This window comes from Mixophyes fleayi, chromosome 3 (genome assembly GCF_038048845.1).
Source record: "Mixophyes fleayi isolate aMixFle1 chromosome 3, aMixFle1.hap1, whole genome shotgun sequence".
NCBI classification, from domain to species: domain Eukaryota; kingdom Metazoa; phylum Chordata; class Amphibia; order Anura; family Limnodynastidae; genus Mixophyes; species Mixophyes fleayi.
The window spans coordinates 65,728,501-65,800,589 of record NC_134404.1 but is presented as its reverse complement, the minus strand read 5'-3'; the positions used below and the strand labels follow the sequence as shown (position 1 = coordinate 65,800,589).

The 72,089-nt window shown below is 40.7% G+C and overlaps 2 protein-coding genes across 3 annotated transcripts; both read right to left on the bottom strand.

Annotated features, from left to right (window-relative positions):
- Positions 1-11,413: 11,413 nt before the first annotated feature.
- On the bottom strand, positions 11,414-17,489 carry AQP12B (aquaporin 12B). Its single transcript, XM_075200528.1, has 3 exons — positions 16,352-17,489; positions 14,785-14,901; positions 11,414-12,038 (listed from the first exon to the last, which is right to left on the bottom strand). Exons 1-3 carry the CDS (start codon positions 16,956-16,958, stop codon positions 11,818-11,820), a joined length of 945 nt encoding a protein of 314 aa, XP_075056629.1. The 5' UTR covers positions 16,959-17,489; the 3' UTR covers positions 11,414-11,817.
- A 14,265-nt stretch (positions 17,490-31,754) lies between these two features.
- On the bottom strand, positions 31,755-71,250 carry PAK2 (p21 (RAC1) activated kinase 2). 2 transcript variants are annotated; one of them, XM_075201601.1, is made up of 15 exons: positions 71,120-71,250; positions 56,016-56,227; positions 51,069-51,163; positions 48,790-48,940; positions 48,248-48,282; positions 48,066-48,167; positions 46,171-46,297; positions 45,688-45,751; positions 44,561-44,609; positions 40,328-40,440; positions 38,895-39,012; positions 38,355-38,454; positions 35,815-36,011; positions 35,235-35,372; positions 31,755-34,452 (listed from the first exon to the last, which is right to left on the bottom strand). In XM_075201601.1, the coding sequence occupies exons 2-15, from the start codon at positions 56,203-56,205 to the stop codon at positions 34,366-34,368; spliced, it is 1,566 nt and encodes a 521-aa protein (XP_075057702.1). In that variant the 5' UTR covers positions 56,206-56,227; positions 71,120-71,250; the 3' UTR covers positions 31,755-34,365. The 2 variants fall into 2 exon arrangements, with proteins under 2 accessions (XP_075057702.1, XP_075057701.1); XM_075201600.1 differs by having other exon boundaries at positions 71,043-71,241.
- Positions 71,251-72,089: the final 839 nt, after the last annotated feature.

Below are 72,089 nucleotides of genomic sequence, written 5' to 3'. Positions count from 1 at the left end.
CTTCACAATATAATTCAAATTTATACAATTAGTTCTAAAAAAAATATATTTTTGGAGGATGTGCTGCTCAGAGTCAAAGTGCACCCTGTTTTTTTGCCCACTTACTAGTAACGATATCACTGATACTGCCCCTCACACAATTGCATTCACATTTAAACACTTTGGATTTTAAAAGAAAGAAATATTTATTTTTGGGGGGGGTGTGCTGCTCAGTCATACAGCAACCTGTGTTTCCTCTACTAAATAGTTCAGTCATCTCTGACACTACTGCCTTCAGATTGAAACAAGTGGATTTTAAAAGCAAGAAAGGATATTTTTGGCCATTCCATTTCCTAATTAGTTTACTAATATACTATTGCAATCAGTAGCTACTGCTTGTCTACTCTTCACTCTCTCACACCCATTTAATAAGCACACAATTCCTGCAGATTGACCTGTAAATAAAATCTTGAGATTTGTGTATTAAAATCACAGCTATTTCAATATAAAATGCCACTTTCACCCTGACTAAATCCCTACTAACAACTTTCTGAGCACAGAACTGCAGCAAATGTCCTAACCACATGCTATGACTTCTACAATGACAGCTGAGAACCTTTGGGGGGCTATATATGGAAAATATTGATGCAAAACTCACAAGATTCATCATTTTACTGGAAATTACATTTTACCTCGATTTCAGATTCAAATTTGGCATGAGAAACACAGTCATGATTCGGTTCAACTCTGTAGCCCAGAATTCAAATCTGTCGGGTATCTCAGAATCAGAACCGCTCATCTCTAATTTATATTTTCAATTTTTTTAAAACGTAATAAGACCTGTTTGCCTTACGGCAGTGTTGGTGGTGTGGAGAACTCATTGTAGTACACTTGGGAAAACCATCCAACACTAGCTCAGTCTTATCACTCAACTCAGGGTTCTGTGGCTCAAAGGTTAGACAGGGGTTCCTACACATGCAGGTTTAATAACAGTAGAATACATATTGTGTAGAAATAGCATGTATACTGTACAATTATCAGTAATGAAATTAATGAGCTCCAGACCAACTTATGATTAAATATACAAAAACAGGTCAGCTTTATTCATATACAGTCTCTTGGTACAAGTTTTCTCATTGCAACACGAAATTAGCAATCACAGAGGTGGAGCACATCCCTTGACTTTCTCTTTTGCTCTCTCTCTCTCTCTACACACACAGATATATATATATATATATATATATAAAATCTATATACATACATACATACACACACACTATATGGACAAAAGTATTTGGACGCTTGACCATTACACCAACAGGGACTGTAATAAGAACTGAGATCTGCATAGGAACAAAGGATAATAAAAGTTTTGCTGTATCTTTAACCGAGTATACTCTGGAGTGTTAACAGTCAACTATTTACGGATGCCCATCCGGTGTCATAGGGGAGGGGTGTCAGATGTTATAAGTTGGATGGGTGGATTGTATTCAGCCATTGCAGATTAGATGTTGGCCACCCACCCTCCCTGTTTTACGGAGTTTTGTGAGGAATCAACTGGATATCGTTTGGATGGGGATCAGCTGGAGGCTGTCCGTGATTGTGGATGGAGTTTGTGCCGGAAACGCAGTTCAGTCAACGGCCAGTGGTTGTTTGGGTGCACATTTACGGTATAGAGCACGTTGAACCCGCCTCTCTTCGAGTGAAGTAGTCTCGGTTCAGGTACCGCCCCTGTGGGTTGCCCTGTGGTTGCTTTATGTATAGCCCAGAGGATGAGAGGGTTCTGTGGAATCGGAACGTCATGTCCTGTCCAGGTAGATATGTGTGCCTTGGGTGTGATTGGTCCACCATTTTGAACCCATGGGAAGTCCTAAGGAGATGTTAGGACAGCTGGGTTTTGCCTGGCGATGTCGGACTGACTGCTTTATTCTCCTCCACCATAGTTAAATAAATCATTTAATTTTTCCACACTCAAGTCTCGTGCCGTTACTCTAAGGTTTATAGTGGTATAAGAGTAAGAAGGTAAAGAGGTTAAGATATCAGACATAAGCCTTTTATGACATTGTATTCAAATACATATACTTTAATATGGAGTTGGTCTCCCTTTTGCAGCGATAACAGCTTCCACTCTTCTTAGAAGGCTTTCCACAGATGTTGGAGTGTTTCTGTGTTAATTTGTACCCATTCATTAATTATGTAGAGCATTTATGAGGTCAGGCACTGATGTTTGATGAGAAGGCCTGGCTCGCAATCTCCGTTCCAGTTCTTCCCAAAGGTGTTTGATGGGGTTGAGGTCAGGGCTCTGTGCGAGCCAGTCAAGTTCTTCCACACCGAACGCATCAAACCATGTCTTTGTAGTCCTTGCTTTGTGCACTGGGGCGCAGTAATGTTGGAATAGAAACTGTTGCCACACAGTTGGAAGCATAGCATTGTCCAAAATGACTATATATGCTGAAGCATTAAGGTTGCCCTTTACTGGAGATAAAAGGCCTAGTCCAAACCCTGAAAAACAGCCCCATTCCATTATCCCTCCTCCACCAAATTTTACAGCTGGCATAATGCAGTCAGGCAGGTAACGTTCTCCCGACATCCGCCAAACCCAGACTCACCCATCTGACTGCCAAACAGAGAAGTGTGATTCGTCACTCCACAGAGCACATTTCCACTGCTCCACAGTCCAGTGACAGTGTGCTTTACACTACTCCATTCGACGCTTGGCATTGGTCTTGGTGATGTAAGGCTGCTCGACCATGGAAACCCATTCCATTAAGTGGAATATCTAGCAGGGATGAAATTTCATGAATCTTATTGAATAGGTGGTTTCCTATCATAGTACCGTGCCTGACATTACTTAGCTCTTAAGAACCACCCATTTTGTATCACAAATGTTTGCAAATGGAGACTACATGACTAGGTGCTTGATTTTATACACATCTGGCAACGGGTCCGATTGAAAAACCTCAATTCAATAATTAACAGGTGTGGCCAAATACTTTTGTCCATATAGTGTACTTCCAGAGGTTAGTCATTATGTGATATTTATGAATAAGAGGTAGATATTGCATAGGAATCAATGCCACTGGTACATTACAGCCTATGTATAGGCTTCATGCAGTATAAGCTCTCAATCAGTTCCAAAGCAGCTATGCTGATTTAATCGTCTTTAGGCTGTGCACATAGGGCACTCATTTGTCCTGGTTTTTATCAATTAATATACTAAGAAATAAGCTAGAAATTTTAACTCCTAAGAAGTGGCAATAATCACAGCAGAAAAAAACTTATTTCCAGAATTAATCAATAATAAATGATCCACCACAATTCATCAATAATACTGAGCTGCCTTTGCCGGGCCAGTTTGAGGGGATGTGTATGGGTGATAAGGCTAGCTAGTTAGTAGAACTGAAAGTCCAGACTTCAGCTTCAGTTCCACTTGGCAAGAAAAAAAAATCAAATAAAAACAATTATAAATAGATTGAAATATTAAATAAAAAATAGTTAAAAAGTATTCATCATTTAAAAAAAATGCTGTATTTAAAGATCGATATCAGAATTAGTATTGTGGTACCACACGTACTGCCACGATGTTTGTTTAATATGCTTTGCATGGGGACGCTTTCTTTGGCAAATCTTATTGCCAATGCTGGTTACTGTTAGCGATTTTCCTCTCTATGAATAGGGCGAAGACCAATCGCTGGTGAAATTCTTGCCAGCCGCAGGGCCCTTCGCCCTATGACAGATATGCTCTCTAATGCTGCTTGATTATTATAGCAGGATTAGGTGCCACAAACTGTTTTAGTGCATTAAACAATCAGAAAGCAGGATGTGTTTTTTTTAAGGGTCAAATTAACTTTACATCATATGGAGGTTCTAGCATTCTGTTTTAGAATTGTGTGATACATTTAATAATAAGACAGTGTGAGATAATGAGGTACAAAGAGCCAAGACAAGACCGTAAAATAAACCAGCAGACAGCGCCACCTACTGTTCGAATGAAACTAGAATATATTTTTTAAAAGATAATATGTTAAAAGAAGGCTCCATCCCTCAATTACTATAAACCTATGAATGGTCCGCCAGTTTGTACGATCAGCTTCTATAACATTCAAAATTCCCCAGGTGAAGTCATCCACAGTGTGGCCTGAGGGATGGGTACATTCACTGCATAGGCTAATCAAAATGATGGCCACAGGTCTCATTTAAAGGGAACATTTATTTATAAGTGGGGTATACCTTCACTTTACTGTCATTGTTTACTCAAAGAAAATATGAGGTAAAATTAGAGTATTTTGTGTGGTGAAAAATACTTTTGGCTGCTTTACAAATCAGCTTTCAAGATAATGCCTTTTCGCCCTCACACAAATTCTTCTGCAGAAACTCAATTCTATTTTATTGATATCAGACAGACAGAGAGTTTCTATTATTTTATTAAAATGCAATGGTACAGCACCTCAAATGAGCAAATAATCAGGGAAATAGTAGAATACCTGCATACAAAGATATTACTAAGCTGTGAGTTCTTGTGTTACCTTTCAAATATGGGAGTAGCCCTTGTTTTATTCAAGCACAAGATCTGCAAAATGTTCCTTGATTTTAGAATATGTAATATTTCAATATTCACTGACCCCCGTGTTCTGGTTTTGGTTTTGGATCTGGATTAACTTCGTGTTTTTGTTTCTGGTAAAACCGCCCTCGTCTGTTTTGGTTTTGGATCTGTATTTTTTAGAAAAATTGCTCAAATATGCTACAATCACATAATTTTGCTCTTTTTTTGTTCCTACATTATTATTAACCGCAATAACACTAATTTCAAGTCATTTGCAGTCAATTTTGAGCACCTCACAGGTCGCAATATTATTTTCACACACTTTCGAACAAATACTGCAGCGACCTGGCTGGATGCTAAGCAACAGAGCAATGACTCAAACACAAAGCAGTTTCTAGCACATCTAGGAAACATTGGCACACACAAGTGGCAGAAAAGAAAAGTGGTGCAAGATGGAACTGTCCTTGGATCATAAACCAGTTATGGTTCATTTGATTGCTCCACTCGTTTCTTGTATAACTGTGGTAATTCTACAGCTCATACTTGGCAATGAGCGCTAACCCACCCCCCCCCTCCCCCCCCCCCCTACCCGGGATGCATGCTTTTATCAGACCCAGACCAATCCAGGGTGCTAGACAATGCACTAAAAAGAGCCATTGCAATTCCCAGCAAAAAGCAAGTTCATCACTGAACTTCGAATCAGCCCCAATTCCCACAAAATTATAATATAGTTTTGATGTAGAGTGCAGACTACAAACACTTGATGAAAAAGTAGCAAAGTAGAAGGTAATACATATACACGTCTATTTAGATATCCACGCTTACATTACTTCTGCAAGCAACATTGTTCTTTGTTAATAAAACTGTTGTCTTTATACCGTTCAAAAAAATTAAAAAGAATCCACCATTCTTTTGATGTTGATAGTAGGATCAGTTGGAGTTAGAGTAGAGGTGTCACTTATTCTGGTCAATTCTTTTACAGTAGACAAGACCAGATGTCAAAATGTTGTGCAGAGTCATCTGCATCATCAATGGGTCTCTTGGGAAAGTTTTTTCCTGGCAGCAGTTGAGTGTGAAACTGAAGGAGGAGAAGCTGTCCTGTCACGTAAACACTTGACCTGTCATCTTGCTCACCAGGAGCTTCTTGCGTCTCTTCAGATCTGGGTCAGTTGGAAACAAAGAGAAGACAAAGAGAAGACATAGCTCTTAAACACAGTCCTCAAAATGTAGTAATCCGATTTCAAGATTTTGATAACCCTTGGATCCTGGCGAAGCGAATAAAGTACTTGATCTACAAGTCCGACATACTTAGCGTAATTCCTTTGTTTCATCTCCTCCTTCAGTTTCTCAAGCTGCTTTTAAGGGAATCACTTGACTCAAGTTAGCAGTGTCTGAACTCACTTCACAGGTGACTACTTCGAATGGTTTCAGCACCTTGCACAACACGGAAAGTATTTTCTAATGCGCTTGAGTAAAATACATTCCCCCTCCTGTCATGACTTGTGGAGTAAGCGTGGATGGCTTTTCGCTGCTCCTCCATTCGCAGAAGCATACAGAGGGTGGAATTCCAACTTGTCACCACGTCTTGCTTCAGTTGGTGGCAGGGAAAATTAAATTGCTCTTGTACCTGCTGCAATCTAGTACATGCTGTTGCCTAATGCCGGAAATGTCCAGATATTTTACAGGCCACAAACAGCATCTCCTGCACGTCCCTGTCATTTTTTAAAAAGCTCTGCGCCACCAAGTTTATTGTGTGAGCAAAACAGGGAATGAGATGGAATTCACCCAGCTGTAATGCTCTCAAAATATTGGTGGCGTTATCAGAAATGGCATATCCTGAGGAGAGTCCAAGCGGGATAAGCCATGTATCAATCACATCTCTTCGTTTTGTAACAGATTGTCAGCTGTACGCTGTATCTCTTTCTCTCTCTTTCTCTATTTCGCTCTCTTTCTCATTCTCTCTCTCTCTCTTTCTCTCGCTCTCTCTCTCTCCAGAATTCTTTAAGTAAAGTGCTAGCCACAGCCCCACATTAGGTTGGCCACACCCACTTGGCAAATGACTAGATGGGGGGGCGCCGATGCCCTCTCTCGCCCAGGGCACAAAAATGTCTAGTTACGGTACTGAGTTTTAGGTAAAATTAGAGTAAATATGCTTTATTTATTTTTTCATTTATACTGCTATTTAGAGGATAGAACCACTGGGAAATTGTCAGTGGATGTAAGCACAGAAGGAGTTATTGATGTTACTCTGATGAGGCTGTATGCAACAACAAATGAATTTTCAGATTTCATTTGCTGTATTTGTGGTCTCCAACTTTTGTCAGTACTGAGGTACCGTTCGTTGACTCCTGACCTGTACTGTGGTTCCTTGCTCTGCCCTCCTCATGCTGCGGCTCTGTGTGTCACCTCTTGCCCATGCAGAGGTTCTTGTAGCTGCATTTTGTTTCTCTTGAGGTTCTGGGTTACATCTTCTGTCAATGTGGTGATTCTGTGCGCCACATCCTCTCCATGATGGGGGCAGCACAGTGGCTTAGTGGTTAGCACTTCTGCCTTACAGCACTGGGGTCATGAGTTCGATTCCCGACCATGGCCTTATCTGTGAGGAGTTTGTATGTTCTCCCAGTGTTTGCGTGGGTTTCCTCCGGGTGCTCCGGTTTCCTCCCACACTCCAAAAACATACTGGTAGGTTAAATGGCTGCTAACAAAATTGTCTCTGTCTGTCTGCTCTCTTTGTCTGTGTGTCTATATTAGGGAATTTAGACTGTAAGCCCCAATGGGGCAGGGATTGATGTGAGTGAGTTCTCTGTACAGCGCTGCGGAATTAGTGGCGCTATATAAATAAATGATAATGATAAAAAATTATTAGGGACCAGTTGCCTCCTCTTGTCCATGTCCAGTATGTCTGGGTTGCTTATGATAGAACACAAGGCTGCTCTCTGCCAATATGTGTATGTCACCCTAACTGTGAGAACCATACATCTTTATATGAATTAATGTCATAAACCCTATTGATCGATTGTAGGCATCTGTCCTTTGTTTCTATCCAATGCTTTTTGTTCTCATTCCCTGGATCCCCCTCTGATGCTGGACTCGGACCGAGATGCCTTGGAGTCTTCCTGAGCTCAGTTTGATGTCACTATCTATGTTGGACAGAAGTTTGTGTGTAACTATTGTAGCTTTGTTACACTGATACAGTGTATAAGCAGTGCTAACATCTCTGTGTGTACGATCTACATCAACCATTTAATTAAAAAAAAATAATTGAAGACCATCTTGTGGGCAACTGTATTTGCTAACACAGGGTTAATAACATTACTGAGACCGAGACAGCTATTATGTGCAGTTTAGTGACTTTCATTTGTTTATAAACAAAATGGGGTCAGCAGTAAAAAATATGGCGTCCGTTCAGAGTTTTCATTGTAGACAGTTGGCAACCATGCTTGAAATCAAACAACAGAAACATGATCTTAGTTGGCTGCAGACCTTAGCGTTTATTATGTAGTCTTGTTAGGGTTAGATACACTGTAATAGAGGGTGTATCTAACCAACAATAAATGCTATGAGATTTTAAATAAATTGCTTTAGGTATAGCACTATAATATGCATACAGATGTGAAGTGAGCCTTTAAAAGGTCCATCATGTTTCTACCTTGCCCAATTGGTATATTAGATGGTTGACAATGTGACTGTCTCTCTTCCCATCTTTCTTTGTGTGGATTGGGGATGTCCTAGCAAGCTAACTGCCACGCTATGCTATTGCAGTTTGATCTTTTTGACTTATATTAGGTCCACTTAGGACAGTGACCTTATATCATATATGTGGCCATATCTGTTACATTTGTCACTGAACAGTTATATGTCCTGTAAATGGGGAACCGGCTGCAACTGCAACAATTACTTATTTAAAATAAGGAGATAAACATACTTCCTCTGCTTGCTTAGTTTTCTGCTGTTGTATGTGTGTGTAAAATATATGTATATATATATATATATATATATATATATATATATATATATATACACAAGTTAACTCGTGCATGATACTCATGCATTCTAGTCAAATCAAGCTACTTAAGGTGTTCTTGTCATGCATTTGGGCCTAGCCCAGGCCTCCTCAGGGGAAGAGCGTTACTTCCCAACGCAAGCGCCCTTTTTTAACGTGGTTTTGTCCACATGTCACCACCTCATCATTTTTCTCCATCACCTCATCCTTCATCTTCATCGCCACATCCTTCATCAAGCTACTTAAGGTGTTAAAAACTCCCCACTGTCACCCCCGGCAACCACCAACCACTCCCAACTGTCACTTCTCCTTCAAGAAATATATAGGTCAGTGTATAACTCTGCCCAGCAGGTGGCGCTGCAGCTTGGTTTGTTTTTTTTTCCCACACACACCACTAGGCATTTATATAGTAGATATGTGTGTGTGTGTGTGATACACACACAATTCTCGGCTACACATACTTGCAAATTCATGATAAGTCAAATGCATCAGAGGTATAGATAGAGCTCTCTATCTCTTTCTCTCTCTCCTCTCCGACTCCCCTCTCTCTCTTTCTCCCTCTTTCTCTCTTTCTGTCTCTCCTAGTGAAGCCAGTGATACACAGTAGCCTGCCTCTGACAAATGTGACGTACTTGGGTACATGCTGCTGCTGCTGGTGAAGGCGAATCCCCAACCCAGTGGGCTGTCACAGTCATATAATCTTTAGTTTGCCCAGTTCTGCTTGACCACATATCTGTGGTTAAGTGTACAGTGGGTAGAATGGCATTTTGTAGCACAATAATTACATTTTTACGAACCTTCTGGTAGAGGTGAGGAACAGCTTTTCTAGTGAAATGGTGTTGTGATGGAATTTGGTAACGGGGACACAACACCTCAAGTAACTCTCTAAAACCAGCTGCATTAATAGTGGATATTGGATGCAGATCTAATACTAGCATAGTCGCCAAGGCGTCTGTGATCTGCTTTGCGACTGGGTGACAGCTTTCATACTTGCTTCCTCTTGCAAAGGATTGTTTAACAGTCAATTGTTGTAAACTACTAGTAGTCTTCTTCTTGCTCTGTTTCTGGGATGATGAATTACCCCCAGCAGCAGCAGCAGCAGTGGGACTACCGCTCAAGAATTCTTCAGAGTAATCCTGGATAGGGGAGAAGTCATCTAGCCTTACCAACTTGGATGCAGGACTAACTCCGATCGCTACTGAGGACATCAATGAGGACGGTGTTGTGGGTGTAGATTGCAGGTGTCGGGATGTAGCTGAGATAAGGGACCTAGCTGATGGACTTCTTGTTGTTTTTGTTTTTAGCATAAGTTTCTGATTTTCCCAACAGCTTGCCATGAACTCGCTTCAAATGGCGTAACATGGATGAGGTTCCTAGATGGTTAAGGTCCCTACCTCTACTGACTGTTGCTTTACACACACTACAAATGGCTAGACAACTGTTGTCAGGATAAAGGTAAAAAATTCCACACATAAGAGGTGGATTTTTTGGTTTTATGTCCAGGCATGACAATGGCCTTCTTCTTATCACGTGTAAGAACTGCTTCAACCGATGCAGGACTTACACAAACAACATCATCCTAATCAACATCCTCATTAGCACCCTCGCCGGCTACACAAATATCCCCCTCATCCTGTTGTAATTCCAAAGTGGCATTTGTATATCTCAGGCTACACTTGGGCTGTTCATGCACATCTCTGCAGAAATGCTGAAAGGGGCCTTCTTTATGGATACACTATCAGAATGGTCAGGATTACACATAGCACTCGTGGATAGACTCTCCTCAGGGATTTGTGTCATTTCTGAATCTGAACATACATTTTCCTCTAATGCCTTACTGTTATCTTCCAGCTTGGCTTTTACACGTAAAAGTATTTGTACACCACTTTTGGAGTCCAAATGAAAAGGTCTTGCTTGGTCACGACTGACCTTACAAGAAGATGCCTAAGTGGCAGTTGCAAAACTAGCACTCATAGAGAAAGGCAAAGGCCTCATTCTTTCCTTGCCACTGCGTGTGTAGAATGGAATATGTTGGCAATTATTATTATTTTTTTATGCAGATAACTTTGCCTGGATTACAGGTCTTTTTTTCTTGACCAAGGTGAAAGGTGCTCTTTTGCATTTTGGTTTCCCTGACTTACAAACACTATGCACTTTAACTTAGGCTTTACCAGATGACGTAGAGGGATTACTATCATCATGACTGGTGCCAGCAGCTGCTTGGTGCTCCTGCTTTTCTGTGTACTGCTGTGAATCCATTTTGATAACACCGTACACTTTGACTGAAAATTCAGAAGACCAAGCCTACCAGCCCTAGTATTTATATTTTATCAATGACAATTAGCAATGCAACTCTCCTCTTTGTGTGTAACCTATATAACACCGTACAATTTGACTGCAGATTTAGAAGACCAAACCTGCCAGCCCTATTATTTCTATTTCAGCAATGACAATTAGCAATGGAGCTCGCCCGAATGTCACTGGAGACTTTGAAGAACACTGCTACCCCTCCTCTTTCTATTCTACCTATGATGCTGCCCAACTGCTTTACAGACTGCCAAGAACTGTGCTACCCCTTCTGTATCCCTCTGAGAAATGGCGCTGGATGGCCGTGGAGGGCGGTACTTATAGAATCCAAAACTTGTGAGATCCGACGACGTAACAATGACGTTTTGCCTCGTTTTCAATTCCGAGGGCGCGTGAAAGTTCTGAGTCGGCTTGGCTCGGTACTTGGATCTGCTAGGTTCGGGTGTGTTTGATTCTCGGGGGAACAGAGCCTGAGCATCTCTACTTTAAATAGTAAGATAATTAGTAATCCTACATCCCAATAATGCTATGAAAAGCGCAAGAAAACATTTATAAAAAAGACAAATTCTAGTTTTGAGTATGCAGCAGTTTTAAAAACGGTTGTTAACAAATACATCTGCTAATAGCATTTCCATCCCTCATAATGATCCACATACTGTACAGTGCTGAGAACTGTATGTTATCAAGTTTTGTTTAATTTCCTTAGCACAATCATAAAATCTACAACTGCAGATCTCAACTTGTTGTTGAACTACAATTCCCATCACTCTCTGCTAGCTGTAATATATGTTAGGGCTTGTAGGTTAACATCTATTAGATAATCACATTAGTGATTCATGCCATCATTACCAGGCTTTTTTTTTTTTTTTTTTAAAGAAATCATCCATTTACATATTCACAATGTAAATTCGAAATAGTTATTGGATATCTGTCCCTTCAAGCCTATAGGTAAAATATCCAGTATTCAGTAACGTTTTTGTCAGGATCAACTACTTTTGTCTTTGGATGGTACATTTGCAGTTTTCTGTTGCCTCGTCTGAGATTTTTTCTCTTTCCCCTTTGGTGATGATGGAGCATTACTTGAAGCTTTCAGTTGAACAGTCTTTGCTTTTGGGGTTCTAAATTTGCTCTTTTGGCTGTACAGTAGGTTCTTCTGAAAGAGTCGTGGGATGTTTCCCTCGTAGATAAAGAGAGCCAGCACCATACCTAGAACAGAAGCACATGATGTCACTGTAGTGTCAGGAGAAGGATTGGTAAAGCTAGCAGAGTATTTAGCTCTCAGTCATGCAGTATGTAGTTAATGACTGGCAGTGGTGCTGCAGGTGAGCTGGCACTCTGCTTACCACTTCCACAAATCAACATAGTTATATTAGCGGAAAGTACGCTGTTAGGCCCCTATTTATGTGGCACCGTATAATATGAAAGATCGTTTTCAATCCTCATTGCATAGATAAGGATTGAACTATCTTTCATATTTATCAAAAAACTTCAACAGGGACAGCAGTCACGTTAAACTGCTGTCCCTGTGAAGTCTAACACCTTTTCACTGCCTCTTCAGTGCAAAGAAAATTGCGATGACAGCATCTTCCTTCAAATCCTAGTGCGCATGCGCCGACCGAAAGTATCAGCACAGAGAGCCCTGTCCTCGTGTAATAATGATCAACTATAATCATGTGACAGGGAGGGATTACATGATCCCTTCACACATGCGCTGTCCAGCTCTGCTCTTTAAAAGAGAACTGACAAGGTTCAATTATGGTACTTTACGCCTGCATAATTACATTTCGGATAGAAGCAAATATCTACAATACCTGCTGCGATGCAAGGATCATTATGAAAATCATAAATGTATTCCCTAAACGTTACTGCTGCCTGAGACAGCTGCCTCCGTTTGCATCATGATAAGCACGCTCCTGTGCCCTGACATATACATTTTCCCCAGCCAGCAATTATACAAAGGGTCTGCTGCTTCTTCCTTCACTTATCTTACAATATTTATTATCTGGGCTGAATTAAATAATTGTTAGAAGTTGTTTATTTTTTACATCTATTATTTCCTGTTGATATAATTATAAGTGCAAATGTTTTACAGAATATACTGAAAGTAGAAAAAAAAAACATACCTGGTACTGTACATGTGCAGTTGCCCATTTAGAAGAACAAAACTAGTTTCACAAGTGGATTTGCTTCCTCAAGACTATTAATCAATCAACCAATACCAGTTCACTCTTTGCTTCAATTAATGCAATCAAAAGTGCTTTCGGTATAGACAGAACCTACATGTCTATTTACCCAAAGATGACAACTTCTCAGAACTTTGAACTGGGGTATCTCGGTGAAATTGGGGCAGGCAGGACTTAATGATGTGACAAGTGTCATGATGCCCTGCCTGCTGAAACATGATGATGCAAATTACTCCATCATGCCGTGGTGGGCAGAGCGTAATTGCATGAATGGCGTCATCTTGTTGATTTCTGCCCACCGCTTCTCTGTCTGGCCCAGCTTCAGGGAGATTGCCTGATTCTGTCCAGGAGATCACCCACGTTCAAGGAAAGCCGGCAAGTATGTACTTACTTATTCTCACTGGCTTATACCACACACAGCGGAGGCAGCCATTATTATTAAAATGGAAAATTATTATACAGATCATATATTATTGGTCATTTGACAAGCAACTAGTGACATTACTGAAGCATGTGGCACAACGATTGTGTCATGACTTAGCGATGTCACTAGTTCCTAGTAAATTGATATAATTTAAACCTAAAGTGTCACTGGGCCATATGGACTAAACGCATTTGAGGCTAGATCAGCACTCTAAAGAGAGTGGCATAAGAACTACAGTGGAGTGAACAGTTTATTTACTTGTAATACTTCTAGGTGACAAGCTCACTCCTCTGGCTGTATTTGACTTCTAAACCTAAAAGGCCACAGAGTTATATGGGTTCAACAGACAAATGCCTAGATCATCACTGTTCGGGGAGTGGCACAAGAATTACACTGGAGGGAACTTTGATGTGTACTGGTTGACAACCACACTCCTTGGGCAGTATCTGACATTTAATCTTAAGGCCAGTTAATTGTGACATAGAAAGATCACAAGAGTGGCATAGGAGTTAGTATGCAGTTCTCTCTTGTTTCCAGGCCCGGCGCTCCCATTAGGCAAGGTTAGGCACTTGCCTAGGGCGCCGGGCTCTGGAGGGCGCCTCAAGAATGTAAATTACTTTAAAACTGTGCGGCGACCGCTGACCATACCTGTCACGGCCGCCGTACAGCATTCAGATGCACGGGGGAGGGGGGAGAGGCTATTGCTCACCACCGCCGCCTCTCTGCTCCGTCTCCTCCCCTCCACTCACTAGTGTCAGTGAGTGGAGGGGAGGAGACGGAGCAGAGAGGCGGCGGTGGTGTGACAAGGTAAGGAAAGACGGGGTGAGGGGGGAGGAGGGCGTCGATTTTTGCGGGGGGTTACACCGATTTTTGCGGGGGGGGAGGGGGGGGGCGATTTTTTCAAAATACCTAGGGCGCCATGGACCCTAGCACCGGCCCTGCTTGTTTCCTTATTTAATATTTACCAAAGACCCCTACATTTCCCATTAAAAACAATGAAGGGTGAGCTGTTGAATAGAGAGACATGAGGATGTGGGCTGTACAATTACTAATTTAGGATATACTCAGTTTAATGCAGCATCCTCTGTAAACATAGCACTGGTTTAGGGCAGCACAGTTTAAGTGAAATTTCCTTTGTTGGTCTGTGCTGGCAACCCATTTATCCAGTGAAAGTAAGATATTATAAAGTGGGACTTAAATATAATTTGTCTGCTCTGTGCTTGGGTTAGACTTATCTGTAAGTGAAAGCTTCATAAGACTTGATCTACAATTTTTCAAGTGGGTTTATCATCTGGCTGCTCCCACATGAGCGCCATCAGAATACTCAAATGTATCTCCTACTTACCAGCTAATGGGCCACCAAGATAAACAATAGTGTATTCCTGCAGAGTGTTCCCGGAGCAGTCGAATGTCAGGGCGTAGGCCAGAACTGGGTTGAAGTAAGCTGCTGTGTATGGACCACCTGAGAAAGGGAAGAACAGAGTTAGTGCTAAAGAAGGAAATATTAAAAGTACACCCGGGCAGGCTGCCCTCCCCACCCAGTTCGTTCCCATAGTGGGCTTCCTTGGGCTGGGTCACCTGTATTTTTTTCCCTTTGAAATACTAAGTCAAGTCTTACCCCCTGGGCTGAAATGTGCCAGCCCTCCCCTGCACACAGCTATTTTGGGCCTTTTGATAAGGGGTTTGGTTGACATCTGCCTGCCCTCACTGTACTGAACACACACGAGTATGCACAAGTACAAGTGGGCACAACTGCAAGACAGACACAAGTTGTGCTTAGGTGCAGTGGGACATATTTTAAGGAACATTGTTACATCACAGCACCGTGCGGTAGCTATCAATAAACAGTAACCCCTTTAACTCAGGGTAGATGCAGGCTCTCTAAAGTACAGGCACAGTCAGCAGATTCAGGCAAAATATAAATGTAGTCAACATAAATCTACTTACATTTACATGAAAATGTAAGTAGAATTATCTGTACTATTCCTGTGGTAAGGGGATCTCCCTAGCCATGTGAATACAACAATAATAGGCCTCTTGACAAGTGATGGCCCCTGTAAGTCTTAGTAGCTAGCAAGCAGGTGGATAGAGAAAAGAAAAACAAATATTGTGTATTAGAATGGTAAAATCATATTAACAATTAACACATTGTTTTTAATTTATGTTATGTACATGCATTTATAGCCGTCTATTAAAGGATTTTACAATTATACTACGTCAATAATACAGATAATAGATGCTTAGAGTAATTTGTAGTATGCATTTAGCATTATATTCCTTCCATCTTATTGTTCATTAACAATATAAGCATGTCCACCTGGCATGTGGGGGTTACGCAATAATTTCAATGTTTCTAAAATTAGGTAACTTTTAATTGTCACAATCTGCCTCAAATTATGTGAAGCAGCTTGGACTAGGCATTTAGGTAACTGTGTGACTTAAGTATTGACAGCCATCTAGACCTCAGTGCAAAATCTGAGTTAGGGGGTCTGCCTGACACCAGCTCAATATTAACAGTTATCATACTCCAAACATCCACACAAACTATGTCCACCTGCTCTACAGGCATTTTGCCCCCACTGGGTGCCTTTATGGGTGCTAAAAGAATCTGCTCCCTTGTCTCTGGTCTGTAGTCACTTTTTGCCTTGTCTGCCTCATGCTTGGCCACCCATTTCCCACATATTACTGCCAACACCTTGTCTCCCCCATTCATGTCTTGTCTCTTGCATGACCAAATCCCCACCTTGATTTGCATGTTTGTCTTCTAGCTGGCTCCAAAATAATGCACTGATGATTATTTTTCTGGTCTTATTTTTATCCGATTGGGGGAAAAGTTGCAAAATGAAATGATAATAAACTGTTTTTAAACTATACACTATCAATATTAATCCAAAGAGATAATAGTTACTCACCTGCATATGCCAGTAAAGAGATGGTGAGGGCAGTTGTAGGCACCTTGTACAGTAATCTTGTATTTTGGAAGCGGAGTAGTACTAGATGATAGCAGAACGCACACAACGCCTCTACAAAGATGCCTTGAGGAAGGGTGGTTTGCAGGGAAGAACTACAGTCTTCTGCCATCATCGATTGGATCGTGTGGAATTGTGTCAACTCCAATGTCCAGTATTGTTTCGTCAAGAACTTGGCAGCCTCCATGCCAACATACTGAGCTACCAGTTTAAATATTGTATCTATAAAAGGGCAATCTTTGAGCAGGAACTCATGAAGAGACACTGCTGAGTTGGCAGATGCCCCATCAAAGGTGAAACCATGAGCTAGATAGAGCAAAAAGAGCAGAGTGGAGATCACATCTGGACCATACCCACCACCCCACATGCCAATCTCCACTAGCATGCGGAGTTCCATACAGCAGGCACACAGCTGCAAAGAACTGACTAGCTCACTGATGGTGCACCTGTATATCCTGGCAGGGAGCAGTTTCTTACATATCCAGCGAATTAGCTGAGACAGGGCAACCGTGGAGACAAAGAAAGCCACCAGTATGTTCAGTCCAGCCATGGTGGCAAAGAGCTGCAGAAACAAAGAAAGGAATACTGGCTGCAGACTTCCACTTATACACCGATAATCTAGGTAAACGTGGCCCAATCTTCAACCAGCAATGTCAAGGGCACAGCTGGGAATCCCAGCAGCTGTGTGAGACAACATTATACTGTTGTTTGCCTTCATTACTACACAGCAAACACATTTTAAAAAATCACTTTTGGTTTAAGTTGCTCTCATTCACATTGACAGGTACAGGGCCATTTTATTGAAAGGAAAGTTGCCCTGGGACGACCACTGCAGGTGGCGCTACATTACACCTTATACCTTTTAATGGTTCAGGAAGGCTGGCAAATCTGTTTATTAACATTTATTTCTGATATGTATTTCAAATGTGTAAGGTTTGGCTTACATAACTCTTACTTAAATCAACACAGGTGTCTTCCATTTGAATACTTTTGGTAATGCTGCGCCAAATGTGAAGAACATACTGCTAAGGTGATGTAAGTTATATATAAAGACGAGTGATATTACAAATCCAGGATGTTTATCAAGATTAGCATTTGGGCAACAAAATCACAATTTCCTGTGATTTTGAGCACGAGACAGTTATGGTTCCAGGAGCTACAGAAAACGTGCAGGGTAGGATCCAGATGTCAGCGCATGGCAGAATACTGGCAAATGGATTCAGTATTTGTCCATATTCAAAGTTTTGGATTTAGTGCATCGCCTAATGAAGATTTACCTAGAAAGGTACAATCACATTTTAATTTTGCAAATGCTATTCCTTTTGGCTGATAAAATAACAGGTGACCCACTGAGTGAAACACTAGTCAAAACCCACTTTATAGTTTCCATCTGAAAGACTATCTATGCTGATGTAGCTGCAGACTTGCCTTTGGGTAGGAGACTTACTATACCATTTAGGTGATTCTATATGGATATTTTATGCTAATTGGACTAATTGTGTTTGTAAGAGTAATAGTTGAAGTTTTAATATAGTTTGAGTAATTAAAGGCAATGGACTATTAACCATTTTGGGGCAGCACGGTGGCTAAGTGATTAGCACTTCTGCCTCACAGCGCTGGGGTCATGAGTTCAATTCCCGACCATGGTCTTATGTGTGAAGTTTGTATGTTCTCCCCATGTTTGCGTGGGTTTCCTCCCAAACTCCAAAAACCTACAAGTAGGTTAATTGCTATCAAATGGGCTGCTATAAAAAAAATAGACCCTAGTATCTGTCTGTCTGTGTGTGTGTGTCTGTGTGTATGTTAGGGAAATTAGACTGTAAGCGCCAATGGGGCAGGGACTGATGTGAATTAGTTCTCTGTACAGCGCTGTGGAATCAGTGGTGCTATATAAATAGATGATGATGATTTTGTTAAACTACACAATGGTTTATTTACTGCTTTATTGGAATGCAGTACTTTCTTTTATCCTGTAGATGCCACTATTGCAAAATTCATGAGAACATGTAAATGATGCATCATGCAGTACCATATTAAAGCCGTTGGCTTTAATTAGAGATGTGCGCTGACCTCCGTGTGTTTTGATTTTGTATGTGGTTTTGGTTCTAAAACGTCTTTGTGTTTTGGTTTTGCTCACAAAATCCTGAAAGGTTTTGGATCTGGATTTAATTAAAAATTGTGAAAAATTGGTAAAATTATGTGATTTTGAGCTGTTTTTGTTCCTACATTACTATTTATAGCATTTACATTCATTTCCAGTAATTTCCAGTCTATTTTGTAATGATCTCTTCACAACTGTCAAAAAATATATAGCAGTTTAATAATTATTTATAAACTTTATATTTTTTAGGGGGGTTGTGCTGCTTAGAGTCAATACACTTTTTTTGCATGTTTAATATAGAGGTCACCGTGACTGCCACTCACCAAATTTAAAAAAAACTTTGACTAGAAAACAGTAAAGATTTTAAATGAAATAATTGTTTTTTGGTGGATGCTGAGCACAGTCAAACCCTCTATTTTGGCTGCTTCATAAAGATGTCACTAAAACTGACCCTCACAAGATTGCTTCTTTGAAAAACTTTGGATTTTAAATTAATTTAATCTAACCGGGGTGTGCTACTCCGTAATACAGCAATACACATACACAGTAGCCAGTAACTTACCTATATGCTCCGACACCCAATCGATCAGCAAACTATTCTAGTTGACTGTTCGCTACAGAAAAAAACTGCATTAAAAATAATCACAGTTTTTTTTTTTTTGTGTACAATTTTCTATTCCACCCTGTCTAACGCTGTTGTCAATCTCTACACGCTATTTTAGGAGCACAGCCTTCAAGCCACTTTCTCCCTATATGCTGTCATTTCTAAATGGCAGGTGAGAACAGGGGGTAGGGCTATATATACATTTATAGATATCGATCCAATACTCTTGCGATTTTTGTGCCAATATTTTCCCGGAAATTATATTTTGCCTCGTTTACAGATTGGATTTTGGTGCAAAAAATGGAGGCGTGATTTGGTTCTACTTAAAATCCCAAATCTCGGATCTGTCATATCTTTCAGAACCCGATCTGCTCATCTCTAATTCTAATCACTGCGAATGGACAATCCAAATACATATATTTGCAAATCTGAAAAACGCCACCATCTACGAAGGAAAGCCTGGAGATCCCCCTTCCCAATATACAATTCTGCAATGCTAACCATGTGATATCAGCACAATAACATAGCAAATTCAGGACAAGACTTCAGTTGCGAGATTCCTGGTCCAAGCCAAGGCTTTATTTATTACCAGAGAGAGAGGTCATATTCCACTACATATAAATAAGAAGCATATGATCACAGACATGTAATTGATCCACGGAGTATCAGGAGATGTGACAAATGATATTAAATCAAGAATTATGTATGTGTAAGTATGTGTATGTTTAACGATACAAATAAGGTTCAGTGAAAGGTCACAAACCATTTTTAAAAGTTTCTAGTTGAAACCAAAAGAAAAAGATAATACAAAATTGTCAGGCACTAGCAAGGTCTTTAACAAACAGGGCAGATATTAAACACGTTTTCACTTTTAAAAGAAGAGTCACTATACAACTTATTATTTTTTTTAAGACCATGACATTACATGCGCGACTTCACTTAATTCCCCTGTATTCAGCCCCCTTCATGACTGAGTGTAATGCACTCTCTTGAATATGGACCATAGATTTTTCTTTTTTGCTGGGTTCCCTCTTCCCCTCCTAGCACATCCTGGAGTAACTTAACTGTGTTTAGAAAGCAATGGAGCTTTAGTAATACTCAGAAAGATAAATGTGTGCTTTTAAAAATAAGAATGTAATACTTATCTGGTGGTCTACAGTAGAAGGGCCATTATAGCAAGCCAAGGTGGGTGTGGCACAGTTTGGCTTCTGCTCCTCTAATCTAGAGTCAGGGGAAGGCAACTACTCCAGGAATCCCTCATCTAAAGGTGTTTCAAGCTCCTGCAACCCAGGGATGACATGATGGTGTTGTACAGCTGCACCTGTTTAGAGAATGGAGACCAGTGGCCTCTAAGCAAGTTCCAGAAAGGTTCTAGTAAACCCCGGAAAAGGAGGGTTGCCTTTGGTAGCCTCTATTTTATTATTATTATTATTAATTTTTATTTATAGGGCGCCACAAGGTGTCCGTGGCGCCGTACAGGGACAAAAACGAATTACAATACAAGGTGAGACAGCACAGTACAGTAAACATAAAGCACAGTAACTCAGTAAGCTCAAAGCACAGCTAGTGAGGGCGGGGGGAGTATCCGCAAATGACGGGGCCCAAAAGGAGGGCGCGGAAGACAGGGAGACCCCCAGAGGGGGGAAGAGGGCCCTCGAGGAGGAGGGCAAAGTAGCTGGAGAGCAGAGTTAGAAGTGGTGGAAACAGGAGGAGAGATGGCCCTGCTCAGAGGAGCGTACAATCTAAGGGGAGGGGTGGACAGATGGAGAAACGCAGGGGAGAGAGGGAGAGTAGAGGGACGGAGGCAGGGAAGGGGAAAGAAGGGGGGAGAGGCAGAGGATAAGGTAGGTAGTTAAGTGGGAGACTGGAAGGCTTTAAGAAAAAGGTGGGTTTTTAAAGCCCGTTTAAAACTGGACAGGTTATCTATGAGATAGAGTTGCCGATGATGTGCCCCTGGGATCTGTCTCCAAACCTTATGGAGCCAAAATCACCTTGGAGGTGGCACTAGAACCTATGGACAAAGTCCTGAGAGACAGTTTGTGCAGACACTTCCCACAACTATAAGGAATGAGAACTATGCAAGCTGCACCTCATGCACAGATAAAGTTCAGCCTGGACTCATTAATGGGGCTGGTTTACCAACCCCAAATCCAGTGTTAAAAAACCCCATCTAACACTACCTGCTAGTGGTGTGTTTATGCATTTTATGGAACAGCTCTTGTTCCACCTATATGAACACCATTACTATTAAGACCCTGCTTGTTCTGTGAACATTAGATTAAAGCACATCATTTAAACCATCCCCTGGCTGCTCTGTGTTGCTCCCTGCGCTCATAGTCAGTCCTCTTCCAGCTAACCGGCGTTCTTTATCCAGAGTAGGTGGTCAGGAAGGATTCCGGGAGAGCAGGCAGCAAAAAGGTGGAGCACAAGAGGCATGAAGGGGTCTGGTGGTTACAGAAATTGCATTCCTACAGCGAACACACCACATTGGTGTGCTGTTGACGCTCTGTCACTGATTGGCTGGTTCAGCCAAGTGCCAGGAGGAGTAGTCATTGTTGTTGACAACAAACAAATGAGACCTCAAACGCACAGTGGAGTAGGGTGGTAGAAAAAGCCCACCTGGTCACAGCTTTATGGTGCCATAAATCCAGGTTAATATCTAACTTCATTAATTTTTATTTAAGAAATTTAAATCCAAGGGAAGATGGGGAGAGGGGAAGCAAAAAAAAAAAAAGTAAAAGTGGTGGAGGGTTACATAGTAGGGATTAGACAATACAAGATGTTCAAAAGACTGATTACTACACTGAAACTTAGTAGAATATACTCAAATGGCAAACTACAACGGACTCAATGTAAACACTTAAGGATTGCAAGGCGATTCAGACAAATTGAAGAGTTTAGAATTCAAAGTATCTGGTAAATGGAGAAGCAGAAAGCAGTCTCCATTTACAACAAGTTTGTGCCAATTATGACATTTGACCAAAGGGAAAGAAGCTGCCATAGAATAGGGGACCCCAGTCATCTCTATTACAAAACTAAACTGGATATTGGTGACAAATTTGTGGATAGGGGGAGGAGTAGGATTTTTCCAGAATTGTGCTATTGTTGCTCTGGCAGCAATTTAAATGTGTCCCCATATGTACCTATACTGGATCAGAAGCTGGTCTGGCAATACGTGGAAGAGGCCTACTAGTGGGAAGGCGATCTTAGTGACTTTTGTAAGCCAACAAAAAGACCTAAAATCATAGTGGCTGAATAAGAGAACATGTCCAAAATACAAAAGAAATATCTCCCACTGTTCCACAATTGCACCAGCAAAACTTAGATTGTGCAGGCCATATATTGGGAAACCTAGCTGGCATAAGATATAGGGCCCGATTCATTAAGGAACTTAAATTAAGAAGTTTCTTATTTAAAGTCTCCTGGACAAAACCATGTTACAATGCAAGGGGTGAGAATTAGTATTTAACTTATGTGCAAAACAGAAAACTGACTGTTTTTTCATGTAGCACACAAATATCAACTTTAAATTTCAGTGTACAAATAAGCTATCAAGTATTTGTGTGCTACATGAAAAAACATTAGTAGTCTAGATAAAGCCGCTTGAGTTCATGATGAGCTGTTGTATTTGAATGTCTTACTTGCATCAGCTCACGTTTTGTTTTAGGGGAAAGGCAAGTTTTGTTTTGGGCATCTAAAATAGAAAGATTAAACTCAAGTTCTTTTTGGAGAATGGTATTCGTTTTCTTAACAGAACACACAACAGAACTGTCAGAACAAAGGCTGGGAGCGCAGTGTCCCCCAACTTGTGTTCAGAGAAAGAGATTTTACGGTAAGTACAAAAATCCTATTTTCTCTTTCACACTAGTTGAGGGACACTGCTCAACTTGGGGACGTTCCAAAGATGCCCCTATGGGTGGGAATGCTCAGAATGAGCGCCACGTAAAACTTTACAGCCAAAACTTGCGTCTTTTGAAGCAAAGACGTGGAAACGATAAAACCTGGTGTACGAATGAACAGAAGACCAAGTAGCTGTCCTACACAACTGCTCAGCCGAAGCCTCATACCGCGCTGCTAAGAGGCGCTAACCGACCTTGTGGAATGAGCTCAGACCTTCAGGAACCGGAGAGCCCTCCGAAATGTACGCCTGCCAGATAGTTCCGGTGATCCACCTAGCCACCGTCTGCTTTGTGGCAGACCAGCCACGCTTGCGACTATCAGTCTTCCGAAACAAAGCTGTACAGTCCACATAAATCCTCATAGCTCTGACTATATCTAAAGAGACAGTCCTGACCAGGCACCAGCGAATCCCTTTCGCCTCTCACTTTTTGCAAGATCCGAGACAGCATCGGAAGTGGAGGGTAAAGGTACACCAACTTGAAGTTCCAGTGTACCGTCATAGCGTCCACTAAGAACGCCTGAGGGTTTCTTGACCTGGCACAATACCTTTCTACCTTGCCGTTGTGCCGCAAGGCCATCATGTCTATTTCTGGACGACAGCACCGGAGGACTATTTAAAAAAAACACCTCCGGATGGAATGACCATTCGCCTGGTTGAAGGGCATGCCGACTGAAGTAGTCGGCATCCCAGTTGTTCATCACCAGAATGAACATCGCAGAAATTGCAGGAACCTGTTGTTTCATCCATTTCATGATCTTTTACACTTCCTTCATGACAAAAGGGGTCCTTGTTGCTACTTGATGATTTATATAAGCTACCGCCGTAGCAGTATCCGCCTGTATTCGGATCGGCCGACGTGCCAGGAACTAGAGCATTGAATACTGCCCGTAGTTCCAGATCATTAATGGGCAACAGTGCATCCTCTGATGTGCAAGTCCCTTGCAATCTGAGGTGAAGAGTGACTGCATCCCACCCCAACAAGCTGACATCCATCATTACCATGGTCCAGGACGCCCCTGTGTTAGGATGTTCCTCCTCAGCCACCAGAGAAGAGACAGGCATTTTGTCTGTGACAACCGAAAGACCTGCCTTTTTAAGAGGGGATCGACCTTGACCACTTTGCTAGAATCTCCTGCTGGAACTTGCACGTATGGAAACAAGCAAACTGCAGAGCCTCGAACGAGGTAGCCATGGGACCCAGTAGCTTCATACACTGAAGTACTGAGACGCGATTTAGAGACAAAAGATCTTTCACCTGACGCCGGATCTTCCACACTGTGTCTGAGGGGAGAAAAAACCTTTGACAATTTGTCTCAAACAACAATCCCAGGAACACCATACGTTGGGTTGGTATCCAACTGCATTATTTGTAGTTGATCACCCATCTGTGTTCCTGTAGAATGTCCCTGATCAGTTGCACATGTGACTGAAGCCGAGTTACCGACCCTGCCTTGCTCAGTAGGTCGTCTAGGTAAGGTAAAATAGTTACCCTCTGTAAACGCTGCTGAGCTGCCATCATAGCCATCACCTTTGTGAACACTCGCGGTGCGGTGGCCAAACCAAATGGAAAAGCCCTGAACTGAAAATGCTCCAGTCCACCGCAAGAGACTTTGATGACCTGTCCATATCGGAATGTATAGGTAAAACATCCTTGACATCCATGGATGCTAAGTACTCGCCTTTCTTCATGCAATTTATCACAGATCTGATGGACTCCATTCAAAAGCTGGGTACCACGTAAGCAGGTGTTGAGGTCCTTCAGGTTTAGAATTTATCTGAAGAACCGATCCAGTTTTTGCACCAGAAAAGGTGCAAGTAAAAGCCTTGACCTCTCTACCCCAACGGAACTGGAACAATCACCCCGGCATCCCAAAGTGACTGTACTGCCCCCTGCAAAACCTGTCTTCTCTCTGACTCGCTGGGAAAAGATTTAGTCATGAAACGCTGTGGAGGTGCCTCCACTAGGTCCAAGATGTATATCCTAAACACTAATCCTTTCACCCAGGTATCTGTGGTGGACCGGAGGCACCGCTCCTGAAAGAGGAGTAGGCGCGCTCCTACCACCGGAGCCCCTGGTGGAGGATGCAGGAAGTTATGCTGCTGGTTTGTCTGTTGGCTTAGGGGCAGGGTGACTGTACTGTTCAGGCCCGTCTGCCTCTTTGCCCCCCCTCTCCGTGTAACTGGGGCTTGGCTTCTGAAAGAGCCACCTCTAGAGCGACTGTCAAATCAAAAGGAGCGAATACACCTCCCTTTTGCTTTTGGCTCAGCTACCGGAAGAGCAGCACTCTTCCCCCCTGTGGCCTAAGTGATGAATTTGTCCAAAGGTGAATCAAAACAAAGCCGCTCCGTCATATGGGACAGATTCCAAAGCGCTCATGGAATCAGTATCCACCTCCCAAGATCTTAACCACAATGTGCGCCTAGCTGCCACTGCTAAGGAAGAGTTTTGGACAACCTCTGACTGCATCCCCTAAACTCAGCATCTTTAATATGATCTGCCAGAGGAGCCAACTCAGGTCTAGCGACACCAAACTGAATTCCTGCATGAAGGGTAGTGGCCCATTTTTCAACAGCTTTAACGACCCAAGCCCCCGCCATCACCGAACGCAGGGACAAACCAGATGCTAAATAAATCCATTTCAAAATAGCTTCATACTTTTTGTCAGTACTGTTTTTAAGCGGCGCTGCATTCGGCAATGGAAAAACAGTAGACTTAGCCAAGTGTGCAATAGGAGCATGGATACTGGGAAGGGGTAGATCCTACCTCCGAATCTGGAAAGGGGTTGAAAAGTTTGTATCGTCTGGGAATCTGAAAATTTATTATCAGGCTTAAGTCTGGCCTCGTCCCAAATTTCCAACAGTAGTGCAGAAGGAGGGAAGAAAACCGTTCTTTTCTTTGACCTTTCAAACATGGAGTTCTGTGATACAGAGTGTTCCCCATCAGATATGTTAATAACCTGTCGCACTGCCAGGATAAGGTCCTCAATGCCCTGTCTATTAGGCATATCCTCCTCACCTGTGGGCAAGTCCACATAGTCAGAATCTTCTAGAACATCACCATCTCCCAATTCGGATGGATCCGTGTTCGAATCTATTAAACCCTGGGCAATAGGCAAACCCAAGCATTTACGCCATCCACCTGCCACTCTTGAATGGAACAATTTTTCAAGGGAATTAGACACTCTGGTCAACCCCTGCACAGACCGTTCCAAACTACTCATCCAAACAGGCTCCTGGGAGACCCCTGAACCACCCTGCAGCAATTAAGTCGCCTGTCCCGAAGGAATGGTGTCTGAGGACTGTGTACCCGGAGAAGAGGAAAAGGTATCAGCACTTACCGTCTCCCCCGTTCCCTTAATTCGGCACTAGACAATGCCAGCTCCTTGGCCCAGGCTGGTTCCACGATGCCCACCACACCCGCAGACGAGCGCCCGCCCAGGTCCTCAGCCTCGCATACCGTGCACAGGCCCCCCTGGTCTGTCCGTCCACCAGACAATTTGGACTCGCACCTAGTACAGGTGTAGTTTATTACAGAGACAGCCTTGGATTTGGCCCCGGTCCCTCTTTCTGACATATTGCAAAACAGAACGGTAAATGAGACACACTATAGAACTGTACTGTGTACAGTATATGGCAAACTGTAACACTAGAGAAATACACAATAATACAGCGCTTCAGCTACGATCAGAACTAGAAGTGTTCTGTAATGTACCCCCACAGGATGTACAACAGATAGAAAACAAACAAGCACTGAAAAATATATAAGAAACAGCAAAGCCACTCTATATCTACTGCTTCTCAATCCCCAGGGATGTGTCTGCATCTGAGTGTCCTGCAGGCAGGGTGGGAAATGGATAATAAGCTTTCTAGAGCCCTGGAAAAAGACAGGTGAGTTAATTATTGCCCAACCATGCCCACTTGGCCTGCACAAAATCAGCAAAAAACGTTTGTAATCGCAGAAAACCCCCCCCCAAAAAAAAACCAAAAAACCACACATCAGACCCTGGTGGGGACTGCTCTGCAGCGACAGCTTCCCACCAGCATTATATGCCTCTCTACCTGTTTGCACCGCAACTTCTCCAAATGCCGGCTGACAAGCTGGGCAACTGGACCGCAAGCAGCTTCGCCTCCACAGCAGTCACGGGTGACCAAAGCATTCTGCTGCGGCCCACATCGCCTACCTGGAAGCGGTTGAGTCCTGGACACTACCAGGTTGCCAGATGACCCTTTTCCTGGGGAGCCCTACATAATAAATCAGGGAGGGCGGCACTAAAGTGCCTCAGGCGCTTTCCCTAAAGTAGCTGTGGCAGTCACCTGGTGATCGTCGCGGAGAAATCCTAGCTATCTATAAAAAATACAAAAACACTAAGACTAGACTAAAAGCACCCTAACTCCGTAAGCACTAAGAAAAGAACCGAGCTCTTTCTGTGGAGGGGGCATAGAGGGGAGGGGAGCAGGCTAGACAAGTTTTTTAGTGCCATTACTCCCACAGCACCCTCTCTACCCAAAGTTGAGCAGTGTCTCCCAACTAGTGTGAAAGAGAAAAAGTCTTTCACTTACGAGCAAGAGCAATGTTATATGCAAGCTGCTGGCAAGTGATAGGAATTACAGCACGTCTGGATATAATCTTATACTCTAGGCCAGACAAAGTTCTATAAGGCAGCTCAATGTTTAGTCCCTCTCCTGGTGTCCTGCCAGAGGGATCCAAAGGCAACTGAAAATAGTTGCACCAAAAATCCCTGTAATGCTACCAGATAAACATGATACTGGAAAAGGTCCATCCGCTTCTACCTTATTGGCTACACTGGAGATCAGCCTTTTATGCAATGTCACGATCCCTACTTCCATCCCTGAAAGGCTTCCAACTAGGGGCAACAGCATCCCTGGGATATCTGGATTGGGCTGGGTGGAAAATCTTCACAATGCAAGGGGACTTTGTTTCTCTGGACATAAATGTCTAGCTGGGCAGCCCCTAGAAAGATAACCAGAGGCAGCAGCATCTGCACACAGTGACCTGGTGGTCTTGTGCAGGATCTTGCAGCAACCCAGGGAGCAGTACTCTGATGCAGCTTCTAGCTCCAAAAGGGTTGTAAAGAACCTGGAATGAGCACCGACTTAAGAGCTCTAGGAGGCAAACCTCCTGGACTCAACTTCAACGCAGAGTTGGCGTTAGAACCCAAGGACACAAATCTGGTGCTCACTGTACTAATAGAACTAGTGAAAACTTAAACCCTATAAAAAGTGTAGTGGCAGAGTAAGACCATCCAATCATAGGCATACTCTCTTCATTGCACCAATCAGGCTTGCTGCCAAATTTTTGGAGATATTTGGTGAACTGCACCATACTGTAGATTCGGTTTTATTTTATCTACTTTACAATGCGACCATTACCTGCAGGGTTTGCTCTGATCAAAGACAACAATTTTGAAAGGGTCATTAAATATTAAGTTTCACTACGTAAAGACATCTGCACATGAAACAAGTAAACTTTCACTCAGGGATATTTACCCCTATTGTCGAGCCAGCCCAGTGCACCTGTGGTAATCTCTTCTTTCAGCTTTTACTTGTATTCCAGCCGCCATGACCTCTGCTGTACACAATGACCCAGGCACCAGTACAAGGAAACATACAGTGAGCAGGACTGATATAAAAAGAATATGCCCTTTGGCCCAGGTATATATATATATATATATATATATATATATATATATATATATATATATATATATATATATATATACACACACATATACATACGTGTTGGAAAGAACCCAAAGGACTAAATATTGATTTTGAACTTAATAACTTTCTATAAAATTTTGAATCCATTATACTTTTTTCTGAATAACATTGTACCTTGGGATGCCTTTAACAGACATCCCCTATCTACTTTTTTGGCTGTTATTAAACATCTGTGACAGCGTATGTATTTTCTAATTTTCCCACTGATACCCTGCTCCGACGAATGACATATTTCCGTTTGTTACATGGGATAACCTCCAGTTTATATTTGCCTTTTACATCTTATATGTGACACATTGTATTTTTTATTGCAAGAATGAATTCCCCCTTCTTTCACTGTAAGTGGCTCTCAGCAACATCAATCAATGGACTTGGTTGCTGATTGGCCCTATAGTCACCTATCAAAAGTCATGGCACCCTTTATAAATTACCTGTAGATACAAGCCCATTCATCCCTGAGGAAGCTGCTAAGCGAAACGCGTTGGCTGCATCACTTATATATTCCTACCACCTATTAAGTCCAGACATCAGCAACGACAGCACCATTGATAAAAAATATCGGGTTTGCCCGGATCTCAGACGCATGTGCATGTGCAACCTAGCTGCAGCCGCGACATAAAACTTTATACCTTTCAACATATGGCCGATACGGGATTCCAAAAAGGACAGAGGTACGGAACGATACCTGTATAGCCCTAAGAAATGGGTAAGTTCTACTGCCTATCCCCGGACTTTGGGGTATTTTTGGAACAAACGGACTGTGTTTATTTCAGCTTTATTATCGGCACTTTTCATTTGCTGGCACCCATTCACTACACCTACTTCTGCAACGATTCAGTAACCTATGCCACTAGAAGCCTAGGTATGTTTTAAAGACTTTGCTTTCTCCTGGCTCCTATTCATTGACATTTGTGTATTTCCAGAGACTTGGATATTAGAATATAGACCTAATGGACTTTTTAGGTCTGTATTTTGGATAGACTGACCTTTCCAAGTGAGTTTGGTATTGCCAACCCCCTTGAAGTCAACCATGTTATTATGGTAACACTTATTTTTATCTGTGAAACTGTGTATATTTATGTATGTGTTCAGGTTGCAACCTAAGATCCTTTGTTCTAAACATTTCCAATATGTAAGTTTTATGCTACAATAAAATCTGTTCTTTCCAACACACACACATATACATTATATATATATATATATATATATATATATATATATATATATATATATATATATATATATATATATTCACCTGCGCCAAAGGACATATTTTTATATTATTCTACTGGAAGGATTGGGACTCCCCTTCTATACCATATCAGTCCTTACGGCAGCATTCAATTCCTTATACTCAATAGGGAGCACAGATCCTCACTACCATTTGTTTCCAGTGAGCAGGACTGAGCTAACTTCCATGTACACAAACTGGCTTTCTTGCAAGTCCTCCTGGAGGTTGGCCTGGGGACTTGTGCACAGCAGTGGTGCCAGTGACCAAAATAAGACTGACTAAAACGATGCTAGAAGACGGACTCTGTTGTAATATTAAGCAGAGGGATGTCACAGCAGTAACGGGAAAAGTAACTGAGGACATTCCCTTTAGTTTGTTTCCATGTATCCCTTGTTATGCAATAAAATAGTACAAAATCTTGGCTTTGGTTTCCTTCCAAATAAACATATATTAATAAAAAAAAAAAAGAACACTTTTACCTTTGTTATTGTAGCAATCAGCCATTGTAGGTGCTAAAGGGTTCTTGACCCTCAACAGACTCAGTGACAGGAAGTCTGAAGTTTATAAGAATCCTTCTCATGATCACTACCTTACTTCAAAACTTAAAAAAATAAATAAAAATAAAAATCTTACTGACAAATATTAATCGAGGTCCTTGATCATTTAACAGGCATGCCCACAAAGTATAAAAAGCCTGCACAACATATAGATGTGTACTTGAGGGGTAAAGAAAATATTAATTTAACACAGAAGCCTTTTAAACAAACATTCAATTCTAAGCTCAGACTGCATCAATGAAATGAAACAGAAAAATATTATTAAAATAAAACAAAAAGTTTATTCCAAGCAAGGTTGACGCACACAAATGATTCAGTAGTTATTGCCGTAAAAATTAACAATTAAATAAAAAGATGGGATAAATTAAACATGACAGGTAAGGCAGAACTGCAGAAAATGAATCCATGAAAAACAAATATAAAACATCTGCATGCAAAAGCTACAAGGAGGCGAAGGAACCGGAAGGTATAGAAAAGGTGAGAGCTTGGTGGATTCATACTGAACTGAGGCCAAACTTCACCAACAATAGAAATAACCTGCCCTGTAATAGGGATTTCAAGCAACCTCAATGTTCTAGTCGGGATATTAACATTTACAAGGTTCAGTAGCCAGTAGAAATGGTAGCAGTTTCATTAAGGCTAATTTATTTCTAAATAAAACCATGTACAGTATTTCAGGTATTTTGGCAGGAAGCAGCCAAATACAAGATGTCATTGGCTATAAACAACTATCTATCTTGTGGCTAATAAGAAATTGACGAAACTTGTTTTCGGGTACTATATTTACTTGCAGTCAGAACCAGCAGGATGGGGTGGTGCAGTTTGGACTAAGACAACACCCGAAATGCTGCTGGTTTCAGAGGACTAGCAGCACTCTTGATAGTTTTTGAACCCGCTACGGTATGTGCGTTCTCACTTAGCTAATGTTACTGTACTTTTTTAGAACCTTTGTTTAAATGAAATGGCACCCCTCCTTTTCAAAACCCTAAATAAACTTTATATATTCATTGTGAAAATGAGATCTCCCTTCAAGTCTCAAATGTTAATGAGGAGTCAGGGTGTTGTCAAAACAAAGAAATCTTATATTAGGAATGCCCTATGTTTGTGTTAATGCATTGTCCTACAAAAACTCACAAAGGACACATAACATTCACCTATTCAACCACTAAATCCTAGCTATTTACAAGCATTTCAAAAGCATTAAAAAAAATTTACGTTGAAATAATTACAGCCATCTTCACACTTTATTCAGATACAGTATGATGTCGTCATATGCGGCAAGTTCTATACTGAGCAGTAATCACGGACTGCTGTCCGGCGTTCTGTCAGTCCTAACAAGTGTATTGACACCGAATAGGACATCCAACACAGAACGCAAAGCCCTTCAGAGTATTGAAACAATCTAAATTTAATTTTACAGTTAAATGATACATGTGAGATTCCTTGGGGACATGGGGGAGGTTATTTTGGCATTAGGTAAGAATTCCAAACTTAAAAAGATGGAGTATGATTCAGCAAATGTATCATTGATATTTCCCTATGTAACACAGAGTATTCAGAATTTTGTGGCAAAAACAGAAGAACAAAAACAAATTTACATACTTTCTGGACAGGAGTATTTGCATTTTATGCAAATAATTCTGCAGTTGTGATGGAAGCCCTCATCTCCCCACATCAGCACCATGCTGTAGGTTCTGTGAAGAGTCCTGTAGTATTTAAGTGTAACAGTCATCTACACACAGTGGAGACAGCCATTCTGTCGGCTGAAACAGCATTCATGACAAAGTGTACAGATCACTTTCGGACCACATAGAGGCCAGTTCATGAGGTCAGAAGAGGATGGTGCAGACAGGCTAATAGTGGTCATTATATGAACATAGTCCAGTAATGATCAGATTAATAATCTAATAAAAATCAAACAGGTAATTGGCTTATTTGGGGCACTCCGACAGGACTAGCTGGGCAATATCACCATGTATATGGTCAGTGATATTTTTAGTAAAATGCTTCTCCTGACGATCTGTTCAGCTCATACTAAGTGGGTGCATAAATGACTGCCCCTTACTATAACTCAATGAAGGAAGTTCATTTGTGAATGTTTTTAAAGGAAAGGTTTCTACACATGCCCATCACAGCACTAAAAATGCATAGGACAGAACTAAAACAAAGAAACTACACCTACAAAACAAGCGGCAAACAGGAGCTGCCATGAGTAGTAGCTTAGGGAGTGCAAAACCTAATAAAAACATGAAGAATGCAAATCTTTGCATTTAGTACAAGCATACTAATCTATTGGTAGAGAATAAAATAACGGCACCATTTGATATGTTAAAGAGTCATGTAATCTCCAGATTAACTAGAAACACAGAATTGTAATCACTACGAAACTTGCAAACGTAAAGGCACTGTAGAGAGGTTACCGTGTTCCATAAGAGAATAATATTGTTTAGCTTCCAGCCGTGATGATATTGGCAACATTGACCTTGAATGAAATGTCCAATGACCTACGTACAGATTCCTGCTTATATATTTTATTTGGGCAGAAAAGGAGTAATTAGAAGGCAAGAAAAGGTTAACAAGGCCTAGCACTTAAAGCAATGCCATTCAGCATGATACTATCATTCCCTTTTGTCCAATTGAGCAAGAAAAAAAAAAACAGCCATGTTAAACTTTCCAAATATCAAAGATTGGTTTGTTAGCTGTAATTTCAATGAAGACTCTGGTACATGTTCTATCCTAAGACACAACTACACTATCAGCAACACTATGCTTTAATAAGAAATAAGAAAGGAAATCTAGGACATAATATACTGTACTGCAAAAAAACAATTCAAGAACTCACTGATTTATCTCTAACCAGTAGCTCAGTTTCCAGGATTTATTCAGGAAGTACCTAACTACTCTAGATGTGTAGGAATACGGTGGTTCAGGTTTGCCATACGATAAACACACACTTGGCCCAGGCATCCTTTTGTCAAACAATCCAAAAAGGAGCAAATTGACCAAGTAGTACTTATTTAAAAAAAAATGTAAAAAATCCTGCATAGTAAACTATTGTAACTTTGGCACTACTTTCATTGATAGAAAATCAATGATTCTGTAAGTTTTTCCACGTATGTAATGTTAAGAGCACTTTAAGATTATGGGTAAAAGGTCAATACTGGTTACAGAGGGCCATTGAAATATAATACAGCTCATGAAATGACATAGCACACATTGTAAATGCAGTCTTCACTTCCCCATCTTCCTTAGCACTCTACCTACTGTAAGATGGACCAAGAACTTTCAAAAAAGAGTTAAGACATGTTCAAAGGTTTTCAAGGTGTACAAATACCTTCCCTGCCAGAGGCACATTTCCCCTCACCTAAGACATAATGGTAAATCCAGGCACGGGGGACAGCTAGTGGAATATAAAGAGCCAGCAAAAAGAGAGGCAGATAAAAGCTCGGACACTGGCATGAGAGTTATTCAAGTATCAAGAGAAGGCCAGAGAACAGGATTGGGGTCCTCAGAGGGTATAGAACAGATGTACAAAAGAAGGCAATTCCCATAATGCAGTCGAAACCCCAAAATATGGGGGTTTTGAAAAGGCCACAAACAGATCTCCGTTTTATTTTTCTGCCATGAAGCATGGGGGGTGCCGATTCCTCAGTGCGATCACAGCCACAGCAAGGAGAGAACATCTAGATTTCCGGGCTCTTCACAGAATGCTACTGGTTTTCTGTCTCAGTTGCCTGTGAGCAGAGCAAGACTGGCACTTATAAAATGTTAAGATGGTTAAGAGGACAAAGGGAGAATTACATAAAGGTCTTGATAGGATGTTAGCGGTTTCCTTTCATGGCTTCTTTTGCAGCCAGGATTAGAGGCGTCAGGCTGGACAGTGGCTTCGCAAGTTTCAAGAACGGATGCTATAAGGGAAAAAAAATAAATACAAAATATTAAAGACTATCACTGCCACGAAACAAAGAGCAGGTGCCTAATGTTGGACAATACCATGACAAACTAACCTTCCCCCTACATATGTCGAAGGAACCAGTCCAATTAGCTGAAGCAGAGTCAGTCTGCCACTGGAATTGGTCTATCCATAAATTACAGTAGACTTCCATAGAGCTCTATTATAGATCAATAGACTAGTAGCTATACACTCTGTTGAAGCATGATTGGCTCAGGATGGAGGCCACACTCCGTTAAGAAACTTTTGATTTTCCTATGACAGGTGAAGCAGGTAAAATACAGGATAGGATCTATGACAATAGCATGGTGGTATCTGAGCTACAGTTTTAATGAGATTTTCCTATTCCAACAGTCTATAACACAAATCTTGTGTCACTGTAACAACGTATAATTGTTCAAATGTGGTGAAGTTATACTCTTATCATATTCTTTGTTAATTCAATTCTATTTTTTCATGTAAGGATGCCAATATAACCAAATGCTGTACATATGATACACATGTAATCAGTGTGTCTTCTAAATAAGAAAACCCCTAAAAGTCCTGTTAGCAAATGTTTTTTTTTTTTTAGTCATTTAAAATGAACTACAAATTGTGGAATATCACACAGGGTTTATTAATCATAATACAAGTTCTAACTACACGTTACTTGCCAGAACAGACAACATTTGTATCCATTACTACATTCCCCTATAGCTTAAGCTTTGCCACACTCTATATAGACAGATTTCTACCCACCTGTAGGAGTTGTCTGGCTGATCCTCGCTTTTCTACATCCATCTCCAAGGAGCGATTCAGGAAATCTCGGAAAATTGGAGACAGCTTTTCGGGATTCTGTAACTCTGGGGTGCCGTTCGTAGCAATCAAATACAAAGCCTGAAGAGAGAAAGTAACCTACGGTGAGCCTGCATTCTCATATTAGGATATATTTCCGGTGGTCACTATATTTCGAAAATCCCAGTGTATGCAATATTTGAATAATTTAATATGTTTTTATTTACATTCACTTTTAAGCTGTACTATTCATCATCATGTACAGAGCACCACCAATTCCACAGTGCAGTACTGAGGATATTTGTTATTCGCATCAGTCCCTGACCCATTGGAGCTTACAGTCTAAATTCCCTAACACACACACACACACACACTAACTGTAATAGTAAATGTAATCTGTCAATTGGTTGTGAAGGGATAAACACTGGGATACAGGTGTTGGGGGTCCCTCACTAAATTTAGAAAAAAAAGAACTGCACTAACAAAACATGAACTTCCTATAGAACATCATCATCTGCATAGATGTACAAGGTGGATAACTTACCCTTAGAGGGTTCTCATTGAGGTAAGGTGGTTCGCCTTCCACCATTTCAATAGCCATGATACCAAGAGACCAGATGTCTACCTTAGGACCATATGCTTTTCTGGTCACCACCTCTGGTGCCATCCAGTATGGCGTTCCCACCATGGTGCTACGTTTACTTTGCTCAGGGGTGATCTGAGCACAGAAGCCAAAGTCAGCTGCGGGAGGAGACAGAAGACAGGAATGAGAATTACATATTATGTACTATGAGCATAATTAAGCAAAGAACTGATCTATATATTACATTAAGCCAGATCCAAGTGTCATTACTAATATTTTGGTAACAAGACATAATGGCTTGGAGCATAAGAAATCTCATTGTGTACACATTTAATAAACAAAAATAAACCACAGCGCACACATTTTTAACATGAAAAATAAGTCAGATTACACAGTAAGCTTATACAACACTTGGCTCTCTGGCTGAACTACAGCACCTAACCTAATTTATCTCCAAAACATCTACTTTAATCATCCCGATATTATCCCATAGCAATGGGTTTTAGAGCTATTTCATGAATCTACAACTTCTACTACAAGTCACTGATACACAACACTGATTCATCACTTTGCCCTGTAATGTCTTGGCATCAACTATCTATCTTCATCAGATCAATAAAAAGCTCTGAAATACAGCAAGAAAAGTATGTGATTACTGGTACTGTATGGTTACATTAGTCTGACAGAAAGGTGCAAGATCTAAGCTTGACAAGTAAATGTGATTCAACTGCCTGGGTTATAATGGCAAGCACAGGTCAACGCTGAATCATAAAGGTGAAAGAAATGCTGCCTAGCTGGTTATTGTTTTAGCACAATGTGTACTTATAATTATTATTATTATTAATTTTTATTTATAGGGCGCCACTAGGTGTCCATAGCGCCGTACAGGGACAAACGAAATTACAATATGAGGTGAGACAGCACAGTACAGTAAACAATAAGCACAGTAACTCCGTGAGCTCAAAGCACAGCTAGGGGCGGGGGAGGGGAGAGGGGAAGGTCCGCATATGACGGAGACCAAGAGGGAGGGCACGGATGACAGGGAGACCCCCAGGGGGGAGAGGAGGGAGCGAGAGGGGACGGGGGAAGAGGGTCCTCAAGGAGGAGGGCAAGGTAGCTGGAGAGCAGAGTTAACAGTGGTGAAGACCGGAGCAGAGGTGACCCTGCTCAAAGGAGCGTACAATCTAAGGGGTGGGGTAGACAGACAGAGAGACACGGGGGAGAGAGGGAGAGAGGGAGAGAAGGAGGAACGGAGGATAGGGGAAGGGGAATGAAGGGGAAGAGGCAGAAGAAAAGGTAGGAAATGAAGTGGGATACTGGAAGGCTTTAAGAAAAAGGTGGGTTTTTAAAGCCCGTTTGAAACTGGACAGATTAGGGGAAGTTCTGATGGAGGGAGGGAGCTTGTTCCAGTGGAGGCGGGCAGCGCAGGCGAAGTCTTGGATATGCGCATGGGAGGAGGTAATCAGGGGGGAAGAGAGACGACGGTCATTGGCAGATCGGAGAGGGCGGGATGGAGCATGAATAGAGAGGAGGGTGGAGATGTAGGGTGCAGTGGAGTTGCCGAGGGCCTTGTAAGTAAAAGTGAGGAACTTGAAGAGGATTCTGAAGGGGAAGGGGAGCCAGTGAAGGGATTGGTAGAGGGGGGAGACAGACGAGGAGCGGCGAGAGAGGAAGATGAGCCTAGCGGCTGCGTTAGGAACAAATTGAAGGGGAGCAAGAGGAGATTGGGGGAGGCCAGTGAGGAGGAGGTTGCAGTAGTCCAAGCGGGAGATGATCAGAGAGTGAATAAGACATTTGATGGCATCTTGGGAGAGGAAGGGCCGGATGCGAGCGATGTTACACAGCTGGAAGCGGCAGGATTTAGCAAGACAGAGAATGTGGGGGCCAAAGGAGAGAGAGGAGTCGAGGATGACACCGAGGTAGCGAAGTTGGGGGACAGGGGAGATAGAGGTGTTGTCGACAGTGATAGAGAGGTCAGAAGGGGGCGAGGTGTGAGGGGGAGGAAAGACTATGAGTTCAGTTTTGGCGAGGTTAAGTTTGAGGAATCGAGAGGACATCCAGGAGGAGATGGCAGAGAGGCAGGCGGACACCCTAAAGAGGAGGGAGGGAGAGAGATCAGGAGAGGAGAGGTATAGCTGAGTGTCGTAGGCGTAGAGGTGGTAGTTGAGGCCGTAGGAGCCTATGAGTTCACCCAGGGAAGAGGTGTATAAAGAGAAGAGTAAGGGTCCCAGAACAGAGCCCTGAGGGACCCCGACTGGAAGGGTGGACGGGGGTGGAAAGAGACCCAGAGGTGGTGACGGAGAAGGAACGGTCAAGCAAGGTAAGAAACAAAACTCTTGCAGTCTCTCTCTTCAGACGATTCCTAAGCTGTGAATGGATGCACAGAAAGGTAGGGTAAATCTAACGTAGCTGAGCCCAAACAAAGATTGGAGCCTGTTATAAATGCATTTGGGGGGGAAAAAAAACTAACAAAACAAAAAAAACAAAAAAAAAGTACTCACTCAGTTTGACAGACCCATCCATTCCTAGGAGCACGTTATCGCTCTTAATGTCTCTGTGAATCACCTGATTGGCGTGTAAGAATTCCAAAGCTTGCAAACACTACGAACAGAACAAATAATATCCTCTAAAACAAGTTTGCAAATCACATGACAGCTGTATAACTGCAGGGGGTGAAGGTCAGTATGGTGCTTCTACCTACAGAGAAGGGTACGCATTGACTGGAATCGTGGGCTTTTTTGGCAATTTCTCTTTAGACTCTTATTCTGCGTATTAACAGACAGGACAAATCCCAAATGTTGATAAAAATAGTGACATTCACATGTTGATTTATGCATAGAACAACAAGGACTGATATTCACGCAACACACTGAACCAGCCATATAACAGGAGGTTTTACATCTTGGAGGTAATTTATGTTGTCATACAGATATGAACATATCCAGCATATTAATGAGTAAGTGATTTCAGACCCGCTCCTCCAAGATAAACATGTCCTAGGCTGACCGTTTAGCTATAAACCTCCAGACGCCAGCACCCACCTCCCTACACACAGCAGCTATCTGGGCTTCGTCCATGCAGGTTTCTGTGACCACGTCGGTGAGAGATCCTCCAGCCAGGTATTCCATCACAACAAACAGCTCATCTCCGACCAGGAAGCTGCAGGAAACAAACTGGATGAGCGACAGATGGGCAAACATGGATTTAGAGAAGGAAACAACATAGTTGTGTAATACATTGGGGCAGCACGGTGGCTCAGTGGTTAGCACTTCTGCCTTACGGCACAGGGGTCATGAGTTCAATTCCCAACCATGACCTTATCTGTGTGGAGTTTGTATGTTCTCCCCATGTTTGCGTGGGTTTCCTCCCACACTCCAAAAACATACTAGTAGGTTAATTGGTTATCAAATTGACCCTAGTCTTGTCTCTCTCTCTCTGTCTGTGTGTGTGTGTGTGTGTGTGTGTTAGGGAATTTAGACTGTAAGCTCCAATGGGGCAGGGACTGATACGAGTTCTCTGTACAGCGCTGTGGAAATAGTGGCGCTATAAATAACTGATGATGTTGCTGATTTAGATCGATATAGGTATAATGATCACATATTAAACATGACCAGCTTTCACCAGATTGCAGGACTCATGTGTAAAACAAAGGCTTACTTCTCTTCATAAAGCCATTAGTGTTCATGGGAAATCCTGAAAACAAGTTTTGTATCTGACTGCTAGAGGAAGCAATAAAACAATTCAGTCTGAAACGCTAATTTTGTATGTAAACACCCAGTATTAGCAACAGAAAGAAGTGAACAATTCATTGTAATATTTACTTTCTGTGTGTTAGTAAGTTAGTTATTAAATCATACCAATATTGTGCTGTGCATCTTTCCAAAATCATGCAATACCCACCCACCCTTGCTGCTATCTACCTACGGAATTCCCTACCACGCATGATCAGACTCTCCTCAGCCTTCAAAATCTTTAATCGTTCTCTGAAAACCCATCTCTTTATTAGAGGCTCCACTACTCTCAGTCTTACACTATTGTCTTTACCCTGAGTCACACTCCTCTTGTCCCGGCTCTGCCTTTTCTCACTAGATTGTAAGCTCCCTGTTTTCACATCTGTTTTCAATGTACCTTGCAAGTCCCTATTTTATATACGATCTATTCTGCTCAATATCCGGTCATCTGCGATGACAGATGTTGTCTAAATGACAAAGACAACTATATATTTCACTACAGTTTCCATTTTATAAAAAACGCCATCCACGTCAAAGACTATAAAAGACAGCATTCATCCTCACCTCTGCATCACAGATGCTAAAGTCAGAGATGACACTACTGACAACACAACCAGGGATGGGTAATACAATATATAACCACCAGCACTTGTTTTATTTCTGCTCCTGTACTGTAAGGAATAATGAGGTCACATCATCTGCCTACCAGTCGTCCAAGGTGGGAAAGTGAATTGCTTTGGTACCTGTCCAAGAAGTTTACAATATTTGGGTTCTTCAGCTCTTTCATCACGAGAATCTCATTTATTATCAGCTCTTTCTTGGGCTGCTTCTGCAGATTAATTTGTTTAATTGCAACCTGTAAAAGGGTGAAACGTGAATGTTAATTGTGAATCTTTACCATGTGGGCAACTTTTTTCTATACACAAATTTTATGCTTGATGCAGTCAGCCCCTCTTACACCACATCCTTCTAGACCTATTTGCCACATAAAAAGTAAAAAAATTCTCAGTTCTCTGTTTTGCTAAGGTCTAAGCGTGTCAGTGAAATATGGTTATACCCCTTAATAACTAGCATATTCCCCCTGCTTCTTATCTTGACCACTTTTCACATTTTTGTGCTACGTAGGTTTTGGTGGATTATTATTTTTCCCTGAGACAATGATATGTCATGATAATGGTAAGTGTGGGAGTGGACAAGTGTATGGATACTATACTTGCCCTGTAAAGTGAAAGGACTCTACAATTTTATGAGATTTAACAGCTACACTCAGTAACATTTGCAGAATTGACCAAATTATTCAATTACATTAAACGGTACATAAAATTAAATGAGTGCAGAAAGGGTGGACAGCTAGATGCAATAAGATATTACATCCTATATTGGAGGATCGATTTAATAGTATCAATTTCATCTGAACTCTATACCCGGCAGTCTATACTGTAATTTTACAATTCCAAGATACAAAATATATAAATTATGAGTGTGGGCCCACATTTTGAATATCAAATAATATGACACTGAAAGATGAGCTTATAGGAATAACTATTGGAATTGTCTCTACTTGGAAATTATGCTTCTCTATATAGCGTGTTCTGCATTTTTATATTGATTCATTGTTTGGCATTTTGTGTATTTTCCTTTCTTTTTATATATTCATATTTTATATGTTTTCAGTATGTATTGAATAAATATTATATTAAATTATATAGCGACCAGGAGCTGATTCTATACACATCTGAATTCCAGCGTACAGCGCTGCATTAATTTGTTGTTTTTGTAGATGCAATAAAATCCACAGGCTAACAACAGTGATGACATCCCACACGTCCAGGAGGCCTGAAAGTCGCTTAGTTAAATTGCTGTGACAAGTTCCCAGTGTTTGCATTGAACACGGAGCTGTGTACTGCCGGTGAGTGTTCAGTGGGACTCTGCTGACCGAATGAGGATGCTGCTATATGTTAAGTTGGCAGTAAAGGTCCTATATATAGAAAAAGTAGCCAGTCTGCATTTTACAACAATGAACAATTTCCTTAAATGGGGTCCTTTGTGGTTTAATCGGTTTTATTGTCAAATGGCATGTTTCCAAGTTCTGCAAGGAAATCAGTCTGCCTTCCATATATAAAAACTCCATAAATTATGGAACAAGGAGCTTATCAATGAGTATGTGCTGAACTTCACTAGTGAATACTTATTCCTCAGAGGATATCCACAACTGGTGGTTCGGAGGGAAATTAATTGACCATATTGTTGTATAGCCGCCGATCATGAGATCATAAACCCTTACCAATGCAATTACACAATGATTAAGGATTACTAGCTTAAAACTGCTTACACACTTGAGGGCATGATTTATTATATAGCTGTGTATGTGTATTAAAAAACTGGATAGCCACATATCCGTTTAATTTATATAATGGATTGGAGAACAAATAAGCCTGAGCTCGGTTAATCCTACAATATACAACAACAGCTGCACAGCAATATAAATGCCCTAAATGTATACAAGACAAAAATACAGTTGTTGCCATTGTTTGTCCTTACCAATGCAAATGTATGTGTATCTCGCAAAATGAAAACCTGGTCGTATTAGTTCAAAATAATTAATTTGTTTAATTTTGCTAGATACATGTTTACAGTGGTGAGAACAAGCGCTAACAAAAACTGTCTTTTCCTTTTATATAATTGTAAAAGTAGTTATAAGATGACTATTTCATGGCCAGGCAAAATTACAGGTTTCTTTCAATAGAGCTACAACTGTAACTTATATGTTTCAATACTAGTGAAGCTTCCCCAGCCTTATAGCAAACACCCATGCTGGGAACCCCCTGTTACTTGAACCACAGATTACACTGCTGAATTGTGACACTGTAGACCACTCTAAGATAGAAAGGAATACCTTTCATAGAGCTGCATTAAGAGCTATGCATTAAGAGCTATGGACAAGTTAAGCCACCAGCAATGAGCAGGACTTCTGGGTAAGGGGAACAAGACCTGTTTGCTATAAATGTTTAATCAAGAGTGGGCTGTCCCAAGGTGGAAAATCCCTTTACCCTGTGCAGTCCATGGATTCCGAAATTTACCGATCACCTAATAAGTCTTTGCAGAAAAAAATAAACTCACCAGTAGAGGCAGCTCATATAATATACCTGCCTGCCCTATCAGAAGACAACTCCTGCAAATTCTGTAGAGCTTTATTATATTTATGTTTCTATGTATTAAAATGCTACATATGCTGTATGGACACAGTTTTGGATGTTGCACAGATGGGAAGCATCACTAGCACTGAGTGGAAGATACATGCTACATTCTCACATGTAGACAAGTCACCGATGATGTGACGGGCCGTTGATGTGAGACAATGAGGAAGCCATGACATGCCAGTGACAGAACGCACAACAAATACTAAACATGTACAGAACTGGTTTTATAACAGTTCTCGGTTTTAGTATTGGTTTGGGTGAAGGGTTAGGGTAGGTCTGGGTAATTCATTCATTAAGTAAAACCCCCCCCTCCAAGCCTTTCAAAATGACTGCATGTAAATAGAATGGGGTGGGATGAAGAGAAACTGAGCCTATAGAAAGCCTGGGCCCTTAGCCTGTAAATTCTATAAGCAATATTAAAACTAGCAGGTGTCCAGAAGAAAGATAGGGAACCAAGAACTGCAGCATGCTCGGTGTGTGAGTGGGGATCACTAAATATGTAACCATTGTTATTATCTATCGGGTAACAGAAAAATCATGGTATAACATTACTTGTCACAGCCTTTACAATGTTCCAATGTATACGTGTAAAAGGCTAGGAGCATGGTAGTAATGGCAGCCAACACAGCTACCACAAATGTGCCACATCCAGCAGAACTGAAACACTGTGGTCCTTCTCAGTCTCTACACATGACTCTATATCTTCCCCTCTTCCCTTACCTGTTGGTGTTCCTCAAGGTTCAAGTCCGATGCCTTGGGGCCATCCTTGATTCCTCCTTCTCCTTCAAGCCTCACATTCTGTCCCTCTCAAAATCCTGCTACTTCCACATTCGGAATATATTCAAGATACGCCCCTTTGTCACCACGGAAGCTACGAAAACCCTTGTTCACTCGCTTGTAATCCGTCGCCTTGACTACTGTTACCTCCTTCTCTCTGGCCTACCTGACTTTCACCTTGACCCTCTTAAATCTATCCTCAATGCTGCCGCCGCCTCAATTTTCTCTCCCGCCGCTCTAACTCTGCCGTCTCCCTCAAACAGTCACTACACTGGTTCCCCATGGCCTCCTCTTCCTCACCTTTAAAGCTCTTAATCGATCCTCTCCCTCCCTACATCTCCAATCTCATCTCTACCTACACTCCTAGACGCCCCATCCGCTCTGCCTGTGACCGCCGCCTCACTACTTCACTGATCCCCTCCTCTCACTCTCGTCTTCAGGACTTTGCCCGGGCTGCTCCCAGGCTGTGGAACGGTCTTCCACGTTCCATCAGGTTAGCGCCTACTCTCAAAAGCTTCAAGCGTGCCCTCAAGACTCATTTCTTTATTCAAGTCTATCGGTCCTCCTCCTGACTCCCGTGTCTTGGCTCTCTCCTCCAGTTAGTACCACCCCATTTGTGTCTCCCCCTTTCCTTTAGGATGCAAACTCTCAGGAGCAGGGCCCTCTTTCCTTGTGTGTGCCTTCTACTATTCCATCACCCTCTGTACCTCTTGGCCTGCTTCCCTAGCCCTGTTTTCTTAGCTTCGGCCTACTTCTCGCTGATTTCTACCATCACTTTCACACATTGTCCCAGAAATAATTTGATTTGCATAACCATGTTACCTGTGTGTGTTTTTTGTTCTGTGTCATGTTGTGTCATGGCTCACTGTTTTTTGTATGTCATGTACGGAGCTGCGGACCCTTTGTGACGCTTTATAAATTAAAGATAATAATAATAACTTAAAACAAGCTGATCAATTCCAAAAACCAATTTATTTATCAGTCATTAATGTGACTTACCTCTTGACCAGTGGCTACATCAATCGCAGTAAAGACTGTTCCAGAGGCACTGAAAAGAACATTATACATTACTCCACCTTGCTTAACCATGATGACTAATATGTAACTAAACTATAACAAAGGAAAGAGGACTTCCTCTTCAGTACATGGGGAAGAACTACAGGCAAACCACAAACTAGATTGTTAACCCATCCACTCTAGAGAGAAAGCAAAAACGGTCCTGTGTGGACATACAATCTCCAACCATCGGCACGCGTGCTAGTTTCACACAGAACTCGGCCACAGTAGACAGGCAAATAAACTTGCAGAAACAAACTGCGCACATGCATACAATCTACCATACATGACCTATCCACAATGAATATACCATTTATAGTTATTAATGTAAACCCTCTGAATCAATATTTCATTTATCCCACCCTTTAATATGAATTCAGTTATGCCCCTGAATTACACGGTATTTACTTTTACATTTATATATTTATACACATGATTTCTGCCTTGGTTACTTTTTCTCAGCAGCTAATTTAAATCACCAAAATAAACCCATTGGTATAGTAAATGACTGCCAATAAATTCAGTTTACAAGTATAGCAAAAGTTACTAAAGGCTTCTATATGGGGGGTGCTATCTATGAAAATTAGATTAGATTATTGTGCAAAAACTGTGCAGTTTGTAAACTGTACTAAAAAAACTATTAGAATGTATTATTTATGTACTTTCTAAAATATTATTTCTTTATTAGATTGTATTTATGATTCTGTGTCTGTTTATGATCCATTTAAGATGGCATAATAATAATCCCTTAAAAAGGTATCTAAACTCTGATTGGCTGCTAAGGGTTGTCGCACTATTTTGCTGTTACCTGTGTGCTGATTTGCGCAGCCATTTCTCATTGTTTTTAATCTATTTCTTATTTTTTTACACACTGGTCAATATTCTAAAGGATTGCTTAACCGCTACTAAAAAGTACATACAAATCATTTTAAACCAGTGGCAGAGATAACCCATAGCTCTCTTGCATGTATAAAGAAATAAAGATGGGTCATCAGTGACTCACGACTTACATTATGTACTTCATGAAAGAAAGGTTACCCTACCAGAGATAGCTAACACAATATACTCACCCTTGCCCAATCTTTTCATAGCGGGTGTACTTCTTCTTGGGATCCCCTATGCTCACTATAGTTCCTATAGAGAAATGTAGCAAAGTGGTGAGAAAAGAACAGTTTTTGCTCCATATGGATGTATTCTGAATGTGAACATGGATACAAAGCTGTGACAAATCCCAGGACCCAGGGACATGACCTAAAACCAGACTTCTGGAGCCTTACATTCTACAGGTGAATGCACCTGCTCTCTAGCCTTTATGGTTTAGGGTTAGGGTTAGGTTTAGAGATCTCTGGCTGGCTGCTAAATTCTACCCCCTGCTGTACAGATGTACATATCCTGAGAATCCAAATACAAATGTACACATGGCTGATAAAAGGAGGTGAAAGTGTGAAACTAGTGATAAAGCGATAAATACAGGTAAAGGACAACTCAAAAACTAGCACTAGGGAGTTCATATACTACAAAAAAGCAGGGACATCGGGACGGATATAACTTACGGAGTTTCTCCATGATTTCTTCATCACTCATCTTGGTTTTCTTTTTCTGTCTGTCCGCACCCTTGGATGCACTGTCGGCATCGCCAGCAGGGGGTGGTATTGGGTCAATCACTGACCGTGTGTACATCTTTAAAGAGGAGATTGGGCATACATAAAGTTTACAGATTTTTTTTCGCTCATCTAAACACGACAAAAGTATACAGTAGGTTAACCGATATCTGCGCTTGTGTGATGAAAACCTGCGTCATGCTATACATACCACTGTTGACATAGGTCTGGAATGTCAGAAAGAAGTAACAATAGTTCAGACTGGTGCCAAGACTGTGATTATTATCTTTAAGAAAGGACATTAAAATCATAATATTTTGAAGGGTGCATTGATTTTTCTTTACTGTGCTTAGTGAGAAGAGCACACCAGTGCCAGTCCCATGTCATTAACAGGCTGAAGACCAGAGTTTATACCTCTATGACCAGACTGGTTGAAATTTGTCAATTTCTCCCAAGTTTAGGGATTCAAATTATGTTAACTTTTAAACAAGTTCTACGTGAGTTATAGGAGGCACGAGGCTTTTTAATTTTACCTCTTTTTTTATTTTTAACCAGGGGAGACCTTTAGGAGCCAGACACTCAAAAGGGTCTCACCTATTTTGAATACTACCAGGATGATCTATTAGCAACAAGCTGGGTAAACCGTGCCCAGGACACAATTCCTTAGTGAGCTAGACACTATCTGCACATATCGCCAAGAAACATATCATATGGTTCCTGGCCAAGTAATTGCACCTGCTGATCAGTAACAGCCGTGTTGGCTTGCAGAAGTCAATCTGAGGCAGGTGGTAGACTAAGAAGTCTATTTCTATTTCAAGCATCCATTGAAATCAGTAAAAAATTACTCCCAAAAGGAGCTAGCAGGTTTTTTTTTTCCTAGGTGCTTCAGCTACCTGACTTACCTTACATTAAGATGGGAGGTTTAAAAAAGAGTCACAATGTGTGAATCAGTTTAATGATATGTTTACTTGTGACAATTACTCTCATAATGCCCAAGTGTCAATGTTTCATGGAGAATTGTGACCAATCAGGTGCTGCCATTCTAGTCAACAATATCAATCAATCACGGTCTCAAAGAGAGAGACCTATGGAAACTTGCGGGGTAGTGGGGCAATGATGGTGGTTTTGACAAATGGTACACAGGTAGTAGTGGGTATCCAAGGGAGGCGACCTCCACTTTAATAATATGGGATGGGTGCAATTATTAGGAGAAGATGTCCATGAGAACATAGATTTGGGTAAATGCAACTTGTATTTGCAGGGAGGATTGGTTTCATGACAGAGTAGATACTTGTACATGGAATATAGCCCATGTGGACAGATGTTAGAGAAGAGTCTGGGCTGCTTTGTAGCAGATAAGTACAGTGCAGGTAAATGTAAAGCTATATTATTTATTTTACTATGCTTTGCTTAGCAGCAATTCATTGCTGAAACTACCAAAATGTTATGTATTAAGAAAGTTAAAATCACATGTCTTTAGATATATATTTTCCTGTATAAATTTTGTGTAAGAGCACACCTGGAATATGATGGTCACCATACAACAAAGAACATGGCAGTACTGGATAAACTACACAGGGAGGTCTGGGCATTGGAAAACTAAATGTATATGGAGAATGCTGCACCTCAAGTAAGTAAACTGTTCTCCATGCAGTGTTTGGGTGGAGGTCTTTAAAGCTTTCACATATAGAAAGGGATCTTCACAGAGAGAGCAGCAAAGATTTGAAATAATCCCTGAAATTTTTTCAACTATGAACTGTTTGAGTTATGTATTAAAAAGTTTTTAAATAAATACACACAAAACATAATAATGCCTCAAACGGATACATGATCAGAAAGCGGCTTACAGATTTTGTATGTTCAGGTCGTGGAGCAATAACTGGAGGAGCAAGATCATCTTCATCATCATCAGCTGCTGCTCTTGTAGGTTCAGATCCTTTTGTATTTGGCTAGGAAAAACAGCAGACACATGGTTAATTGTATGTCCACTGAGGGATTGGGAAGAAAATGAGGATGAAGTGTTACTTACAGCAGGTGAGGCACCAGAGGGGAGACCATCTTTATCTAAAGAGGAGACAGGAAAAATACCGGCATGTCAGAGTGTAAGTGCCTTTTGGAAACTTATACTGTTTTAGATAATAGACTTATCATTCTCTCCAGCAAACACAATCTGTTCTCCGCATAGCGCCAACTCGGACGGAGGTCGCTGATCATACAAATTGCTAAGTAGTAGAACAGACACAACCAGTCTGAAACGCTCCTTTAAATGAGCTGTTAAGGGACATCTTGTCTGTCAGATGGGTTTAACAGTTGTGAAGAAACAGAGTTTGTGGAAGAAGTGTGTGTGTGTGTGTGTGTAAATTGGGATTGTCTGCAGAATGTGATTTATTACCTGTATGCCCACTGAAGTGTCATCCATCCCATGGCATCCCTCCCTGACTCCAAACACAATACAAGACATTAACAGAATTAGCTGACTGGTGAGAACTTTTAGTTACAGATAAGGGGTGTCTTGCTTTATATTGAGTGTGTCTCTGTATAGATTGTACAGCTCTGTCGCATTGCACTTACCAGGTGCAGTAAAACTAAGGTATTTCTGCTTGGCAGTGTCCTTTGAGTCGTAGAATTTCAGCACATCTAGCACAGCCTGTGGGTTCTTTTTCTGCTCTAGTTTGGTGATGTTTGAGGTCTGGAGCAACCGTGCCCACTGCTCCGGCATACCCTATAACGCAGAGCAGGAACATTTACTCTATGTATACTGTATTTTGAAATTACATTAACACCTTGACCACAGTTATCATCTGGTTTGTAAAAGGATGAAATGACGTTCGCCTTTTAGACTTCCTTATGGGGGAAAATGATGCACTTTGAATAGAAGTCAGAACATATATCTATAGCTATATATTTCACACACACACACCTCTCTCTCTATATTTATCTATCTATATCTATATAGTAAACATATCCCAACACAGAAATGCAGATGTGTAGCGCTTTGGCAAGGCCAGTATGAGCACCAAAAGGAGTACAAAAATTAGTCTTGCAAGGAGACCAGCATCAATATAAACCATGAATTCCCACGATTAAGCCGCACAGGCGAAACCTTCGGCGAACTGCGCGTCACGGTAGGTGGCGTCAGACCCAGAAGTGGGAGGGGCTGCTTACTGTGAATCGCTGCTATGAAGTAGGAGGAATAGCAGGTCTAACCGAGTTAGTTAATGTGAGACAATACTCAAAGAAACAATTGTGTGTATTTTAGAATGAATGCGTGCCTCAATCTGCAAGTCTGATACCCAGATTATGCTATAAGCACAAGTCTAACCTTTAAGGGATAACAGGTATCAGAGCTAGCGCTCCAAGAGTACTAACTAGGAGTAATAAGCGCCAATCTGGGATAACTAACAACAGCAAAGTTATCAGTATCAACTTAATAAAACACAGGAAGAAAGGCATTTATAATTTAGCCTGATACCAATAGAGAGGGAGGAGGGTAACCTCTACCCCTATTATAATCATATGGTCAGTGGGTAGACTAAGTATCTTGTTAGCATGCATATATATGTTAACAAAATAGAAAAATATATGTATGAATGAACAGTCTGGAGACATGCTATGCAATATATAGACAAGAATGGAGATAACAAATAAACAGAACATAGCTTGAAAAGATACTAGATAACATTGTCATATATGATACACTTAAAATTAAGTGTTCTACATATACAGCACATTTTATGTTTCCTTTCACATACACACAACATCCCTATAAGCAACTGGAATTGTGTAATACAATATTTCATGTTAATGTAAGAAGCCCATTATTACAGAAAGATTCCATTTATAAGTAAGTTTTTGTCCCATTATGATAAAGACAACATTTTGTACTGACACCTTATTCCATAATATTGGTATTATGGACTAGACTGCTAATCCATATTATGTGAGCTCTTGATGAAATAGGACCAGTTCCGCCTCAGGGTCTACATTTTAATTCACTTATTTTCCTACTTTTTCACTTTTTTTGTTAAAGATAATTCACCAATGTATCCATGAGTGCTTTTTAAAGATTACCACTAAAGAATAGCTGTAATCTACACCTTTTGGATAAAGGAGTGGAGTGCTTCATTGCTCAACCCTTGCTCTTTTAAACGATTCAATGTAAACCAAAACTGCGGGCTTACATGATTTTATTTGGTACATATTTATGATGTTTTAACACCCTAGCAGCTGCTGGAATTCTTATTTTCTCTAGATTTTAGCCATGTTCTGACTCTGGATTTTTCAATTATAGGCAATTAAAGAGGAACATATCCGGCAAGTTTCCGTTGTTTGATGCTCTGTTTAAATCCCTACCAGGGCCAATGGTGCTAGCTAGTGTGGATGGTAGATATCGCATTTACAAACGTGCCCGAAAATCGATTACAGTACTATTACCAGGTATTGTGGCAACACATGTCAATGTCGCTAAGTGTTTGGCCAACATTAGGTAGACAACAGATCTCCTGTGTGTATACCATCACATTCAATGTACAGACCTGTTTTTATGGACAACCAGCAATGTTCAGATAACCAATTGCTTTAAATTTATTAAAAACATAGGCACACTAACAATAAGAGTAAATAAATATTTTATTTGGAAATGAGGCAATCATTGGAAGGGTTTCATAAAACCATCACTTGCCTTTTGGTAACCTTAATGTCTGCAAATCAACCCTGCAAGTAAGCGCTCTCTTTTTTTTTGGTATTAAAACTCTGAAACACATGCAATTATTGGTATGTAGAGTGCATATTTGGTACCCTGCATATATTTATATATAACCTTTCAGATGGTTGTCACAGGTCACACTTACAGTGAACTCTCCAGTCACCGCATCAAAGCCCACGTGTATGGTGTGTTCAAAGTCAGAGGGCGGGGAGATCTCAGGACGTTCTTTCTTTTTACCCACTGCCAAAAAAAAAAAGACATTCATTAATAGAGTAACTAAAAGATTTGTTCAAGGATTGGGGAGTCTCTGTGGCAACCAGAGACTAGCTGATGGAAACACACATACACACAGCTTCAATTTTAGTCATGTTTTTTTTTTGTTTAAATTATAATAATGGGGCTGAATATTGACCTTGTAGATAAGGCTCAATTATAATTGAAATACCAATAAAATAAAATGTAAAAAAAAAAGTCATTAAAGAATACAGTTATAAACTACATCTATGGGCATCCTTGTGAAATAAGAAAGGAAAAGTTTTTCACTTATGCAACTCAAGAGTTCTCTGCAGCCTAGTTTCTCAAAAAGTATACAAGATGTTCTGGGTTTTCTTGTTTGCAAAGTAGGTTAGTGTAAGAACACATCACAGATCCATTCTTTCATATAGGGACACTTGTATATACTCTACAAAATTCATGGGGGAAGGAGGGTGGGATTTGAATCCGGTAAAGTCCTGAAGAAATGTGAAAGTTGCCGCCATCTGAAAAGCACAGAATATTATGCGAGCCAATAAAAGAGGACTATGAAAGTAAAGCATGTGTTTTACCTGTGTGATCCTTTGCTCTTTACACCACTTGAATTAGTCTTTCATGAGGTTTAAGGTTTAATCGAAGTGCAGGAAAAAGAAGCAGATGCTGTAGGACTAGATTTGAGCTCAATTTACAGATCTTATCTAAGCGCTTCAATCACATTTTGTCTGAAGTGAGGTTGTGATGCAACAATACATTCTCTAAGCTTAACCAGTGACAGCATTGTGCATACAGCATACACTGTAAGCTAGCTTGCAAGTAACTATGAAGTCTTGGCACTGCCAAATCTCCTTAGCTGGATTAGAATTCCACCAGAAACGCTGGGTTTCCTTTGAACCCATATAGTCTGGAAGATATGATGTTGTAAAGCAAATGACCTTATAAAGGCACCAGAAGCGAGTGTGCGCCAATTACAGAAATTGCTGGAGTAGCAGGTTGGGTCCTTACTGCAATTGTTGCCCTAAGTATATCTGAAGGAAGCGTAGTAGAACCTTCATAAGAGTTACAGATTAAGTGTAATATAGTTAAGAGTTCCCTATTTTTTTATTATTTTTTAAAAAATAATAAAATAAGCATCAGGAAACCCAATTGGGCCTAGAGTTTTAGTATCACTATAGCAGAGTCACATACATCAGTTGCAGTATGAAGAAGCCCATGATGCTTGAAGGATTGAAAGATTTTGAGATATATTTGCATTGTGTTGTTGTACCTGCTTCCAAATCAGCCATAGAATTAAATGGTTTATGTTTACTCTTAAGTCACATTACATCTTGGGTTAGATAGGGGGAACAATTCACGTTCGGGCATAAAACCGTTTGTGTGTCGTGTCTTGCGTGAAATAGCTCTGCGCATCCTTAGAAACGGACCTTATGCCAATAAAATGAAATTGCATGCAATTCATGTCAGAACGCAAATGACGCTTAAGCCTGACTATGACGTGAAAGGCAGAACTGGAGTGGGAAAGGGCAGACGGACGCAGTCAACGTACAGTAAGGGCACTCGGAGGGTGCGCCAACGAAGCAGCTAATTCAAGTCCTGGGTTTCTCAAACGATATGGCTTGTTTCAGCCGTATCATTTGCACCAGCTACAGGACAGGTGTAGTTGTCGACTGATAGTGATGACAGTCACAGCATAGTCTTTGTTTGGAAAAGTACACATATGTGTGCTAATAGATGGCACAGAAGATGTGTATGCAAGAGTAAAAATGATATAAAATGCATTGTATGTAGAGTACGCATTAAGAACATCATGATTTAAGTATTTAATGTAAAAAATATATTTTTATGATTATTATTATATTTATGATTATACTGTTGAGTTGCTTATTTTAGAATATAAGGTTTTTGTATGCGTTCTTATATTGTACACAAGCTTGTGCGTATCCTGTAGGTTGTTCTGTCTGTTAAACATACGGCAAGAACCATTCAGGCAGAACTTACACCCTGATTCAAATTGACACATATTAAGATCCACTTGGACTTGAGTAGTCGGCACTACACTCCAGTTCCGTGATCTTTGTTTAAACAAACAGAATCAGACTCAGGATTTTCGAGTTTCACTTTTTTTTTTCTTTCAAAAATAGATGGTCTTTATTTAAGAAACTTGTACGACTGTTTTATGTTTCACCCACACAGATGATACAGACGTCTTGGGTTTATTATTAATTTCAAAGTATGCTGTAATCTTGTATCGAAGGTCCTGAAAGAAAGAGAGTATCCTGGTGGAAGGACTCGTCTAGATTCTTTAAATGGAGCTTTGAGGCTGGAGCACCCACATATATTGAATCACAGCAGCATCCAAAATAACCTAGCATGTACCCAGCGGAATAGAAAAGTGTTTGCAACGGATGTAGGTTCCCGAACTAAGACCATACACAACGGCAATGGCGACACAATGATCCTTTTCAACTTGCAAGATAAAAGTTCACTCCTAAGGGTCTTTTTGGGAAGAAAGTAAACTGCATTGTCTAATATATGAAAATAACCATCCTCTATGCTTGGTGGGAGCTGAGATAAGTTGGACCTGAGGGCAACGGTCATGCCAATATTTAGGCTTGTTTTGACGTGTTTAGTGAGTCTCCTGTAGAAATGCTACATCAGCTTTGAGTAATTGCAAATTCTTGGCAAACAGCTTTTGTTCAGCTTGTTACAGGCCTTGACTTGTGACGCAAATATTTAACATACAGTGAAGAGGAAGCAGAAGATGAAAGGGTTGTTATTTTAGGGAAATAAAGATTTCACAGCAAAGAATAATAAGATGTGTAACCTAAGTGGAAAGGAAAGAAAGGAATTATGTATTCTTTATTCCCATTTCCAGGGTTAATTAATGCCCTGGATAGAAAGTGCCAATTAAAACTGGAAAGAGAAGAAAGAAAAAAAAGCCAAAGAGAATGTGCTTGGATATCAAAGAGGAGGAGGGGGGGGGGGTGGTTTAAAAAGATTTAGCCCAACCTCGGGAGCAAAATACAAATTGGGAAGAAATAAATGTCATTAGTAAACAGGAAAGATCTCACCTGGGGGTATATTTACTAAACCGTGGGTTTAGAAAAGTGGAGATGTTGCCTATTGCAACCAATCATATTCTAGCTATCATCTACATTCTACGAAATGACAGCTAGAATATGATTGGTTGCTATAGGCAACATCTCCACTTTTTCAAACCTGCAGTTTAGTAAATATACCCCAGAAGTTGAAGCAATCTACCATGTTTGATATTGGAAAGGGGTGTAGAGGCGCAGAGCTTTGCACTTCTTTAGTAGCATAATTCTTAACACCTCATCTTTTGGGGATTGGCCTACATTCGGGTTCTGTGCGTTTGATCAAGCACAAAGGCAAGACAGACTGACTCTGGGATCCATTAAGGTACAGGATATTACACTAAGCCCAGTTCTTGGCATCTGTCTTGAAGATTCTTCATCTGGGATAATAATGGTCTGGTGCTCGTCAATGTGTTGCTCGGCCTAATCGACTCAGGAGCCAAGGGAGATCATTTTAGAAGAAAGCACCTAAACCAATTGCAAATTGCTTGAATCCTTGATTCTTGAGGCCTAGCAGATGGCATTGGTGATGGAAGCTAACTCAACCCAGGATCAAGCATTTTAGTTTTGGGGGACTGTGCTTAGGTGTGTTGTCGTCTCCTGAGCAGACAAAGCTCTCCTAACACATGTCCTCCATGAACAGTAGACCACACCCCAGGTGAAATTATTCTTTAAGCTGGCAATATACAATGCAATATCAACTTATTGCTGCATGCATAACTTCAAAATGAGCAAGATTTCTAATAACAGTTTTAAATTAATTTTATAATTATCAGAAATACCCCTAAATGTGGTTGAAAAAGACCTTTCATCGACCAGTGTTTGCAACCCTCCGTTGAGCACATTAACAAGCTGTCAAGTGCCGAACAGCTGGATCTTATCCAACTGGCCCATCCACATGTGGGTGTCTCTTAGGCAAAAGGCAGATTTGTGCAAAGAATATTGGCATTAATACACCGATAATAGCTTAAGAAAGGGAAGCAAATAGTGCATGACCTGATATTGTAATAGCAAAAAAAAAAATTTAAAAAAAAAATTCTACTGTTGTAAGGCTGGAGCAGATTTACAATCAATGGTTTGAATGCGTGTGTACGTGTGTATATGTGTATGATGACATATGAAAAAATATGGCTGTTTGTCAAACATCCGGATGCAGTGGTTCTAGCCGTTTTAGATCTAATTGGCTGCATATCGCAGCATATGTGGTCCCGAAAGACTCCCCCTTCCCAATCAACCTCCGATGGAGGGTCAAAAGATGTCAGTAAAGACTGCTGGTAGATGCTGTCGCAACCAACAAGTTCTGATTCCCCCCTTCCCCATCAGATGTACTTAAGGTTGTCAGTCTTTACTTATTCATTTACATTAATTTACATTGGAGGTACTTATGAACCTAACATCGCTACCACAGGCACCCGCACAGACAAACTTACTAAGGATTTCATAGGAAACCTACCAGTATGATTGTAGACTATGGAGGAAACTGAAGCATCCAGAGATTAACATACAAACCCCATGTACAGGGTGCAATGTTCAAAATAAATCCAAGGCCCCATCCCTGCAATGCTAAATACTTTTCCCCATGCTGCCACACATCAACTTTAATAAGTTCTACTTCCTAATTTACCTTACATGGCACTTTCTCCAACATAAATTATTAACCCCTGCCTAGCTGGATATAGTTTGCTTGGATTTTTCCAGGAGAAACTGTATTGCTCAGAAAGGCCTTTTTTTTTGTTTAGGAAGCTCACCTTTCTCATTACTAGAAAATATCGAAATTATTTTGTTTCTTGATGATTTCCTTTCTTCAGGGATCAACGGAAGGGGTTTTAGGCTGTGATTGCTGGACAGTGGATCTTTTGTACCAGAGCTGAAGACTGCACTGCTCATCCGCACCGGAGGGGCTGGTGGTTTATCGTCAAGCTCTCCATTGTCAGACATGGTTGCTGCAGCTGAGTCAGACCTAGAGAAGAAGAGAATATATTAGTGACTATTAAACTGCATCCCCAAATGGAAACACCTAAAAATGAACAAGAAGCATGAAGAAAAAAAAAAATATATATATATAGACGGTGGCTTGAGATGAGAGGGAAAAATTAATTTGTGCTCAGGATACTTTAGATCAGCGAAAGGTAACCAGATACACATTAGGCACAGAAGGCCCTCTAACCTTCAAAAGGGCTGCACATTACCCTTAATCTTAGTAATGAGTTGAAACAACACATTTAGGAATAAGGCACCTATCTGTAATAACATATCAGCATGCGTTTTAAATAAGTGTTACAAGCCATAACAAAGAAATCTAACAATAAAGCTGGAGCTGGAGGCCGTAGATGAAGGCTGAGCAGATCACCCGTTGCCCATCACTGCTTTAGATGATGCCAGATAATCAATTGAAACATATCTGTCGCATACTTTTCATATGTGTTACATGGATCTTTTGCACCTGCCTGATAAGTTTGCCTTAATTGGTCAGTCTGTAAATAAGCAATCCAGCCCTATACACTTAAATGACACCACACGGATACTACGTATTATGAGAACACAGCAACAGAGGAGGCCCAGCTCAAATGAAGAACTTGATTAATATACCGGATTATGTAACAGGCTATTACAGTGAGGAGTTATGTGCTCATATAAATCTTTTGTACCATCCTAGAAATACATTCGGCTCGTCTACAGTTTAGCTAAACCTGCCAACATCTATGTGACAACTGGAAAACATCGCTTCCCATAAACCTGGAAGTGTAACTGGCTGAAGTCCAGTATTCATACAACCAAGTGCTCAGTAACAGTAACTGCTTATGCTGAGGATAGTGGAGAGACAGAGGGAGGAACTAGGACACAATAGTAGCAGAGGGAAAGGCAGCCTGACAATAATATCATAGGCCTGTTCTGCACACTGTGGAGGCAGTCACACCCTTACTCAGTGCTGCTAATGAATTGATTGGCTGCTTTCATATGAATATTGTTTCTGCCCAATAAATGGATGTCCCCACAGTGTGCAGGCAGCTAGTGCATGTTAAATCAGTGTTTAACCTTAACGTTTTTGCAGCTGCTATAGATACTGCAGTGAGCAGAAAAACTGTAGGTTATATTGAGAAAATATAGGAAAGATCAGACTCTGCTGGAGAGAGGAACCAAATATAGTACTGCAAATAAATTACTTCATGCAAAATATAAAATCAGCGCTCATCTGAAATGTTTGAACGCATCCGACATAAAGGCTCTAACCTCGCCCATCTTCAGGCGAGTGCCGATTCCTAACGGTGTACAGCAACTTTTCTACTGCAAGACATATGATGGAAGGATCCTGGGATCTCCCCTTCCCTACTGGCAGCAAACTGGACCATGGAGCTTGTTCTCCTTATGTTTAATCAAGTTGGGTGACGCTTGTCTGCTGCTGCAGAGCAGCAAATTATTATAGGTAAATTGAAATAAGGCTGCAACTCTCCTACGTTATACAATGTCCACAAAATAGAGGCAATGTGCTGTGTTCACCTATGATAATCCTAGCAGACCTAATCTGAGTAGTAGTGGGTTGGCTGTAGAAGACCTAAGAACAAGGACTGCTACCCGTTCTGAAAGTAATTACAGGCGTTCCTATCTTTTATGTATCTGCCCTATTAATAACACTGACAACCTAGTTTAATCAGGCAACCCTACATTGGCCAGTACATAAAAGTTACGACATCCATATTACAGTATATGTTGTCCTTAGAGACTGTATATGTATATGGGCATGAGGAACAGCAGAGTCTGGTGTGCACATTATTTACATTTTTGCATTATGATAAATAGATCTTCTTTAATCAGACATACACGATAAGGATTCACTTTTATTGTGCAATACCTGTCATACCGTGCGTCACAGTATTTACTTTTACTCTGCAATGCAAGAAGAACTTGGGAGCATCTACTAAAATATTTCTCTGGAAAGCACCTTTTGCTCAGATTTACTGGTAATAATAAGCACTAATCACAGATGCCTATTGTGGTGTGTATTGTCTGAAGAGGAAGTGCATCTATACCACAGCACTGAGTCTCATACTATGACCTCCGGAGGCTGAAAACATCTAGTGACTACAGCACATAACACATTGTGTCACTCTCACAAATGCTGCTTTCAGCTGAATTATATCGTTTAATAAACAGCATGAATGATATGTCTCACAGACCAAAATACATATGGTTAGAATCAGAAGATTACTGACTCCCAGGCCTGGAAATTAGTTACTATGTTTCACTTTAAACATATCCTATATTTAGCCCATGTAGTGATCATTACTAAAGACACCTGCTACAGACATATGCATTGAAGGAGTGAAATTACTTATGCCGACTCCTTACTAATGGATTCATAGGAAATATTGACATCTAGTGGCAATGTGCACTCCAATGCTGTGTCATTTAGGACAATGGATACAATTTAACACCATGTCCACATCAATACTATAATTGCAACAGAAGGATTCTACATTGAAGACAGAACAGGGAAAGCAAACCGTACACCAAATCCAATAGTAAGGCCCTTCGTTCAGCATACAGAACACCGTAAAGGACGCTAACGGGATGGGTAAGGTGACAGAGTGATTAGCATTTGCTGCCAAACAGTGCTGGGTTCCATTCCAACCAGGGAATTATCTGTGTGGAGTTTGTATGTTCTCCCTGTGTTTGCGAGAGTTTCCTCCCACAGTCCGAAAAAATATACTGGTAGTTTAATTGGGTTTGGATGTAAATGCAAAGCTGGATACGCAACTATGCAATTATTGTGCAGATTACACTATTCACGACCGTTTCTTCAGATACTGTGGGACATATTTATTTAGCCACGTTACTCTCAAAAGTAACGTGGCATTAAAAGTTTTACCGTTATTATGGTAATTCTAACCCGGATTTCAGCTCGCAGCTCCTTGAGCTGCAAGCAGAAAGCCGGCGTTAAAGGTACCGTAATAACGGTAATTTTTGCGCACTATTACCGTAGTAACGGTAATAGTGTGCACGCCGCACTACTTCTGACAGTAACGCGGCCAATTGAATATGCCACTGTGAGTGTGAACGCGCCCACAATTGTGTTTCATCATACAAAAACACACCTCATCTGTTGATTTGGTTTTATAAACGTCCTAAATATCCCGATCAACAATGGAGGCCTAATGTGGAAGTGTGTACGCCCTCACAACCAGCAGTGTAGGCAGATATCTGTAGAGTGTACAGAGTCAGGATCTTTTCAGCAGATGGTTAAGAGAGATGAAGAGCACAGATCTGAAGGTAAATCATGTAGATAGGTAAGCATGGATCGGCATGCTCTTTGAGACTCAATCGTTGGTGAAATCGTTACAGAAATTGTGTCTGAAGGAAGACTGCATAGGTGTGTACCCAGCTTAAGTGTTTATGGAGTAGAAAATGCAGATTGTAAGCTCACATAAGGCAGAGACTGATGTGAATGATTATACATTCTCTGTAATACACTGCATAATTTGTATTAATAATAAAAATAATGATATCAAAAGGAATCTGATCGATTGTTTCTAAAGCATGTTTAATCAGCCAGCATCTCTCCAGCGGTGGTGGAGCTACGAGTACAGGCTGGAGGTGAGAAGGGAGGGTACAGAGTGGCTACTGAATGTTCTGATGTATATTCTGTACATTCTGTGCATGTGTATCCTGCACACTGCATGTACAGGGAATGAGTTCAGGCTGTCTGAATCAGATATACAAGTCCCATACTTGTTGAACGCACACACCTGTAAATTCCTCATTGCTTCCTACACCCTCTTTGCTAGTCATTGAGGAAGTGAAAGGAAAGGACCAATTGCATAACAAGATAACAGTGTGGGCGATAATGGATAATGTGGCATTAACTAATTCCATACCAAAGTAAGGTTACAGGTTTAATAAAAACAGACCAAAGTCGAATTACGTTTGGGTTTTTAATTTCTTTTTTTTCAGTTGTACATATAAAAATATGCTTATTTAACAGACGAATGTTCTCCAACCTCATGTTTCACCTACAATTACACAATAAAATCTCTAAAATTGTGCAGGCATGAGGATCAGATAACGCTACTTTCATTAGAAACCACTTCTAAATGCTGGCTGCTGAACGGTAGATTACACTGCCACAGTCAAAGATGCATAAGATTCTGGCGTTTTGGGGTGAACCACGATACAATTGCTTTGGGACGACAAGGAATTAAGAGTTCTTCATTCACTTTCATGTTACACTGAGTGATGGTTTTAGGGTACCGCCTGGTCAGACAATCATGGTGTTTAAAATGCCCATGTGACCTTCTCAGTACTACTCAAGAACATGGAGACAATATAGAAACCTCTTTGTGACATTAGTCTAAGATTGCACAATGGCATGTGCTGTGTCCCACATAATGGGGGAGATTCAATTCAAGGAGATCTTCAATTTAATCTCGCCCATTGAATCAACCTCATTATGTCATCATCATCATTTATTTATATAGCGCCACTAATTCCGCAGCGCTGTACAGAGAACTCATTCACATCAGTCCCTGCCCCATTGGAGCTTACAGTCTAAATTCCATAATATTGACACACTCACAAACAGACAGACACAGAGGGAGACAGACAGAGAGGGAGACAGGGAGAGACTAGGGTCAATTTTGAGAGCAGCCAATTAACCTACCAGTATGTTTTTTTGGAGTGTGGGAGGAAACCAGAGCACCTGGAGGAAACCCAAAACTTCTGTGAGGCAGAAGTGCTAACCACTAGGCCACTGTGTCCGCTTAGCAATATTATAATTCTATAGTTAATATGTTTTAATATGTTTTAATATGGAATATTGTTTTACCAAGATGTAATATTTATGTATACATAAAGAATTAAGGGTTACATTCCAACCTGAGTTTGTAAAACAAGCTTAGCGTGATAAAATATAAGAATCTTAGATAAGACCTGGCCAGTAGCCACCACTTGGGACTGCCTTGCTATTAATCATATAAAAGGTGTGGCCAAAGTTTCTTTAATATATTTTAGACAAATAAAATGTGTGGCATGTGAGGGCAAAACAGAGATGTTTGGTGTTAGAAGGTCATCCGATATGACAAAGCAGCCAGCTAGGGAAGAGACACATGCAAGCCATCCACTGCATGTAGAACATTTCACAATTAGGTTGTAGCACACAAGCCAAAGCATCTACCCTCTGAGAAAAACAGCCATTGTTTTCTAGCTGGCTCTTGTTATTTATACAGCAGAGCTAGGCACCTGCAGTGCTGGCACATTCCACTGTTGCTATCTTTGTCCTCTTCAGGAAAGGGAACACAAATAGCAGTTACATCATATGAGGAAACAAATCAGAAAGCAACTACTACTCCTCAATGGGAACCCTGCAGCCCCTCCAGAAAATAAACATAAAAAAACCAAACAGTCCTCTAAGCTCTTATAACATAAACAGTAACAACTGGAATTTAAAAGTTTGAAAACTGATTCTTTGGTGAAAAGTGCTAAATGTTCTGAATGAGAAACACATTCCCTTCACCCAATAGCATCATGTAGACGTAGGGCCCCACATTCAGAAGTCTGCTGCATGAAACAAAGTTACGTACAATGACAGTTTGAGTCTTCCAGATCATCAAACATGCGGCTCAACAGTACAAATTACACCCAAAATAGTGATCTCTGGCGAGAGCTCCTGAAGTCATGTACTGCTGGCAGGGACAGGTAGAGACAGGAAGCAGACATCTCTAAGAAACAAAAATTTAATAATTTGAGTGCTTTTTATTAACTAAATCTGTCTACAGTAAAATATGCTAAATTGTAACCAAGGGGTATGCAACCGGAGGCAGCTGTTGTAGAACTACAAGTACAAGCATGCCTGCCAGCCAATAGCTGCAACTTGGAATTCCACCAAATCTGAAGACGCAATTGTTATCTACACCTCTTGTAACCTAAACATTTTAAAGAAGATGCTTAATGGAAGTTTGCTTCACAAGACAAACACAGTTTAGCAAATCCAAAACAATGAAATTGCCATATACTAATGTATATTACATGCATACTCTATATATGCTAAGGTAATGGTGACATTCAGACAAGTTCATTTCTCAACATTAAGTCCATACCACCTCAATGGCTGAATATTGTTTTATATGTGCAGAACTGGCACACCCTATCCTAGCACAACATGATACTAAGAGCTAAAATAATTTAAACATGACCTATACAGGTCTTGGGGCCTCCTGGGTTTCCAGACCCATGTAACCAGAAACAAAAATACTCAGATTACGTATCAGTGATTGCTATACTATATTCTTCTATACTGAACACTTGTCTATCTTCAGATATTGTAAGACTTAGGCGACATGTGACTCTCCAGCCATTGTGGAACTACAATGCCCAGCCACTACTTGCAGTTCCACAATACTTCCTGCATAGTAACAGTTTGCTTACCTTTGTTCTAGATCTATAAAAATATCAATTAGCAGGTAGACACTTGGCTGCAATGTCATTTTGCGGTCCTCATTATAAAGCAATGGAATATCTACTGAAATTGCTTACCTGAGTCATCCAACTGAACAACTAGAGAGGACTTTGTTTTCAAAGGTTAAAAAAATAAACCGAATGGATATCCCATTCATTCATAATAGTGTACTTCATTTTTATCCCAATGAAGTAGTTTAACATACTGAATATAACGTAACCTCAGCTTGACAGGAAAAAGGATACTGTGTTCCACAGACTAAGAATGTATATATAAAAGGAAGTTCCGTCCAGGATTTCCTATTGGAAAACCATTTACGCTCCCTGTAAAATTCAGTCCTAATGACTTACAGATGAGGGAGGCTTGCTCCTCCCACCTCACCCACAAGCTCACACTTCAAGAAACAGGTCTCTTCATTTATAAACAAACATACAGACCCCATACAACAATGTAATCAAAAACACACTTTATAACGCATACAATATTATATATACTCACCAAATGTGAGATTTTAGATGGCTTACAAATTACAAACACACTGTTCTGTATTCTGTACAATACATACGGATATATCCAGGGCACTTGTAAAAGCTATAGATAAGCCACCAAAAAACACATATAAAACAACACAGAGCATATACATAGACAGATGTACATACTACTTTTAGTGTTCAGGTAAAAACATAAAACATGATTGGCATGTTAGAATAAAAAAAATAGCATCATCCTCTCACCTAAAACTTTTGCTATTTTTATTTCTGTTCCCTTTTGATTCTTTGTGTCAGGGGAAGGAGGTTAGATGAATGATCTCTATGGAGTAACTGCGTGTCTGTACACACTTGTCCCTGCCTTGTCATCAGTCTCTCTAAGTGCCAGTGTTCACATGCATTTATATTCATGCATCTACACAGGCTGCTGGTGAGAACACTAGTTGCCAATACTCATTTTGTGGGCTAGGCCAATATCTATTAGATGCAGATTATCCAATAAGAACTAATGATATTACTGAGCAGTGCCACAATACCACCAAGGAAATATTGGCATCTGTCTAGAGCCTTAGAAAGGTGCCAACAACACTCTGATACTGCCAAATCTGCAGTGCTGTGGGGCCTTCATACCCTATGTTGTTGGTAGGGAGGGCAGTAGCACCCAGACATCCCAGTGAGTGCAAATTTCTTGTGCTTACATGCGGATACTGCAGAGATGCCAGGATCAAACGCAGAGACACCCCGATACCACTGCATGATCTGACGCACCACATAATCAGCAAGTCACGTGGAGGACCCGGGAGGAGGAATATATAATTCTGCTGGACAACTACCCCTTTTCTTCAACAATGCTAGCACCAAATCTAAGCAGGTAAGGGTTGGGTGTTGCTGGGGACTGTGGAATGGGGCTCACAGTTTGTGCAAAGGATGGCTGAATTTGGAAACAAGGGGCCTAAATCTGTCAATCTGCCCAGTGCCCCGCTTGGTCTTAATCCAGCTCTTTCAAATGTCTCAGTGATGTCAATAGACCCTAGTTCATGGATTTGCTGCATTTAGTGGACAATGGCCCATCCAAAAAATAGCTGTGTCAACCATGTGTCAGTGATGACTGCACTTTTAGAATAGTGCCAGAATGGTGAAGAAACCATTAGGAAGTTGTAAGTTACATCTTGTATGTCTAGCAAAAGCACTGAGACTGTGATAAATATAAACTAGAGCTCAGGTGGCGGCAGCATAAAGTAATCCAAACCTAGTTGAAATTTAATAGAGGTCTCAGCATTTCTCACCTGTCCATAAGAACATATATGTGGTAGAATCACTCTGTATGAGATTGGCATGTCTGATCACAAAGGAGCATCACTGGCCTCCAACATAGTATGCAGCTGCAAAAACACACATCATGGCCACACACACACGTATGTCTTTGCAACAAAAGATAAACTTGCTATTTATTGTTTTGCCAACAATCATAGTACTGCCTGTCTAGCAAGACACTTCTACCAGCAGACTACACGGGTGTTACTTGTACGTAAGCCAGACACAGAGTGTTTCTGGTATGCGGGGGGGGTATGAAAGGTGCCAGAATCACTGTATCTGTGTCTGCAGTACATTCACTTGTTTACATCTACTTGTGTTTCATGCATATGCTTGAACAGTTTTTCATGTTATGGTTTATGAATTATTAGGTATGAATGAGGGATGTTCTGGGCTGCAAACCTGTACATTACTTCCACTGACAATTACATAAAACATTTATGCACTATTAAGATAACATATACAGGCAGCATACAGTGCAGTGAACACATATTTGCCATTGTATCAACCACTGTTTAGCTTAATCCTAACAGGTGGCACAAGAAAATGACAGAAGGGTGCAGTGTGAAGCCTTTAAACTTATCAGGGGCACCTGCCAGTCCAGCATACAAAAAGCATCACTAAGCAAAGTGTTAATTTTCTTTTTAACTGTTTGTATTCACCCAAAATAACTTTTCCAGTATTTAGATGAGTTATTCTTTAATCATATAAATCTCCGGCTGAACCTCTTCACAAATAAATGCTTTTTTGATCCCAATGTAATAAACTCTCAGATTTAAATGTTGAATGCTGCACAATACATTAAAAACTATACCTTGATAACAGTTATTAAGGATATCTATAGTAAGGTTACTGTTATTTTCTCCAAACAACTGTAACTTTTTCCATAGGGCAGTGCTCTGCAACCCTTTCTCACCCTGGGCACACCTAAGCCCTTCCCATAATTACGCGGCACACCATTGCACAATATGAAAAGTTTAATAGGAAGTGACTACAGACGGCACTGTTCCGAAGAGCACTTTAAGCCTGGGGACAGAGAGAGCCGCTGCTTGCCGACGTTGTTGTGCTGTTGGCTTACAGTTAATGTGGGAGAGAAAGAAAGATGGCGGAGATCAGTGGTTAAAAGAGAGAACGTTATATGAACATAAACTCACTAAAACGGGATAACCACAGCAAGAAATGGGAAAGGTGCAGTGCTAGCCCCCTACCCAGGGAAAGGATAAGTAGGGAGAAGGGCAGGACTTCTGGGTACAGTGGGAGGGGAAGTTAGTAAAGGAACATACGTGGGAGAGGAGGGGCAGAAATTTAGGAGTGTCTCACTCTCAGGCAGTACCTAAAGCAAGGACAAGAGAGACCTGAGCTTGACACACGTGTAACCCGCAAGCCGCCCAATAACCCAAAGAAGAATTGGCAACTATGGCAGTGACAGCTTTTTCTCCTGTTGGAGACATTGCGTCGCGGCACACTTGGCAACATCTCGCGGCACACCTGTTGTAGAGCACTGCCATAGGGCATCACAGGAGGTTTTTTGCACTGGGAGATGAATACAGTGTATGCAAAACTCACAACAGTGATCCATTTACCACTGTGAGAACTGCTTTGTCTATACTGCCTGCATGCTGCTTATCTTATTTTTGAGCCATGCAGTGAGTATAGCAAATGTGAAACTAATAATGATTGACAGATTGCTATTTTGAAGTCTGGGGAATGCAGAAACATAAATGTACCATGGCAGATGTACAAACCATAAACAAACAAACACTGTGTCGTTTGTAATAGGAGTGACCATCTAATAATGACACAAACGCCAAGATAACCAGAGTTTGTCATTTGTATAAAACTACACATGCTTATTATGATACAGCAATGTCATTTCTGAGTCTCAAAGATGATACTGCAAGTTGATGTATACATAGATCACTTCACACATCACTCCCTGAACACAAACAAAACACACTTATGGCTACATTCTGTGCATTAGGGGGGCATTTGCCTAGGGTTCCACTAAGTGCTTTTATACCGCTATGTAATCATTGGCACAGGGTATAACAATACAATAAATGGGAAAGCAACAGCAGGACAACTTCACACTTCTCCTGTTGGAAAATTTGTGGCTGCTTGCCCTTATAGGATTGACTGAAAGGGCCACACTCTCCCAAGACAGTTCAAAGCAAACTCAGCATGTCACGATTGTGACATGTGTAGCCAGCTTCACAGGAACTAGCAGTTATAAATTTTGTTAAAGTATGTTATTGTGTAATTGTTCAGCATAAGCAGTAACAGTCAGAAGCCAACAGAAGACATTATAAAGTGGTGTACTTGCACAAAGAATGAGAGCTTTACAGAACTCACCATTCAGCCTGTGTCAGGAGTATGCATGCCAGTCAATGCTATGACAATAGTAGCCCCAAAGGAGGCAGCTAAAGATGACTGTCAGGATGCTTAGGACAACTTTTTAAAAGCATTTACACTCATATTACAAAAAGAACAAATAATTGGATGGGTAACCCCTTTCAAAGGTGGAAAATTAGAAACCCTTGAAGTTACAACTATAGTTTATTTTATGAGTGTTTAACACTACAGAACGACATTTTTCTGCCAGGTATAAAGAGTTGTCTGTAGATAAAGGAGAAAGAGACCCGTATTGCTTCCTACTGTGACCGGCTCACGTCACTTCAGATAGCCACTGATAAACGGGTACTTAGTAAGTGCTAGCAGTAGGAGCAGGATCATGCAGGAAGACTGGAATAGAATGTCAGACACCTATAGCCTTCACCTATACTGCACTACAATAGTGGAGGAGGTTAGGTTATTAGTCAATATTAAGCTAATCACTACATATCAATGCAGGCTTCAGTTGGTCTTAAAAAGAGGAAGGACCAACTGCAGAAAATTAAAGATATCTACAATTTCAACAAGGAGGAAATGGTGTTCTCTGTGTCATTATTGCAGATGTATGCCTATTACCTAAGAAAAAAAGTATTAAGAAAAATTAATTTTGAAACACAATAAAATGTCAAGGTAACAGACCCTTTACATGTGCACTCAGGTAGGGCTGCTCCTGACAGCTTTAATAGGAAAATGTGTCCAATCAAATGTGGGAAATCTATGCCTACAACCTGCACTGATGGCATCATCCACTTGTCTAGAACGGATTCATCCTTCCATGCTTTGAGAAAAGATAAAAAAAAAAAATTATCATTATTTTTTTTTACTGTCTCTATAAAGAACATAAATAAAACAAAGCAGCCAAACATGCTTCAATCCCTTTGCAAAGCCTCTGAAGATTTCTATCAAGCAGACAAATGAATTGAATGACTAATCAAACAGGCACAAAAATGTTATAAAATAAAACACACATGGATAAACAAAAAAAAAACAAAAAAAACCCGGATAAAATAAGAAAATAAAAACATATGAGAATAAAAAGGATGAACATCCACGAAGGATGGAGATTTTATTTTGCATATATTAGTCAATACGACTAAAGAAAAGGCCATGTTGACAGTGTCCTAAAGGGATCAGCTATAGGTGAAAAATCTGAGAATTCAATTCATTCCAACAAAGCAAGACTGTCAAGCTGTGTGTGTGAGGCACCTCTCATATTTATATAAAAGATCTAGCAATATTATTCACAAATCTATATTCAAAGACATATGTGAGAGAATTCAATTCCCCCCAGAATAGCGCGATGATAAATGTACTAACATTAATATGGTCATTTTAACCCTGCTGTCTGCTCGCAGCACAGGGCGCTGCAAGCAAAAAGTCGGCGTTTAAATTACCGTATTGGCGGTAATTACACGCACTATTACCGCAATATCGGTAATAGCGCGCAGGTCGCGTTACTTACGGCAGTAACGCAGCCAACTGAATTCCCCCCACATAAAGAACTTTAAATGTTTGACATTATACTTAGAATTGCTGTGCAGCAGAATACAATGTAATGTTATGTCATCAGTCATTTTCAGCAAAAATTTAGTAAAAGAGGCCGACTGCAGTGACCTAATGGTATTACGGTTACAATGTTTGCTGTGTAGAGAAAAATAAATCCTCCTTGATCATAATTTTATCTGAAATACTTTTAAGCTTTGCTATGCTACTGAAACTTTAACATATATGCACACACACAAATAAAACAAATGTGAAATTTCAATTTAAAGAATATCTAAATGAGGATGTTGAACTGCACTGATAACTTGGCAGTAGTCTGACAATGTGGCATAATAAAACTCAAATTTACCTATGTGGAACTGCCAAAAACAAATCTGTACTCTAAAAATAAAAATGCCTCCAGGCATGGACTTTGAAAAGGCAGGTGGAATTCACTGGAGAATGTACCAGACATGCAGTAACAAGCCAAAAGATTGAATCAAAGTTTTAGGGTTTAGAAAGGAAAGACAAAAAAAATCATTGCGGTATTACTGAGAATGTTTGCATTAAATACTAAGCACAGATTTACTACACATTCCTAAATTTACAATGTTAATATTTCCAATAGGTAGCAGAGATACTCTGAAACATATTGACACCAGAATGTAAAAAATTTAAATATTTATATATCAATGCTCTTAGCAACCATTCTATTTTTCTGCATTGTAAGATATTGATGTGGACAGTTGTATGTCTTACCACATTACTGAAGAGGAACCAAGCTCTTTCAATAGTTACAAAAGGATATTTTAGGAATTACAAATTCCATTATAAGAACAATGACTTGTTAGTATAAAGTAAAAATGAAAAGCTCAAATTGTTGCAAAAATATGATCATCATTCCTTCTGTGTATGAAATTCATTACAGCAGAATGAACCACACACAGGACTAAAAAGCCTGCCTAGACAAGCCTTATAGCTAGATAACAGGTAAGGCATGCATTGCTCAAGGGCATTTTTTTAAAAACCTTGTGTCTGCAGTTCTACAAAAGTGCATAACCTTCAAGTTATATAGTTTGGTAATTTTATCTGTCACCAAATATAACCAATTACATAAATTTTTAAAACTGTTCTGTTTATGTAGAAATCCAGAGCCAACACAATTCTAAACATTGCACAAGTACTAAAAATTAAATACTGCAGTTTTAACTTCTTAAAGTCTGTAAAGTATGCCCAAAACATGGACACGACCATATCAAAATAATTATTCTTATGAAAAAAAAACTAACTGTCAAAAAAACACATTCAATTAAGAATATGTCATTCATTGACATATACATTTGCAGAACATTTTCTATTTCAAAGAGTATGTCATATTACATTTACAAATAATATTTGCAAAAGGTGAGCTTCTAATATGAGAAACCATTGATGTTAAATTAAAAGAATGGAGAACACCTCAAGTTACAGTAAATTTTTCATGCACTGAAAAACATTATCAAATAGACCAATTTATAGTAGATCCAATAAAGCACCAAGTACTGAGCTGAACATTAAGATGCAGAATTTAAAATATATGTTTTAACTTATTATAAATGTACTTCCTAAAGTTAGACAACAATAACCACTAGAAACAAAATATTTAACAATGCTTGAACTGTCTTCTATTGTCATTTTCTAATTGTGTATAACAGCCTAGATATAAAGTAGTGAACTTTGTCCTAAGTAAAGGAGGAAGTCCTGTTAATTATCTTTGTAAATGTAAAATTACAAAAACAGACAATCAGTTAATACACAATAAAAAACAGTACATAGGTTGGCAATTGGGTTACAAACACTTTAAATGTGTAAACTTAATATGTGGCATCTCTAATTCAACAAACTTGAGCATGTCAGTCACAGCACAGTATCTGCACATTAACCATGATTGGTCCTGGTGTGTTACTATATCTATGCCCAAGTGACAACAATGATTGCATAACTCATATGGCAGGATACACTGAGAAGCAAAGACCCAAATCTGCTCAGATTACTAAAAAACACCAATTAAAATGTTCACTTCCTTAATACCATATAACAACAATCTCCAGATTTCACTCACACAGACCTTTATAAACCACAATTTAAGACCAGCAAGTCATTGTCAAGTATAGGACACTTAGACTAACCAATGTCAAGTTACATATCCTTTACTGGTAGTATAATCATCACCTAACCCTACCACATCTAATGTCATACTTCCTTGTATAAGTTTACCAGGCTCTCTTATGGTTCAGTTACAGTTCTCACCTGTAAGCCATTTATCATAACCGTGCTCGTTGTAAGCAACACGTTAGTCTAATACGTCTATGTGTGTGATAGTCTACTGATCAAACATGTGTGATAGTCTACTGATCATACATGTGTGATAGTCTACTGATCATACATGTGTGATAGTCTACTGATCATACATGTGTGTGCTGTGTTATGGACCATACACTACAGGCACCATGTGGCTGTCCCGTTGAGGGGTAAGTAAGTGTATTCCTACCAGCAGCCCTCCTGCCTGTACTTTATTCAGCAGCTATGAATTGGTTGGCAATGATCAGGCTGGTGGTTGGCACTGATCAGGCGGCTCGTCCCTCCCACACACCGTACTGCGGGCTGGGCACCCTCTCGCCCTACACGGGTACGGGGGCACCGCTGCACCTGCGCTGTGAGGAAGGGCAGAGGCAGCGCGTTCGGTTACCGGGCGTTAGGGTGTAGAGCTGCGGCCTGGACTCCCCGCCGGTGCCGGCTCCCTCTTACGTTCTCCGTACAGCCTTTCCTCGATGCACGGACCCTCCTTCTCCTCACCCTTTCCGGTTCCGGGTTCCCACACCTCCTCCTCTTCCCCTCCGGCTGTGACAGCCAGTGATACTGTGTAATCCTCTTCCTCCTCCTCACCCAGGTCCTGTGTGCCAGCTGTCATGTATTCACCCACAACCGCTGCCAGGGCAGCTTGGAGTTGGACGGGCTGTGGGAGAGTTATGCGGGCAATGTAAATAGTGTTATAATAAGATGCAGCTTCCTCATATTTATGCTGCATCTTTATTTACACTACCCTGCTATAATGTCTCCCATTCCCTGTCCATTCAGATGTATGCCATTACATGCCACCCTCGCTAGTTTGGGCAAGTTGGTGTTATAGAGGGAGCCATGTATTCGGCTTGGTAACAAAATTACTTCTTTTTTTTTTTTTTATATCTAGCATACATTAAAGCAGTATTCACCAGGTCCACTAGCATTGTTTTGTTTTTGGTTTGCTACATGACACCTGGTGCACTATGTAGGAAGCAAAAAAAAATGTGTAACCCTGTTCACCCAGAAGAAGGAATTTTGTTATCAACATTTATTTAAAGAACACCAGCAAATTCCTTAGCGCTTTGATGCTATTCTCTCCCAAGCATAATGCTGTTTGTGCAGACATACTAGATTACCTGCTGTTGTGATGGATTGTATGGGGGGGGAATTCAATTAGACGCAAAATGTCTCACAGACGTCACAGGGACAATTTGCGGCGGAGGTTTCTGTAAAATCTCCACTCAATTTTCCCTGCATCTCTATGCGGTGCAAGCAGCGCCGGTGCTAGGGTTCACGGCGCCCTAGGCAAAATTTCGGCGCCCCCCCGCCGTGAACACACTAAAAGTAGATTTTACTTACCATTTCTTTCTTTTCTC

What these genes read in the sequence shown, in the direction of transcription:
- AQP12B (XM_075200528.1), bottom strand. Translation starts at nt 16,958, where the DNA reads ATGGCTGGACTGAACATACTGGTGGCTTTCTTTGTCTCCACGGTTGCC. An exon ending in CTCTTTACTGGCATATGCAG is followed by an intron (nt 14,902 to 16,351) that starts GTGAGTAACTAT and finishes TCCCTTTCTCAG; the next exon opens with GTGGTCCATACACAGCAGCT. An exon ending in TCTTGGTGGCCCATTAGCTG is followed by an intron (nt 12,039 to 14,784) that starts GTAAGTAGGAGA and finishes CTTCTGTTCTAG; the next exon opens with GTATGGTGCTGGCTCTCTTT.
- PAK2 (XM_075201601.1), bottom strand. Translation starts at nt 56,205, where the DNA reads ATGTCTGACAATGGAGAGCTTGACGATAAACCACCAGCCCCTCCGGTG. An exon ending in CCTCTGGTGCCTCACCTGCT is followed by an intron (nt 48,168 to 48,247) that starts GTAAGTAACACT and finishes TGTTTTTCCTAG; the next exon opens with CCAAATACAAAAGGATCTGA. An exon ending in GACCTGAACATACAAAATCT is followed by an intron (nt 46,298 to 48,065) that starts GTAAGCCGCTTT and finishes TCCTCTTTAAAG; the next exon opens with ATGTACACACGGTCAGTGAT.